Source organism: Melanerpes formicivorus, unplaced genomic scaffold (genome assembly GCF_026170545.1).
Source record: "Melanerpes formicivorus ecotype bairdi unplaced genomic scaffold, bMelFor1.0.p_v2 SCAF_31, whole genome shotgun sequence".
Lineage (NCBI taxonomy): Eukaryota > Metazoa > Chordata > Aves > Piciformes > Picidae > Melanerpes > Melanerpes formicivorus.
In genome coordinates this window covers 4,671,437-4,742,685 of record NW_027142383.1, presented here as the reverse complement: position 1 = coordinate 4,742,685, position 71,249 = coordinate 4,671,437, and the positions used below count along the sequence as shown (strand labels likewise).

The 71,249-nt window shown below is 45.2% G+C and overlaps 1 protein-coding gene across 15 annotated transcripts; it reads left to right on the top strand.

The window, feature by feature from the left end:
* Positions 1-17,556: 17,556 nt before the first annotated feature.
* Positions 17,557-46,479, top strand: HNRNPK (heterogeneous nuclear ribonucleoprotein K). 15 transcript variants are annotated; one of them, XM_068155417.1, is made up of 16 exons: positions 17,959-18,143; positions 18,290-18,436; positions 20,396-20,475; positions 21,253-21,362; positions 22,688-22,744; positions 24,134-24,177; positions 25,123-25,195; positions 25,589-25,702; positions 26,519-26,647; positions 31,593-31,900; positions 32,807-32,861; positions 41,528-41,578; positions 43,770-43,791; positions 43,867-43,949; positions 44,358-44,527; positions 45,241-46,479. In XM_068155417.1, the coding sequence occupies exons 3-16, from the start codon at positions 20,427-20,429 to the stop codon at positions 45,272-45,274; spliced, it is 1,299 nt and encodes a 432-aa protein (XP_068011518.1). In that variant the 5' UTR covers positions 17,959-18,143; positions 18,290-18,436; positions 20,396-20,426; the 3' UTR covers positions 45,275-46,479. The 15 variants fall into 15 exon arrangements, with proteins under 15 accessions (XP_068011513.1, XP_068011521.1, XP_068011511.1 ...); XM_068155412.1 differs by lacking the exons at positions 17,959-18,143; positions 18,290-18,436 and adding an exon at positions 17,557-17,654; XM_068155420.1 differs by lacking the exons at positions 17,959-18,143; positions 18,290-18,436 and adding an exon at positions 17,840-17,938 and having other exon boundaries at positions 21,265-21,362.
* The last annotated feature ends 24,770 nt before the right edge of the window (positions 46,480-71,249 follow it).

The window sequence follows — 71,249 nt, the reverse complement described above, 5'->3', positions numbered from 1 at the left end:
AGCCCTAGTCTCTTCCCCGACCTTTTCAGACGAGTTCTGAAAATGGCGCCGAGCACCTGGCTCCACCTCCCTTCTTCTCAGTAGGTTGTGGTGCAGCCCCTCCCTCTGCCAGGGGAGGGTTGTGTTGTTGGATGCTGTCATGTCTTGGTACGCGAACGCCTAGTGGGAAGGCGATGTACTGTGACATGCATCTGCATAGCCTCGGGCCACGGCTGGAAGCGGTCAGCACTGGGCTTGGGATAGGTCCGTGCAGGGTTGTGGATGGTTCAGCATGCTGTTTACTTAGAGGGGTGGACAAGCAGTTAGAGCCTGATTGTTCTGACTGGCTTGCCCCAGGGGTGGAAATATGCCGCTGAGTAAATAGAGAGGGGAATAAAGGTTTGGTTGAGAAGTTTTGAGGTTCTTTCCAGGTGACCAGGATGTCCAACGGATCCATGAAGAGCTTGCACCGCAGAAGAGTGAACTCTGCATCGCTGAGAGGTTCCATTAGATGAGGGAAGAAGAACTGGAATGGACTGACACTTGAGCCTGAATGAGAGACTGTTTAGGTGGACGCCCAGATGAAGATACGGACTTCGCTGAACATGTCATCAGATTTCTGATTTAATGATGTGTTTGGATGCAAAGATTATGGTATGAAATAAGGGGTGGCGTGTTGCAGTTTGAGCTGGGTGCCCCCCTACAATGTTTACTTCCTGTGTCCAGAAGTCCAGCCCAGAGGGGTGGACACAGGAAATTATGTGGTATTTCCTACCACAATTCTTTGCACCACTATAAGATGCAGTGCGGAGTCTAGCACCTCCTCTTCTCTTCCTCCTCCGTCAGCCGGTAACTGGGGGAGATGTCTCCTGGCTTTGGGCCTGGCTAGGCCCAAGGCCACTGGGGGATGGGCAGTCTCAGATCTGGCCAGCTGAGACTAGCCTAGCAGTGGGAGGGGGAAGGAGGAGCCCTGGGGGTCTTGGGTTTACCCTCAGGTAGGGATGGGATCTCTCTGGGTCTGTTTTGGGATCTTTCTTTATCACTGCGCTTTTGGTTCTCTGTAAATATTCACCGCTTTCTATTTAAACTTTCCATCACTTTTGCAATCCGTTTGTCTGAGTGTTTATTGTTGCCAGGGGTGGGGAAGGGGGCTGCCTCAACCCAGCACACTTATATTGGATTAAAAGAGTTGTAATGTCAGGCTACCCTTAATCTTCAGTTTGCTGTCATTCTAGCACTCTGTTCCTTTCAGGACAATAATAAATAGAATTGGATTATAAATGAGAAATAGTATTTACTTTTTAATGTCCTTTTTGCCCTTTCCTCCCTCTTCCTTTTGCTGTGTATGGAAAGAGAACATATAGTAACTTAAAGTTCTCCTCCAACCATTGTTTATTGTTGAGGATCGTTTTGAGCAAGAGGGCATATGGGTCCCAGGAACACCTGTGCAATTCAGGCCTTGAAGAATTCTCTGTTGGTAATATAGCGGTGGAGTAGGAGATGTGGGAAAGTGCTGATTGCTTGGTATGCTGAAGTCCAGCTGCCCCTGAGAAGGGAGGCAAGCAAGATAAGGAGGAGGCGAGATCTGGGAAAAAGAGCAATTAGACCGAATAGAAGAATTCCACAGAGTTGTGAAAACAATGATGTAACCTTTTAGAGAGAAACCAATAGTATGTGTTAAATTAGAATAGAATTAACTATGCATAAGATAAGACTATAAATAATGAAGTGTGGAGCAATAAAGTTGGATGATTACTATCACTCATATTGGGTGCTGTCGTCCCTGTCTCCGTTCTCGTCAAGTGGCGCCTTGAACAGGGACCCGATTCTGCGGGTACTCTGAGCTGTTTCGACGGGGACGACAGTGGAGACCGCACCCGGGGATTACGGGCGAGCCGACCGTGGAGGAAGGCTCAGGCGGGCCAGTCGGCGGGCCGAAATTGGCATGCCAGTGGAAAACATCGGCGGGCTGGAGTTGGCGGGCCGACGGCAGCTTGGGCGGGCCGGGATCGGCGGGCCTGAGGAAAGGAGCAGCGGACACCGGCGGGAAACGGAACGCGGCAGTGAAGTTCGCGGACGTCGGTGAATATGGAAAAAGAGGTAGCGCTCTCCTTATTTCAATGCTTTTTAGAAAAGCGTAAGGCGGAGATATCGTCTAAAGTAATTCCTGGGCTTTTGGCCCATGGATCCGCTTTAGGGTATTTCCCTAGCGGAGATAGTTATTTTGATGAAGCTTGTTGGAGAGAATACTGGAACAAGTTGTGGGACTTGGTTATAGATGGTGATAAAACTGCTATAAAACTGCAAAAGTCGTGGCGAGAATGCAGAAACTGTATCAAAAAATATAAGTTAGAACAGCGAATGGCTGCTGCAGTTACAGCGAATTTATCAGAACGGGATGCAGCGCCAGTTGTATCTGAATTACGACCGAATGATATGTTTGAAAAGTATCGACCGATCGACCGGGGCCGCCCCCGATACATCTTGCGGCGACCACACCGCGTTTGCCAGCCGCTACCACTGCTGTTTCGCCTCAAGCAGAGAAAAAGCCGAAAAAGGACAGCGAAACCTGTGCCTCAGTGTGTTCGATCCCGTTCATCAACATCTTCCTCTGACATCGCCAGCGAGGGCTCGGATTCGGAAGATTTAAACAGCGCCGACTTTGCTTTACAGCCCCCCTTAGAAACAATGGAGCGCTTGGAGGCTCGCGGTTACGGCATTCTTACGACCACACCCCTCCCGCGACCCCCGATGGCCCCCGCGGGCACCGACGGCTCCGGCCGAGGCGGCACCGACAGCTCCGATGACACAGGCAGTACCGACCCCGGTGCACCAGCGGACCCCCCCCGGCGGTGGCACGCACCAGCGGACCCCCCCCCGGCGGTGGCTCGCACCAGCGGCCCCCCCCCCAGCGGCTTCAGCTGCACTACACCCACCCCCCCACCCCCCCCAGCGGTTTCTGGTACGGCTGCTGTCGACCATGGCTCTGTTCTGATTTAAAGCAACAGTGCTAATTTCTTCATTTCTGATTGTAATGTCTTTCAGAGATTTGTTATTTAGAGTTTTGCTAAGTTTTCCTGGTAAGCATAATGAATCGTAAACATTTGGTATTTACAGGTACTTAGTACACAGTAATTGCAGTAAGGTGTATGTACTTAGTAATGAGTTCAAATTATAAGATTTTCATTTGGTTTGAACCTTCTTAGTTGTCTGCCTAGGCATTTCAAAGGAGCTCCATGTAATATAGTTAAGGTTTGTAGTAAATAGGTATTAATTTTAACAAGTATTCCTTCACTAATGTGCAGAAGAATCAAGACTAAGAGGAAACAGCATTTCCCATGAAGTCGAACATCGATCACAATAACTGTTATGATAATCTGGGATCAAAAGCATCAATCAGAAGAATGTAACACAGCATCATGTGAATTAGGACTGAATATTATGGTTGGTTGATTGTTGTGTGATTAGAGAAAATGTTCATAGGGACTTATATGTTGTCTCACCAGTTTGCTATAATTTTACACACCTAGAGGGAAAATCAAAACTCCAACAAGAGATCAGTATTGCTAAGATGAGCAAAAACACATTATTATGGGTAATTTTATATTGGGCAAAGCAATGAAGCTCTTTTGCTCTTGCTGATTGCCTGCAAGTTTTCTGTCTGTGAAGCTAGAGCCTGGCCAGATCTACCTTTACAGATTAAAGAAATCTTGCTACCATTAAACAATTTATGATTTTTGACCATCCTAGAGAAAATAAAGATGCAACATAACCCTAAAGCAGATTGTAAAAGACAGTGCTAAGGATTGCATTTGTGTCTTAATCTCTGTGTGCAATGTGTTCAGGCATAATCAAGTCTTCTCTGTCAATAAGAAGAGTGAAATGTAAAGATCAGAACTGTTAAGACCTAAGTTCTTCTTTACAATGTCTGTTATCTTTGACCATGTATTATGCCAGCTCTGTGCATTGTATAGGTAACATGGCCCAACATGACAGGCAATAATGAATTTTGTTTGAGCCTTCAGACTGTGGGTGAACCTTTTCAGACGTGTCTGATAGGGATACCCAGACTTGATGTGAATATGTTTGTTAATTATAGTAGTAATAATTGTAGTAATGAGAGTGAAGTGGCAAATTGTAGTGCATTATTGATTAAGGGACTGACTCAGCGGTTACCGTATGATCCTGAAGAACTGTGATTATTGGGCTCTCAGCAGGTTGGCAATGCATCGAGAAACTGGACTCGAACGTGTATAGTGGTTGGAGGTGTGTTTAAAGGACAGCAAGGTTTTGAGCAAGTGTTAGAAGGTTGGGGGAAAGTGCCAGTTGGGATACAAAGCAGCTCTCAGGGATGGACTGACGTTTGTCCCAAAAGACCATATAACGTGTATGGTGACTATTGTGGATGGAATGACAAAGCAACCATAAAAGGTCTCATCATGCCAAAACTGTGGGGTGCATATGGAGCTCAAGATCTCAGTGCAGGGACTTCAACAATTAAGAACAAAAATATACCCCTTTTATGGAATAATCATATAGCAAAAGCATTACCACCAGGTATATTTTTGATTTGTGGAGATCGTGCCTGGCAGGGAATTCCAGCTAACCCAGTGGGGGGTCCTTGTTATTTGGGGTCTTTATCCATAATAGCACCTTCTCAGACTCAGTGGTTAAAACTTTTAAAGCAAATAAAACAACGGAAAAAACGCACAATTGAACAATTACTATCAAATTGTAATGACCAAGTGGCATTATGGGGGTATGCAATGAGAGCCTTTGTAAGTGTAATTGTGCCAGGTGCCGCTGCAGGAAAAGCCTTGAGTGCAGTAGAAAAATTAGCGTGTTGGTCAGTAAAAAATGCAAATGTTACCACTCAGGTGTTAGAAGGGTTATTGTTAGATCAAAAATCATTGAAGCAAGCATTACTGCAAAATTGTGCTGCAATTGATTTTTTGTTGTTGGCTCAAGGGCATGGATGCGAAGATTTTGAAGGAATGTGTTGTTTTAACTTGTCGGACCATGGAGTGTCGATGCATGCTGAGATTAGGTGGCTAAAGAATCATACGCGTGCTGTTACAATTGTAAAAAGTCCCTTAGATGATTGGTTAAGATCAATGTTTGGGAATGTGTCACAGTGGGTTATACAATTGATAAAAGAAGCTTTAAGGTTTTTAGGTATTATTGTACTAATTTTGATTATTGTTAAACTTGTTTATAATTGTATTATGCAAAGTGTTCAAAGGATAACCTCCAAGGCCTTACTTGCACAAAAGAAAAACGGGGGAATTTCTTGGGGATCGTTTTGAGCAAGAGGGCATATGGGTCCCAGGAACACCTGTGCAATTCAGGCCTTGAAGAATTCTCTGTTGATAATATAGCGGTGGAGTAGGAGATGTGGGAAAGTGCTGATTGCTTGGTATGCTGAAGTCCAGCTGCCCCTGAGAAGGGAGGCAAGCAAGATAAGGAGGAGGCGAGATCTGGGAAAAAGAGCAATTAGACTGAGTAGGAAAAATTCCACAGAGTTGTGAAAACAATGATGTAACCTTTTAGAGAGAAACCAATAGTATGTGTTAAATTAGAATAGAATTAACTATGCATAAGATAAGACTATAAATAGTGAAGTGTGGAGCAATAAAGTTGGATGATTACTATCACTCATATTGAGTGCTGTCGTCCCTGTCTCCGTTCTCGTCAGTTTATTACTATCAGTGCTGCTGTTCATACCCAGTCTACCTTAAAAATTGACTCAAATTATTCTCCCATCTCATTAGCACTTAAGTGAGAAGCCCCATTTACAATACAAACAGGTTCATATCTGTATTTGTATCGCAAGAATGATTTTTATACTTCAACATAATGAAAGGAACTGACAACAGAAGGCTAGCCTGAAATATCAGTTAATAAACTCTAGCTTCTTGTTAGTTTTAGAAGTAGTTATGCACATTTAAGTTATGTAACTGCATTTGCAATTTGTTTATCCCTTTAAGGGGGATGACCAAGGAGCTTAACCTCCCTACAGAATTACACAAAAAATTAAGAATAGGTAAGAAACACAAGGCTTGTCTTCTGACATTATAACCTGCAGCTAAGAAAAAAAATTAAAATATTCTGCCTTCAAGTTCTCCTGAAAACTCAATTTAGAAGGAACTGTACAATTACTTGTTTACTCATCAAGGAGTCTAATCCTATGGTCCTCTTGTAAGGTAAGGACCAGCACATCATGACATTTTTTATAAGTTTCTCAGGTTGGCTGTGCAGTCCTTAGGCAGTCTGTCACTCGCTTGGTGCTCTTACCAAGATCCCTTGGGGCAGTGAGGACCCGCATCACTGTGGACACCTACGAGCTGCAGTGACCAGCAACGGATGCTGAGGTGAGATGGAGGGGAGGGGAGGGGAGGAGGTTGGAAGAGACCTTGGCTCTCCTGACCACTGGGGCACAATGTAGGCTCAAGTCCAGCCTACCATCAACCAGCAGTCCCAGGTCCCTTTCTGCCTGGCCGCTCTCCAGCCACTCTGACCCCAGCCTGTAGCACTGCATGGGGCTGTGTGACCGTTTGAGGCTGTGCCTTTAAGAAAAGGACAGTACTGGGGCACTGTGGCTGAATGTTTTGTAAACAAAAGACAGGTCTAAACGAATTTCATTGGTAGATTGGTAGAATGCAACTTTAAGTTTTGAGTGCAACTGAGACTATTGTCAGTTCGCTCTTCCCTCCTCCCTTTTTGCAGCTCGTCTGCTTCTAGGCTCTCTGCCAGACTAACCTTGGACAGATAAGTGTGTGTGGCCTACTAACACTTTGCTTTAATTTATAACTGCTTTAATTAACAACTGCTCTTTTTCTCTCTTTCTAACCCTCTTTGGGGAAAAAGGGGAGAGAAGGGGGTACAGGGGGGGAACCTTCCTCCAGAGGGGGGGGGGAATTTCATTCCTGTATTATTGTTTTTTTACTTTTCTGTATATTTCTGTGTATATATTGTAACAACTGTAAATTGTGTATATATATCTTGCATACCCTAAAAATTGCTTGTAAATACAGCATTTCCCTTTTTGCTTCTCCGGCTGTGGCTAGCTGTGGTTTTTATTTCTTTTTCTCTTTGTGGGGGGAGAAGGCTGGGACTTTCTCTCTAACCCTTTGTGGTGGCCAATGTCCAGAACCCGGCACTTGGATGTGTTAAATCTCATACTGCTGGATTCTGCCCATCTGTCCAGCCTGTCAAGGCCCCTCTGCAGAGCTCTCCTACCCTCTAAAAGATCAACACCTGCCCCCAGCTTGCTTTTGTCCACAAATTTACTGATGATGGACTCAGTGCCCTCATCCAGATCATTGATGAAGATATTAAAGAGCATGGGGCCCAGCACTGATCCCTGGGGGACACCACTAGTGACTGGCTGCCAGCTGGATGTGGCCCCATTCACCACCACTCTCTGGGCTTGGCCCTGCAGACAGTTCCTAACCCAACGCAGTGTGCCCCTATCCAAGCCACGGGCTCACAGCTTGGCCAGGAGTTTGCTGTGGGGGACGGTGTCAAAGGCCTTGCTGAAGTCCAGGTAGACTACATCCACAGCCCTCCCCACATCCACAAGGTGGGTCACCTGATCATAGAATTGGATCAGGTTGGTCAGGCAGGACTTGCCCTTCCTAAATCCATGCTGGCTGGGCCTGCTCCCTTGGCCATCCTGTAAGTGCTGTGTGATTGCACTCAAGATGACCTGTTCCATAATCTTGCCTGGCACTGAATTTTATTTTTATTTTTTTTTATTTAGAATAAACCAGGTTGGAAGAGACCTTCAAGATCATCGCATCCAACCCATCAACCAATCCAACCCACCTAAACAACTAACCCATGGCACCAAGCACCCCATCAAGTCTCCTCCTGAACACCTCCAATGATGGCAACTACACCACCTCCCTGGGCAGCCCATTCCAATGGGCAATCACTCTCTCTGTATAGAACTTCTTCCTAACATCCAACCTAAACCTCCCCTGGTGCAGCCTGAGACTATGTCCTCTTGTTCTGGTACAGGCTGCCTGGGAGAAGAGACCATCATCCGCCTGTCCACAACCTCCCTTCAGGTAGTTGTAGAGAGTGATAAGGTCACCCCTGAGTCTCCTCTTCTCCAAGCTAAGCAACCCCAGCTCCCTCAGTCTTCCCTCATAGGGCTTGTGTTCCAAACCACTCACCAACTTCGTTGCCCTTCTCTGGACTCCTTCCAGCAAGTCAACATCCTTCCTAAACTGAGGGGCCCAGAACTGGGCACAGTACTCGAGGTGTGGCCTAACCAGTGCAGTGTACAGGGGCAGAATGACCTCCCTGCTCCTGCTGGCCACACTGTTCTTGATGCAGGCCAGGATGCCATTGGCCCTCTTGGCTGCCTGGGCACACTGCAGGCTCATGTTCATCCTACCATCGACCAGTACCCCCAGGTCCCTCTCTGCCTGGCTGCTCTCCAGCCACTCTGACCCCAGCCTGTAGCTCTGCGTGGGGTTGTGTTGTCGGACAAGAGGGGACATGGGTCCCAGGAACAACTGTGCAATTCAGGCCTTGAAGAATTCTCTGTTGATAATATACTGGCGGAGAGGAGATGTGAGAAAGTGCTGATTGCTTGGTATGCTGAAGTCCAGCTGCCCCTGAGATGGGAGGCAAGCAAGATAAGGAGGAGGCGAGATCTGGGAAAGAGAGCAATTAGGCCGGATGGAAGAATTCCACAGAGTTGTGAAAACAATGATGTAACCTTTTAGAGAGCAACCAATAGTATGTTGCCAAGTGGGCATAATTATAGCAAACTGTATATAAGATGTGTCTGATGCTCAATAAAGTGGAATCCGCTGATCAAATTGGTCGTTAAAGCGGCCCCCTTCTTGCAGTAAGTGGCGCTCGAACACGGGACCCTAATGAAGACAAACGTTAGGGTTTAAGAAGTTCTTCGGGACGTTGGGAGATTCGCAGTAAGCCGGGAGGCAAGAAGACGGCCGGCCCAGGATAGCAGTACCGGAGGCTGCAAGAAAAGGGAAGACAGCCTTGAAGCCGAAGACGCTGTAGAGCCGGAAACTGCTTAAACGAGGACTGTGCGCACAGGTATTAACGTTTAAATATGGATATGGATAGGCAGGCAGCATATGATTTATTTATATGCTTTTTAGAAAAGCGACAGTGTAAGTTAAATTTTACAAAGGAGTTGGTGCCGCTGTTAAGCTATGCAGGAGAGTTAGGATATTTTAAGGACCCAAATGAGGTGTTTGAAAGATTGCAGTGGAAAAAGTCTGGACAAGACTTGTGGCTGCATGGCTTAGATGATGAAAAACGAGCAAAGGAGTGTGGAAAATGGTGGAAGATGGTTATGACAGCATTGGATCAGCATCGTGCTGAGCAAATGGCAGCTTATCAAGCCAGGGTACGATTAGATTATACGGACCCAAATGGAGCAAGTGTTACACATGCTGGGTTGCCTTTGTCAGAAGAGGTTCAGGATTATTTAAGAAAGGAGAAGGCTGCGTGTGTAAAAGGGTTAGGTGGCAGAGTCGAATTACAATCTGTAACACAGGACTCTGCTGAGGAGCCTTCCCCGTATCTTTTAGCTGAGCAAATTGTACAGGAGAAGAAAGTAGGTGAGGGAGAGGAGACAAACAGGGCGATAGATCCTGGAGGTAGTGTTAAAGATCATGCAAGAAAGCACACAGAGTATTGGCGAAAGGTTGCAGAACACTTAAATGCCGAAGGAGATCAGGAAGGGCTTAGCCGGCTGGCTGCTTCACATCAAGTTCTCCCAGTAATGTATACACAGGTCCCTGGGGAGCAAAATGTTTTTCAGGCTGATGTAACCCAATTGCCATGGAAATTGTTATCTCAATTAAGACAGACTGCGAGTCAATTTGGGGTTCAATCTGAACCAGCTAGACAGATGATTGATTTTATTTATATGAACTATAATATGTTACCTAGAGATTCTTATAATGTTATGAAGCTGATCCTAACAGCATCTCAATTTATGACATTTTTGAATGAGTGGGAACACCTAGCTAGACAATCAGCTGGAGTACAAAGACAGCAAAACGACCCACTATTTGATGTAACAGTAGATCAGTTGTGTGGAACGGGACAGTATGAGAGACCAGAGTTACAGGCACTTTTACAGCCGCCTGTTTTGCAAGCATCAGCCCAGATAGTAAGGAGGGCTTTTGACAAGCAGAAGGATGGAAATGCAAATCCTCAATATATGGGAATTAAGCAAGGTAGACAGGAACCTCTTGGTGAATTTGTAGATAAGTTGCTTGCCACACTTAGAGCAGCAAGCGTAGGAGAAGGTATCCGAGAGGCAATTTTAAGGCAGTGTTTAATGCAGAATGGGAACCAGCAGACGCAACAGCTTATTACATCAGCAGATCCTAGATGGACGGTAGCCGAATTGTTGCAGAGGGCTCAGGACTTGCCAAGCAATCCGATGGCCATGTTGACGGAGGTGATTGATAAGGGATTACAAAAACAGGCTGAGGTGTTGTCAATGACAATGACAAAACAGCTTGAGCATAGTCAGCAGGTTATGGCAGCCTTAGTACCTTTGCGCACAGACTCGAAAGGGCAAGGCCGACCCTATAAGCAGTCATCAGGCGAAATACAGTGTCATCGAAAAGCGTAAGGCGGAGATATCGTCTAAAGTAATGCCTGGACTTTTGGCCCATAGATCCGCTTTAGGGCATTTCCCTAGCGGAGATAGTTATTTTGATGAAGCTTGTTGGAGAGAATACAGGAACAAGTTGTGGGACTTGGTTATAGATGGTGATAAAACTGCTATAAAGCTGCAAAGTCGTGGCGAGAATGCATGAACTGTGTTAAAACCTACGAACTGAAACAGCGAATGGCTGCTGCAGTTAGAGCAACTTTGTCAGGACGAGATGCAGCGCCAGGTGTATCTGAGTTGCAGCTGAAAGATGTGTCTGAGATCTATCGACCGATCGACCGGGGCCGCCCCCGACACATCTTGCGGCGACCACACCGCGTTTACCAGCCGTCACCACTGCCGTTTGCACACAGCGGGGAACCTTCCTCTGACATCGCCAGCGACGGCTCGGACTCGGAAGATAACACCGGCAGCGAGGAATTCAAACAGCGCCGACTTTGCTTTACGGCCCCTCTTAGAAAAAATGGAGCGCTTGGAGGCTCGCGGTTACAGCGTTCCTGCCACCGCACTCCTCCCGCGAGCCCTGCCGGCCCCCGCGGATACCGACGGCTCCGACCAAGGCGGTACCGGCTGACGCACCACTGATACCGACAGCACCGACAGCAGCAGCGGAGCAGCTGCCACGGCAGCAGCCCCCACCCCTTTCCCCCGCAGCGGCTTTAGCCGCACTACTCTGTTTTGATTTAAAGCAACAGTACTCATTTTGTCATTTCTGATTGTAACGTCTTTCAGAGATTTGTTATTTAGAGTTTTGTTAAGTTTTTCTAATAAGCACAATGAATAAGTAAGCATTTGGTATTTATAAGTACTTAGTACATAGTAATTGCAGTAAGGTGTATGCACTTAGTTAAGAGTTCAAATTGTAAGATTTTCTTTTGGTTCGAACCTTCTTAGTTGTCTGCCTAGGCATTTCAAAGGAGCTCCATGTAATATAGTTAAGGAATGTATAAACAGCTTTTAATTTTGGAAAGTGTTTTTTAGTTAATGTAACAATTTTATTTCTTTTTAGACACTGATTTGATGGATTAATTTTAACATAGTTTTTTAAGGGTTTAAGGATTTTTGATATTAGCATAAGTTAAGGTTTGTAGTAAATAGGTATTAATTTTAACAACTATTCTTTCACTAATGTGCAGAAGAACCAAGACTGAGAGGAAACAGCATTTCCCATGAAGTCGAACATCGATCACAATAACTGTTATGATAATCTGGGGTCAAAAGCATCAATCAAAAAATATTTTGTCCTGAATGATGAATTTGAAAATAGGCAGTTTGGGCTGGTAAATACAGAAAACCTATTTTGTGGTGAGAAAAAGGATTTAAATCCCCATGGAAAATTATTGAAAGGGATTGGCATAAGTGGGAAATAAAGACTAGAGAAATTTTAGTTGGGAAATATCAGGAATAATTAAAAGGATTAGTAAAAGGAAAAGTAAGAGACATAAGATTTTGAAGGCAGAGGAATTGAAATAACAAAAGCACAATGGGAAATGGTAAACGAACTAACCAAGGAAGTAGAGACGAGACTCCAAATGGAATTTTGAAGTGGGTTAAGGAGTTAAAAAATCTGTAGGGCTCCTGAAGAATGTAACTGCTGCCGAGAAGAAAATACACCCGGCTGCTGGTTGCACCCCAGCAGGCCGAGGAGGCAGAGTTCACATATACTTGGTGGAGCCTAATTTTGATCCTAACCCTATTTGTACATAAGTAGTCCAATCGAAATCAAAAACCACGTTCCCATGTGTGGAATCTTGATCAGACCGGAGAGAAAAGACTTGAACTTGAAAAAGCAATAGTAAATTTTTCTGCTACAGTTGAAATCATGATGAATGCAAGCACAGATGCAATAAAAGTGCAGCAAATTGAAATCAATAGTCTCTCGAAAATATCTACTCAGAATAGATTAGCTTTGGATTTTTTATATGTTAAGGAAGGGGGTGTATGTGTAGTCATAAATGTAAGTTGTTGTAGTTATGTTAATGTAGATGAACGAGTGGAAACAGATTTACAGGCGATTGTAAACCACAATCAGATATTACATCAGATTTCTTTAGATGATACTTCTTCTGTATTTAAAGAAATATGGGATAAGTTAAATTCTTGCTTATCGAATATAAGTTGCTTTAAAAAATTCTTTGCAATACCTGTTGGAATAATTGTAATACTGATCTGTGTAATTCATTGTAATTGTTGTTTTAAAATGGTAAGACCTTTAGATGAAATTGTTTATGCCAATAAGTTACAAGCAAATGGTTATGATCAGAATGTGATCAGAACAGATGAACTTAATTATGATCCAATTAAGAAGGTTCTGAAATATCTGGAAATTTTAACACAAATCAATGGTGACCAAAAAAAAAAAAAAAAAAAAAAAAAGGGGGAATTGTGATGAATATACTGGTGATTTGTGTTAAAATTGTAAGACTTAGAGTGCACTGGGATTAAGGGTCAGGATCTTGTGAGGCCTGTTTAGAGGGTAAAGAGAAAGAAACCTATCTTGCAGACTTGCAAGGACACTGGTTAATTGGAGACATCACGGCTGAGAAGGAGCTGTCTTAAAGATAAACACTCAGAACTGGGAATTTGTTTTCTTCAGATAAGAAGCCTGCACAATTGGGCATGTGTGAAAATGGATGCTTTGACCCTTACCACACTGAATGTAGGGAGAAGGGATTTGACCACCTATTCTATAACTATCATATGCCTCCCTTCTATTTAGCATAAGTTTGCTTATATAGATGATGAAACTATATAAGATGAAGAAAACTATTTTAAGGATGCTTTTTGGGTGAAGTTGGTACCAATAAGAGATTAGTATTACTAGGATGACCAAAAACACATTATTATGGGTAATTTTATATTGGGCAAAGCAATGAAGCTCTTTTGCTCTTGCTGATTGCCTGCAAGTTTTCTGTCTGTGAAGCTAGAGCCTGGCCAGATCTACCTTTACAGATTAAAGAAATCTTGCTACCCTTAAACAAATTATGATTTTTGACCATCCTAGAGAAAATAGAGGTGCAACATAACAGGTAATAATGAATTGATTGAACTTTTTCAGACATGTCTGATAGGGATACCCAGACTTAATGTAAATATGTTTGTTAATTATAGTAGTAAGTTTTAAGGTTCTTAGGTATTATTGTACTCATTTTGATTATTGTTAAACTTGTTTATAATTGTATTATGCAAAGTGTTCAAAGAATAACTTCCAAGGCCTTACTTGCACAAAAGAAAAACGGGGGAATTGTTGTCGGACAAGAGGGGACATGGGTCCCAGGAACAACTGTGCAATTCAGGCCTTGAAGAATTCTCTGTTGATAATATACTGGCGGAGAGGAGATGTGAGAAAGTGCTGATTGCTTGGTATGCTGAAGTCCAGCTGCCCCTGAGATGGGAGGCAAGCAAGATAAGGAGGAGGCGAGATCTGGGAAAGAGAGCAATTAGGCCGGATGGAAGAATTCCACAGAGTTGTGAAAACAATGATGTAACCTTTTAGAGAGCAACCAATAGTATGTTGCCAAGTGGGCATAATTATAGCAAACTGTATATAAGATGTGTCTGATGCTCAATAAAGTGGAATCCGCTGATCAAATTGGTCGTTAAAGCGGCCCCCTTCTTGCAGTAGGGTTGTTGTGGCCAATGTGCAGAACCCGGCACTTAGATGTGTTAAATCACATGCCATTGGACTCTGTCCATCTGTCCAGCCTGTCGAGGGCCCTCTGCAGAGCCTCTCTACACTCCAGCAGATCAACTCCTGCCCACAGCTTGTTGTTGTCAGCAAATTTACTGATGATCGATGCAATGCCCTCATCCAGATCATCAATAAAGATGTTAAAGAGCACAGGGCCCAGCACTGATCCCTGGAGCACATCACTAGTGACTGGCCGCCAGCTGGATGTGGCACCATTCACCACCACTCTCTGGGCTCGGCCCTCCAGCCAGCTCCTAACCCATCGCAGTGTGCTCCCGTCCAAGCCATGGGCTGACAGCTTGGCCAGGAGTTTGCTATGCAGGACAGTGTCAAAGGTCTTGCTGAGGTCCAGGTAGACTACATCCACAGGCCTCCCCACATCCACCAGGCGGGTCACCTGATCATAGAAGGAGATCAGGTTGGTCAGGCAGGACCTGCCCTTCCTAAATCCATGCTGGCTAGGCCTGATCCCTTGGCCATCCTGCAAGTGCTGTGTGATTGCACTCAGGATGACCTGTTCCAGGATCTTGCCTAGCACTGAGGTCAGGCTGACAGGCCTATAATTCCCTGGCTCATCCAACCGGCCCTTCTTGTGGATGGCCACAACGTTGGCCAGCTTCCAGTCTTCTGGGACCTCTCCAGTGAGCCAGGACTGCTGGAAAATGATGGAGAGTGGCTTGGCCAGCTCATCTGCTAGCTCTCTCAGCACCCTAGGATGGATCCCATCTGGTCTCCTGGACTTGTGGGGATCCAAGCGGCTGAGGAGATCTCTAACTACCTCCTCCCAGAACACAGGGAACCTATACTGCTCCCTGCCTCCATCTGCCAGCTCTGCAGGCCAGCTGTCAGGAAGACGTTCTGTCCTGGTAGTAAAAATTGAGGCAAAGAAGGTGTTAAGTACTTCTGCCTTTTCCTCATCCTTTGTTAAAACGTTCCCCTCCGTGTCCACCAAGGAGTGGAGTTTGTCCTTGCCCTTCCTCTTGCTATTAATATATTTATAGAAGGACTTTTTGTTGTCCTTCACAGCAGAGGCCAGTCTAAGCTCCAAATGTGCTTTTGCCTCCCTAATTTTCTTCCTAGATGACCTAGCAGCATCCTTAAACATTCCGTGGGTTGCCTCACCTTTCTTCCAAAGATGGTATACCCTCTTTTTTTCCCCCTAGTTCTATTAGAAGTTCATTAACCATCCAGGCTGGCCGTCTGCCCCGGCGGCTCATCTTCCGGGACATTGGCATAGCCTGTTCCTGTGCCTTCAATAGTTCTTCCTTGAAGTAGGCCCAGCTCTCCTGGACCCCTTTGCTTTTAAGGGCTGTTTCCGAAGGAACCTTCTTAGTTAGTTCCTTGAGTAGCCTGAATTCCGTCCTCCGGAAGTCCAGAGTGGAGGTCTTCTTGCTGCCCCTCTTAGCTTGACCAAAAACTGAGAATTCAATTATCTCATGGTCACTGGTCCCTAAACACCCTCTGACCACCACATCGCCCACCAGCCCTTCCCTATTGGTGAAGAGGAGGTCAAGCATAGCCTTGCCCCTGGTAGGCTCACGCAGCACCTGCGATAAGCTGTCCTCCATGCACTCCAAGAACCTCCTAGACTGTCTCCTCTCTGCTGTGTTGAATCCCAGCAGATGTCAGGTAGGTTGAAGTCGCCCATGAGAACAAGGTCAGGCAGTCCTGATACAGCCCTAAGCTGCCTACAGAATGCTTCATCAACATCTTCCTCATGGTTGGGTGGGCTATAACAGACTCCAACCAGGATGGCTGCCCTGCCAGTCTTCCCTCTAATTCTTACCCACAAGCACTCAAACTGATCATCCCTAATCTCCTGCTCAATGGCATCTAGTGCCACCCTGATGTACAGGGCCACCCCTCCACCCCCTCTTCCTTGCCTGTCTCTCCTGAAGAGCCTGTAGCTTTCAATTGCAGCGCTCCAGTCATGTGAGCCGTCCCACCACGTCTCTGTGATGGCAACTACATCAGAACTTTCCTGCTGCAGGAAGGCTTCCAGCTCCTCTTGTTTGGTACCCATGCTTCGTGCATTAGTGTACATGCACTGCAGCTGGGCTGCTGGTTTCACCTCTGACTCAAGCTTATCACCCCCAGCCTCCTGCCTGAGGGGACTATTTTCAGCCCCTTCCCCCTTCAAAACTAGTTTAAAGCCTGTGAGAAACTGGTTATAATATTTGGCTTTCGCAAGGGGAATTACTGGGGACCATGGGGCTTGATCATTGGGCTGGTGGTCTGTATCGTGTGGGGTATTGGGAAAGAAAGGTGAGGCGCCAACAGGTCTAGACTGGCCAGGTCAAAAGTGCAGGTTTTGTCTCAGTCCTGATGGAGAAGGGTGGGAGCGTGTTGGGGAATATATGAATATGTACATTTTAATATATTAATATGCATGTTTGCCGTCTATATAAGTTCACCTTGTGTTGTTAGGGTGCGCCTCTAGCAAACTCGCTATGCGCCCAGCGCTGTGTTGCCTTTATTTTATAATAAACTGGTTATAAATTTCAGCAGTGAGTTCGTTTCTCACAAGCCCTATCAATGAGACCTGCCAATTCCCTTCCTAGAATCTTTTTACCTTTGGGGGACAGGCCATTCTTGTATACTGTGCCCATTCCCCTCCTCTGGGACAGATGTACTCCATCTGTTGCCAGCTGACCTGGTGCAGTAGAAAGTTTTCCAAGATCAAAAAACCCAAAATTCTTTTGACTGCACCAGCCTCTAAGCCACTTGTTGACTATAGCTGCTGACCTGTTTCTTATGGTATTCCCTCCTGCAACTAAGGGTGTTGATGAAAATATTTTTTGTGCACCTGACCCCTCAACCAGGTCTCCCAGGGCCCTGAAGTAATTTTTTATAGCCCTGGGAGTTCTGGTTGCAACATCATGCAACCTACCTACTCTTCAAACAGACTGAACAGAGCCCAAGCCCCTTCCCCTGCACCCTACCCTCAGCCGAGCCACCCCATACTTATCCAGGGTAGGGGTGGTGCTGAAAGCGGGCACAACCATCAGGGTAAACCATTTCTCATCGCCCAAGTTGCGAGTAGGAAGGAAGGAGAGAATACACTTGCTCTCTATGTACAGCCCCCCCAAACCCCGCGCAACACAACAGCCAATAGGAGACGTGGAGCCACGCGCGCCTTTAAAGCATCGCAAGAACCCTGCCCCGCCCTCTCCGATGCTAAGGGACAAGCACAAGGCGGAGTTTTCACAGACGCCATTTTTTCCTGAAAAAAACTTGTTCTTGCTCTCCTTTACAGCCTTCCATTGTTTTAACTGTTGTTGCATTCTTCTCGTGGGTCCTGTCAGGCAGGTAAAAAACAAACAACAGACCAACTCAGGCGCACTGCGGCGGGCCAGGGTTGTTCGCACTCCACTTCTCGCAATACCCAGGCCTGTCTCACCACGGTCCACACGGAGGGCGGGGTGAATTAGAAGCCATCTCTGCCCTGATAGGCAGCTGCCTTACGCAATGGGGCCGCAGTGGGTCCCCATGGGGGGTGGGTGGAGAGAGGGCGGATGTATTAATTGCCTGGCGGCAGTGGTGGATGCGTGTGGTGGTGAGAGCCGCTCATCTCGCCTTTGTACGTGGTGGGGGTAGGTAAGCGTAGTTTGTACACGTAGCTGATGAAGGTGAGGAAGGAGTGTCGCGCACGCGCCGAGGGAACTGTAACTGTTGATTGCGCCCCTGTCGATGCTGCTGTGTGATATAGTAGCGGAGGAGGCCCGAGTCGTCACCAGAGATTTTTGTGGGTTCTCGGAGGGACAGCGCACCTCTCCGCTGGTGGGGCGGTGGAATTGGGTAGGTCTGGGAAGTGCTGCGTGGAGAAGGGAACTAGGAGTGACTCCTTAGCTACTGTGGAGTAGCTTCGCGCGACGTGTGGGCTCAAGGGGCCTTCCCTATGCTGAGGGAAGGGTGAACAGAGTCATCTGTGTTTCTGCCGGTAGCCATCGCGTCTCGGCGACCTTTGTGCGGATACGGTGGCCGAATCGGTGCGGCTTCCAGAGTAGCGGTGTGGTGGAAGCTGGTTGCACTAGTGGATGCGTGCTAAGGCTGGAGAAGTGGCTGCCGCTGCCTTCCTGCGCCTACCCAGGGTAACTGCATGGGGCGAGCGTTTGGAATTATGGTAGGCAAAAAGAACGAGCGCTTTCGGCTGTAGCCTGTACGAATGCGGTCGTGCCAAACCGATTGGGGAGCGCTCTACGGTAGGGCCTGCTCTTAGGGACGATTGCATATTTTTTTTCTTCTAGTAGGATCATTGTACTTGGTCGCACCTGCTTGAGCTCGGGTAAGGGCCGCTGAATGTCTCCTTTGTGTCTTCCCCGGGTAGAGTGGGGGAAACGTGACCGCGTGGTGGTGGGTGGTGTGTTTTTTTTTTTTTTCTTTTCTTTTTTTTTTTTTCTTTTTTTTTTTTTTCCTCCTCTCCTGGTTCCGCCTACCAGTGGGTAGGCGCCATTGTAGCGGCCGCCATTTCTGCTGGTTACTGCCACGGCGGAGGTAGGTCTAGGGCTGTGGGGGTTATGTAATTCAGTCTCCTCCTCCATCCTCGCCTAGGGAGTGAGCTGGGCTTCAGAGCGCTCTGCGGTGGGTTGGCTGGTTGTGGAGGTCCTGCGAAGAGTAAGGGTGAATGTCAGCCAGACCAGACCCTGTTGCGGAAGGGGAAGCGTCCGGGCGGGAACGGGGTAGTTAGTTCCGGAGGGAGCGGGGTAGAAAAGCGCCGGCATCTCATAGCCCTCTACTCGCTCTCCGTGCCTGCTTTACCCTTCCGACGTTTTTAAAAAAATACTGCATTAGTCAATTTAATCCCGCAAAGTCTCATTTTATCCAACAGCGCACAGTAGCTAATTGAGAACATCTTGTCCCGAACACTATTTCGCTTTGTCCCCTTGCAATTCTAAATTCTTGGGAAGTTTGTAAATAAAGAGGGTCTGGAAAGGCTAGCCATTTGAATCTGGTGAAACTTCCATTCCGGTGGTCTTTCTCCCCCTCCCCCGCCAACGCCTGCTGCTAGCCTGCAGAAACAGGGTAACTTGCGAATGAACAGATGATTGAAAGGATGTTTTCGAAAGTACCTCAATTTTTCTTGCTGAGTACTTAAGTGTGAACCATTTGCTCAGGCTATGGAAGTTGAGCAATAAAAAGCAAGGGGGGGGGGGGGGATACCATTCTTTATCTGCTTTCTGTACAAATTAACTTTTTAAGAGAATAAGGTGCAAAATTGTTCTGCCTGGTTTTCTATTGTGCTTCGCAAGTGTTCTCACGTGGACTTATCTCTGTAAAGATTTTCTTTGTTGTTTTAGTACCTGATTCAAAGCTCAGCTGCTTTTGAGATTGTACATGTATGCAGAGGTTATATGTAACTACAGTGTGGTGTTTTGGGTTTTTTTTTTTAAGATTTTTTTCTAGTGTGGCTTGTGTGTACTTTCTTTTGCTCATCTGTGATATTGGTATGTATGATACAATGCCTGCTAGTAAGTTGATACACACTGGCGCTAATTTTATAAGTTATAGTAACAAGTTTTTATTCCAAGTTATGTCTCAATCTACTGGGTTTTTTATAGCCCCTTTTAAAAAGGAAAATCAAGATGCTTATTATAGAATATGCAAAGAATAGGAACTAGGTAATTGTGCACTTCATGTATCTGATTGCTGAAAGCTAACAAATGATTTGAAGACAGATCATGTCCCGAGTCATTCAGACTATAAGTGTTTCTCTTAAGTTCGCAGACTTGATTATTACTTCTCGTAATGATGTGCTTAGCCTTGTTATGTTTTCTCGCTTATAGAGAAAAGCTTTGCAGCAAACCCTCTGGTCAAAACCCCAGTTTTAGTTGTGAGAATTTAGCCTGTAAGTAAACAGAGCCTGACCTAGGCTGCTGAAGCAGTAGGCTGTTGGGTTTTCATCCCACCCAGAACACTTTAGTCTTGCTCTGCAAGCTTATATGAAACCGGTAAGTTCTAAAAGCAATCATCTCTTTGTTTATCCCTCTCCCTCCCCACTAGATACACTAGTGTGTTTTTTTTTTTTGTTTTTTTTTTTAATTCTACAACAGGCTTTATCTGCATACGTGAGAATAAAAGGTAATGGAGACTGAACAGCAGGAGGAGACCTTTACCAACACAGAGACAAATGGTAAATCTTTTTAGGGGCTATTTTATTTGGGGGGAAGAACCTTTTAAACTCTCACTGTTTCTAACTATTTTGGAATGCTTTAAGTGTATCAAATGCTTGTATTTACAACATTTTTACATTACTTCCATGGATTTATATGTTGGGACTTTTTTGTATCATAAATACATAATTTTTCTTTGGCAGTGTTTTTGATGTGGCATAAGTAAAAGTTATAACTAAGAATTTGAAAAGATTTGATAGCTAAATACTCAGACAATGTGTTCATGTAAAAGTGTTGTCAGGCATATCTGTTTATTGCAGTTTGTTATTTTGAAGGAATGTAAACATATATGAAGTACCTAAATATTAGCTAAATGAAGAAAATGTGGAAGAACTGAAAAATTGTGAAAACTAGTGAAGTGATTCGTGTCAGTTTTTCAAAGCTATTTAAAATACTGTTGTTCAATCAGTATTTTGGTGTTGGACAAGCTGCTTTTGATCTTTTGGCCTTTAAGGTTTTCTGAATAGTAAAAGAAATGCTAGGTAGGTGATGCTGTTAAATTAGCAAAACTTTCATTTTAGCTGTAGTTCATCGATTAGGAATGAACCTTCAATAATTGATATGTAGGCTGATGAAGTAAAAACCTGTTTCTGTGTTATAGATAATCAGAGTAGATGTCGGAGATTAGTGTTGGGCTAGTAGGAGGGAATGCTTCATTAGGAATACAGTGTGTTAAGTTGATATACAATTTTATTGTTGCTTAGTTAAATATATGTTTGTGTGTTTCTCCCTTATGGACCTATCTACAGGCAAACGTCCTGCAGAAGATATGGAAGAAGAACAGGCCTTCAAAAGATCTCGGAATACAGATGAGATGGTTGAGTTACGCATCTTGCTTCAAAGCAAAGTATGCTTGTTCAGTGTTTCTGCTTATACTGTCACTTAAGAGCAGTAACAAACTGTATGTTGTGGTGTATGTTTATAAAGAACGTGTGCTTTATTTAAAATAACATTAGGGATTTTTGTAAGTGTGCATGAATGTTGGTAGAATTGTTTTGCAATGGTTTTATCTCAAACTTTTTTCCAAGTATAAGTCTTCAACGATCTATGGGACTATTAATTTTTTAAGTACTCATTTGAAAAACAAAGCAGTAGAAATTATGAGCCACTTTCCTATGTTTGAGTGGAACATAATTGTTTCCATGGCAATGACTGAGTGTTAGCCTTTAGAAAGCAAGCAGTTTAGAGAATGATCAGCTTAAAATTGCAAATTAAATGTGAGAGGCAAGATGAGGACTTCTGCAGGATTCTATTGGTTCTCCTAGATTTAATAAATGTAGGAGGAAATGTAGGAGTAATGTTTGGGGGATTACAATCAATTCATTGACTAGTACAAATTATCACAGTAAAATTGCTGTTTATTAATCTCCTGTAGTGGTTCCAGTTGTTACAGATGTTTGTGCTGTTTGAAGTAACTCAGACTTGTGTAGGAGCGGGGGAATGTTACCTGAACTCTGCATGGCATTTCTGAGAAGTAGTCAAGTTGCATGTAGTGTTGCAAAATGTTTGTGGTCCTGTTAGCATTATGTATGAACTGCATAATAACAATGAATTTGCACATAGTTCTTAAAATAGCCTACTAAAAATAGTTTTACAATTGTCACCCTTGATTATGTGAGTTTATTCCTGTTGATTTTTAGCCACTGGAGACTAGTGATTGTTCATATTTGCCCTGCATTCTTCAGACTATACTTACCTGAGTGGTCAGTTGAGTTAGGCAGATTTGAACCAAAAGTAGCATTTGAAATTATCAAATGTTTGAAGGGCAAGTGAAGTTTGCGAACATATTTTAAAAAAAAAAAAGTTATCAAACTAACAAAATTCTTGACCTACGTAACATGCATGGAATCCCATAAGGTATTTTTTTTTCAGCTATACTTGTAGTTAAGTGATGGTTTTAACATGCAGAATTGTCTAGAAACTTGAATTTGAAATTGGAATGACATTTTTATTTCTTTCAAAACTCACTGGTGAGAGCTGTTCTGACTCTTTCGTTCTTCATGGTAAAAGCGTGTTAGTTTATTTTGATTTAATTTCAACCATTCAAAGGCAAAACAGGCCTCACCCCTGAATCCATTCCACAAGGTAATGCAGAAATAGATTCTTCATCCTTCAGTTAAAAGTAGTTTGTGCTGTATTAGCATAACGTGACTTCTGAAAACTATTTTCCAGAATGCTGGAGCAGTGATTGGGAAAGGTGGCAAAAATATTAAGGCACTTCGTACAGACGTGAGTATATACAAGTTTGAATTAATTTAACACCTATTCTTTTGGAGCACTGCGTTGAAAACTTGATTGTATATGTTCATAGATATTGGTCAATACAAATCTAGAAAACAATTATAAGCTGTTGAAAAACTTCTCCTCTAACAATCATTATCAGTTTGTGTTGTAATTGAAAGCCAGCTCGTGTTATGTGGGAGGAGAGATTTATATTGAACCTCTGCATTCAAACAGGGTTTCTCTAAATTACATACTTTAAATGAGTTAATATCTTTAATTAGAAATATTGTGACAAAGCTTAAAACCTTTAACTGCCATTTCCCATATGTGTGAATCAGTTGTAGTACTAGTGAAAACTGAGGTGGCTGGCTTAGCCCAGTGATAGAAGAATTATTTAACTTCCTTTAAAAAAGAAAGCATAATGTCCATCTGTTCGTTCTTTTAACAGTTTGGACAAGAAGCACAAAAACATTCATATTAAGGTTGCACAATTTAAATACAGGTTTAGAACAAGAAAGAAACATTCTATTACTTGGAAACACATTTTTAATTGTCATTGCTTGTTTACTTGTACCGGATTGACTCTTGTGGTTAGACATGTTTGCTGTAAATGTTATGTATTTATCAGACTTTGCAATGCTTTTCAGGTTTCATTTGTTTACACTCCTGTACTTGGCATCAACTATTTCAGCAATTCTTTCACACAATATTTGCCAATATATCATTACAGAACTAGTTCCATCAAAGCTCATAAACTATAGTAACTAGAATTGAGCATTAAGTTCAAGTGGTCAGGAATTATATATACACTCAGTAACTTTGGCAGCTAATATTTTTGTTTGGTTTTTGTAAATACATCACTGAAGTCCAGATAATTTAATTGGTCTGGAATGCTAACTTTCCCAACTTGCTAAAGGTTTTGATAATGCAGGTCTCAACAGTGTTTGTCTACATTCGTGAGCCAACCTTTTACTGAAACATTGTTAAAAGTAAAATAGTTTAGTTGGATAAAGTAACTCATTAAGATCCATACTGTTAAGCCACAGTTGATGTAGCAATCCATTATCATGTTAGTTTTCAGAACAACTTAAACTTGCTTCATTAACTGAGAGTTATGAGTATAGTTTGTATTAAATTAAAATGTATTGCTTTTCCCCCCTTTTCCCTCTCCTTGTTTTTTTGGCCATATATCTCCGTTATCCATGTACTGGATCGACTTGCCCCTGCGTTGCCCACCATGACGTTGGCCCATCCGCCCCTGAACGCCCATGTGAAAACCCTGGTTGGCTATGCCCAAAAAATGTGCTTGTTGCCAAACGGGTACCATACTTGACAACTTCTGATTGAATACCCATGCCCAATGCCAACATCCACGAACGCCAATGACCAATGCAGTACAATGCAAGTGTTTCAGTCCCAGACAGCAGTGGCCCTGAGCGGTATGTCCCAACAGTTTATGCCTCACTGCCTGATTAGAAAGAGAGAAATGTATTTCATTACCTGCCTCTTATATAATTAAATAGTATCCCCCTTATAGATAATGTATTGTGGTTTTTTTAAAGTTTTGTGTCTTATTTTCCACATTAAGTCGTTTTGTCACTGAACTACGTGAGTTGGCCACCCAAACAATCCACTAATTTTATTTCAATGGAAATAGCACAGCTTCAAGTGTTGCATATTCACTGTATTATAAATCAAATTGTTTCAAGAGTCTCTTGCCTGTTATCTGTGGCCCACCTTGCTCCCCCCAACATTGTCTGTTCATAATTATTTCTGATGAAATACTAACTCTAGTTCACTTTCCTTTTTGCTTCTTGTTTGTGTTATGGGGGGGGGGGGGGAGGGCGGGCAGGCAGAGGGTGTTTTTGGGGTGGTGGTGTGTTTTTTGTGGTGGTGTGTGTGTTGTTTACCTTGTATTTAGATTTCTTTTTTGTAGAGCCCGTTAGTAATGTAATTTTTATCTGGTCTCTCAACCTAACTCTGGATATAATGTTGACCACTTGCATAATGCCACTTTTTTTTTTCTACAAGGTGTGCCAGTTTTACCAATGTAATGGCAAGGATATATTAAATTAGTGGTGGTGGTAAATGCAAATATTCACTTCTGCTTTCAGTTCTGCATTGATTTCTTGCCCACTTAATCTGAGCCCTTTCAAAAGCTCTCACTTGCTCTCTTTCCAAGATTTACCTAGTCTTAAATTCATCATGCATATGTATTGGGCATAAACAAATATGCATGTGTTATAAACCTGTTCAGTGGATTTACTTTAAATGGGGAATATTAATTTTCAGTTCTGTGTAGCCGATTTTGTGTATGAATATTAAACTTAATTTACTACTTTTCCAACTTCTTTGTATTTTCTGACACTATGGCATCTTAACAGCATCTTGAGTATAAGTGCAGATACAGAGACAATTGGAGAAATCTTGAAGAAGATCATCCCTACTTTAGAAGAGGTATGTCTCTTGGGTTTGTTTCTTGAGTTACCGATTTTGATTAAGCCAAGATAAGCCTCCCTCACTTCAAAATACATGTTTCCTGACTTGTTTAGTCCCCAATTTGAAGTAGCTATAGTGTAATTTTCATCCTGTGTTGCATTGTATGATATCTTAAAATTTTAGCTAATAAGAAAACCTAATTTGACCTCAAAAGGCAAGTACTTAAATGGATGTAATTTTCTTGTAGCAAACGAAGTAATGCAGTTCAGCAGCAAATTGTCATACAATGGTGTTTGGAGAAAAATCTTAACAAAAAAACCCCACCTAAATTAGTATTTTAACCCCCCCCCCCCCCCTTATTTTCCCCCTGACTAATATTTTATTCTTTCCTTGTATGCATCTTGTTTACAGTATCAACACTACAAAAGTAGCGATTTTGACTGTGAATTAAGACTTCTAATTCACCAAAGTCTAGCAGGAGGAATTATTGGTGTCAAGGGTGCTAAAATCAAAGAACTCAGAGAGGTACTGTTTCCTATTCTTTTCTGATTCTCCTTTCATTCTATAAACAAATTAGTTTTGTGTTCGTAAACAGGGAGTATATGCATCATCTGTGCAATAATCCCAAAGTTACTTATGACTTTCTTGCAGAAATAAAGTGGCTGTTGGTGTTAGTGCCTGGAATTATTTTTATAAAACTTTTAAGCATATTAGTAGTAATTTTTATACAAAAGGACAAAAGGTTACTTTTTAAAAATATCGTTCATCATCCCTTATGGAATGAACTGCTAAACAGTTGCTTTTTTAACTTGCACTTGGTTGAAGACCACTACATTCTTTGAAGGACCATTCCTTGTGAAGGAATTTCTAAAAAGCTAGTGATCTCTGAATCAGGAGAATTCCGGATCAGTGTAGGCATATGCTATTGTTTGTGAGATGACTAGACATAATCCTGGCTGCATTGCTGTTTTGCATCTAAAGCACATTTTTATGACATGAAGGTCTATAACTTACAATGAGTATGTGGTCCTTCTACTAATATTTGATCAAGTGACTGTCTACATGAGCCATAATTGAAAGATTTTTAAAAATCAAACCCTTCCTGTTCACTAGCATTTCACAGGAACTCATGTCACTGCATGTCTTAAATATAATGACCTAAAATGTTTGGTAACAACTTGGAAGCAAGTATTCACTTAAAATGATGGGAAGCTTAATGGTCTGGTTTGATTGTTTCTTCAGAAATGTTTTAGTGTCCTAACATGTTTTGTTATCAATAAGCTTATACAATTGTGAAAAATAATTATATTTGAAGATCTGGGGTTTTCTTGTCTTCAACAGAACACTCAGACCACCATTAAGCTCTTCCAAGAGTGTTGTCCCCATTCCACTGATAGAGTGGTGCTTATAGGTGGAAAACCTGATAGAGTTGTGGAATGTATCAAGATCATCTTGGATCTTATCTCTGAGGTAATGCCTTAAACTTCCTATTTTTTTTCATTGACATTCATGAAAGTTGAGATTATTTGGATGGAAAATTATACCTTTCTTTTTTTATTATGAATTTAGTGCCTCTTATTTTTCCAGTAACAAAATAAGTGTTGCCCTGTTAGCACCCTTTGAAATTATTTCCACTTTCTAGAATTGAGATGTACCTTGCTGGACAAGGAAAACATTTTTTGTACCAATGCACTGGTAAAATAAGAAATTTATAATTGTGGAGTAAGTGAGATAAATGCACGTGCCACTCATCAGTAACAACGGTAACACCCTCAAGACCAATAGCCCACATCCTGAAGTGCCACATCTGTTTTTCTCGGTGACTCTACCACTTCACTGGGCAGCCTGTTCCAATGACTGACTGCTTTATTAGAATAAACCTTTATTAGAATAAACCAAACCAGGTTGGAAGAGACCTTCAAGATCATCGTGTCCAACCCATCAACCAATCCAACCCACCCAAACAGCTAACCCATGGCACCAAGCACCCCGTCAAGTCTCCTTCTGAACACCTTCAATGACGGCGACTCCACCACCTCCCCGGGCAACCCATTCCATAGCGCAATCACTCTTTCTGTATAGAACTTCTTCCTAACATCCAACCTGAACCTCCCCTGGCACAGCCTGAGACTGTGTCCTCTTGTTCTGGTACTGGCTGCCTGGGAGAAGAGACCATCATCCGCCTGTCTACAACCTCCCTTCAGGTAGTTGTAGAGAGTGATAAGGTCACCCCTGAGTCTCCTCTTCTCCAGGCTAAGCAGCCCCAGCTCCCTCAGCCTCTCCTCATAGGGCTTGTGTTCCAAACCCCTCACCAACTTTGTTGCTCTTCTCTGGACTCGTTCCAGCAAGTCAACCTCCTTCCTAAACTGAGGGGCCCAGAACTGGACACAGTACTTGAGGTGTGGCCTAACCAGTGCAGTGTACAGGGGCAGAATGACCTCCCTGCTCCTGCTGGCCACACTGTTCTTGATGCAGGCCAGGATGCCATTGGCCCTCTTGGCTGCCTGGGCACACTGCAGGCTCATGTTCATCCTACCATCAACCAGCACCCCCAGGTCCCTCTCTGCCTGGCTGCTCTCTAGCCACTCTGACCCCAGCCTGTAGCACTGCATGGGGTTGTTGTGGCCAATGTGCAGAACCCGGCACTTGGATGTGTTAAATCTCATGCCGTTGGATTCTGCCCATCTGTCCAGCCTGTCGAGGGCCCTCTGCAGAGCCTCTCTACCCTCCAGCAGATCAACTCTTGCCCCCAGCTTGGTGTCGTCAGCAAATTTACTGATGATGGACTCAATGCCCTCATCCAGATCATCAATAAAGATGTTAAAGAGCACAGGGCCCAGCACTGATCCTTGGGGCACACCACTAGTGACTGGATGCCAGCTGGATGTGACACCATTCACCACCACTCTCTGGGCTCGGCCCTCCAGCCAGTTCCTAACCCATCGCAGTGTGCTCCCGTCCAAGCCATGGGCTGACAGCTTGGCCAGCAGTTTGCTATGGGGGATGGTGTCAAAGGCCTTGCTGAGGTCCAGGTAGACTACATCAACAGGCCTCCCCACATCCACCAGGCAGGTCACCTGATCATAGAAGGAGATCAGGTTGGTCAGGCAGGACCTGCCCTTCCTAAATCCATGCTGGCTAGGCCTGATCCCTTGGCCATCCTGTAAGTGTTGTGTTATTGAACTCAGGATGACCTGTTCCATGATCTTGCCTGGCACTGAGGTCAGGCTGACAGGCCTGTAATTGCCTGGCTCATCCAACCGGCCCTTCTTATGGATGGGCACCACGTTGGCCAGCTTCCAGTCCTCTGGGACCTCGCCAGTGAGCCAGGACTGCTGGAAAATTATGGAGAGTGGCTTGGCCAGCTCATCTGCCAGCTCTCTCAGCACCCTAGGATGAATCCCATCTGGTCCCATGGACTTGTGGGGATCCAGGCTGCTAAGGAGAGTTCCAACCACCGCCTCATGGAACATAGGGAAACTGTGCAGCTCCCTGGCTCCTTCTGCTAGCTCTGCAGGCCAGCTGTCAGGAAGACGTTCTGGCCTTCTAGTAAAAATTGAGGCAAAGAAGGTGTTAAGTATCTCTGCCTTTTCCTTATCCTTGGTTACAATGTTCCCCTCCGTGTCCACCAAGGAGTGGAGGTTTTCCTTCCCCTTCCTCTTACTATTAATGTATTTATAGAAGGACTTTTTGTTGTCCTTCACAGTAGAGGCCAGTTTAAGCTCCAAGTGTGCTTTTTGCCTCCCTAATTCTCTTCCTACAAGACCTAGCAACATCCTTAAACATTCTGTGGGTTGCCTCCCCTCGCTTCCAAAGGTGATACACCCTCTTTTTTTCCCTCAGTTCCATTAAAAGTTCATGAACCATCCAGGCTGGCCGTCTGCCCCGGCGGCTCATCTTCTGGCACATTGGCACAGCCTGTCCCTGAGCCTTCAACAATTCTTCATTGAAGTAGGTCCAGCTCTCCTGGACCCCTTTGTTTTTAAGGGCTTTATCCCAAGGAACCCTCTGAATGAGTTCCTTGAGTAACCCGAAGTCTGCCCTCCGGAAGTCCAGAGTGGAGGTCTTCTTGCCGCCCCTCTTGGCTTGACCAAAAACCGAGAATTCAATTATCTCATGGTCACTGGACCCCAAACACCCTCCAACCACCACATCGCCCACCAGTCCTTCCCTGTTGGTGAAGAGGAGGTCAAGCATAGCCTTGCCCCTGGTAGGCTCTCGCAGCACCTGGGAGAAGAAGCTGTCCTCCATGCATTCTAAAAACCTTCTAGACTGTCTCCTCTCTGCCGTGTTGAGTTCCCAGCAGATGTCAGGCAGGTTGAAGTCGCCCACGAGAACAAGGTCCGGAGATCTTGAGACAGCCCTAAGCTGCCTATAGAATGCTTCGTCAACATCTTCCTCCTGGTTGGGTGGTCTATAACAGACTGCTCTTTCAGTAAAGAAATTCTTTGTAAAATCCACTTTAAGTCTTCCCATATGCAACTTGGGTCCATTACCTCTTGTCCTGTCATTAGTTCTTTGGGAGAAGAGATCAACACGGGCCTCACTCACCACCTCCTTTGAAGTAGTTAGAGACAGCACTACCTTACTCCTTCTGGCCATGCCATTTCTGATACAGGCTGGGATGCCCTTGGTCTTTCTGGCTACATGGGTGCACTGCTGGCTCATGTTTAGCCAGCTGTCAGCTAACACCCTTGGGTCCCAAGCCTGAGGAGTTGAGGGTGCTGAGAGACCTGGCAGATGAGCTGGCCAAGCCACTCTCCATTTTCCACTAGTCCTGCCTCACTGGTGAGGTCCCAGATGACTGGAAACTGGCCAATGTCATCCCCATCCACAAGAAGGGTTGGATGGAGGAACCCAGAAACTACAGGCCAGTCAGCCTGACCTCAGTGCCAGGGAAAATGATGGAGCAGATTATCCTGGCGGCAATAACTGCACACCTGGTGGCTGGCCAAGGGCTCAAGTCCAGCCAACATGGATTTAGGAGGGGCACGTCCTGCCTCTCCAACCTGATCATCTTCTATGATCAGGTGACCTGCCTGATGGATGTGGGGAGGCCTGTGGATGTGGTCTACCTAGACTTCAGCAAGGCCTTTGACACTGTCCTCCACAGCAAAATGCTGTCTAAGCTGTCAGCTCGTGGCTTGGACCGCATCACTCTGGGTTAGGAACTGGCTGGAGGGCCGAGCCCAGAGAGTGGTGGTGAATGGTGCCACATCCAGCTGGCGGTCAGTCACCAGTGGTGTCCCCCAGGGATCAGTGCTGGGCCCCATCCTCTTTAACATCTTCATTGATGATCTGGATGAGGGGATTGAGTCAGTCATCAGCAAATTTGCAGATGACACCAAGTTGGGAGCAGATGTTAGTCAGTTAGAAGGTAGAAGGGCTCTACAGAGGGACCTTGACCAACTGGACAGATGGGCAGAGTCCTACATGATGGCACATGATGGAATGGCATTTAACAAATCCAAGTGCCAGGTAATGCACTTTGGCCATGGCAACCCCATGCAGAGCTACAGGCTGGGGTCAGAGTGGCTGGAGAGCTGCCAAACAGAGAGGGACCTGGGGGTGCTGATTAATAGCCGCCTAAACATGAGCCAGCAGTGTGTCCAGGTGGCCAAGAAGGCCAATGGCATCCTAGCCTGCATTAGGAATAGTGTGGCCAGCAGGAGCAGGGAAGTCATTGTGCCCCTGTACTCTGCATTGGTTAGGCTGCACGTTGAGTACTGTGTCCAGTTCTGGGCCCCTCAGTTTAAGAAGGACATAAGAACACTTGAATGTGTCCAGAGAAGGGCAATAAGGCTGGTGAGAGGCCTTGAACACAAGCCCTATGAGGAGAGGCTGAGGGAGCTGGGATTGTTTAGCCTGGAGAAGAGGAGGCTCAGGGGTGACCTCGTTGCCCTCTACAACTACCTGAAAGGTGGTTGTATCCAGGAAGGGGTTGGTCTCTTCTCCCAGGCAACCAGCACCAGAACAAGAGGACACAGTCTCAAGCTGCGCCAGGGGAAGTTTAGACTCGAGGTGGGGAGAAAGTCCTTCACCAAGCGAGTCGTTTGTCATTGGAATGGGCTGCCCAGGGAGGTGGTGGAGTCAACATCCGTGGAGGTGTTCAAGAGGGGATTGGATGTGGCACTTGGTGCCGTGGTCTAGTCATGGGGTCTGTGTTGATAGGCTGGACTCAATGATCTTTGAGGTCTCTTCCAACCTTGGTGATACTGTGTTGTGGGTTAAGTTAATTTGCATTTTAAAATAGCAATTAATTTAATGAAATAAAATAATTGTAATAGTCCTAACCAGGGGGAGGGGTGGTGTTTTCTCTTTTTTTTTTGGTTTATTGTTTTGGTGTGTGGTGTTGTTTTTTGCTTTTTCAATTTTTGTGGGTTGATTGGTTTGTTTCTCTTTTTGTGCATTGTAGTCTCCCATTAAAGGACGGGCCCAACCTTATGATCCCAATTTCTATGATGAAACATATGACTATGGTGGCTTCACAATGATGTTTGATGAGAGAAGGGGACGTCCAGTAAGCTTTCCAATGCGTGGAAGAGGAGGCTTTGATCGAATGCCTCCTGGTCGTGGTGGACGACCTATGCCTCCGTCAAGAAGAGATTATGATGATATGAGCCCTCGCAGAGGACCTCCACCACCTCCACCGGGTCGTGGTGGCAGAGGTGGCAGTAGAGCTCGTAATCTTCCCCTTCCTCCTCCACCACCTCCTCGTGGCGGGTAAGCTGTTGCATAAGTACGTCAAACTTGACTAAAATGTACTGAATTATGCTGTTTCCCAGACTTGTTTCATGTTCCATGTTGATAGTGATTTGTATTGGGTTTGGCTGAGGGTGAGTTGTCCCCAGAGCATATTTTTTTTTTTTTTTTTTCCTGTAGTGGTAGCTGGAAAGGGTGTTGGTAACACACCAGTGTTTTGGTTACTGCTAAGCACTAAGGCTGTGCTTTTACAACATCCCCCCCTTCTTAGCAGTGGGCTGAAAGGTGGGCAAGATCTTGGCAAGCGATGCAGTCAGGCCAGCTGACCCAGGCTGACCAAAGGGGTATTCCATTGCCATATGATGTCAGCTCAGATATAAAAGCTAAGGAAAAGAAGGAAGTGTGGCGACTTTTATTGATGGCATTTGTCCTCTGGAGCAACTGCTATATGTATTCAAGCCCTGCTTCCTGGGAAGTGGCTGGACATCATCTGCTGATGGGAAGTAGAGAATAGTATTGTTTGCTCTCGTTTCCACATGTGGCTTTTGCTTTTTGTCGTATTAGATTGGTTCAATCTTGACCTATAGGCTTCTTGTTATATTTTCCCTTTCCCCTGTCCATCTAAGAATGGCAATGGTAGAGTGGCTTTGGTGGGTATCTGGCCCCCAGTCAGGACCAAACTGCCTCATGATTATGCAGGATTGAGTGTTCATTGCACCAGAGAATTCTGAGAAGCAATTGAATTATTTCTGTGATGTAGGAAGCTCCTATGCCTATAGTGAGTAGTTTTGTAACTTTTATGTTCTGAAGAACTTGACTAAAGCATTCAGAAGTTCATAGCTGTGTACAAATACTGAAAATTTGCAAGCGAACATATAAACTAGTTTATAACATGACTAATGTGCTGCTGCTTTCTCTCATTTTTAGGGATCTTATGTCTTATGACCGAAGAGGTAGACCTGGAGACCGTTATGATGGAATGGTAAAAGTTAAAATTCCTATTGTTTTGTTTAGTAAATGGTTACTGCTTCCAACATCTGGGGAAACTGTTCTCAAATACATACATTTACAGTGTCTGAAGTATGTGTGCTTCTGATTAAACTTTGATATCCACCGAAATATTTTGGCCATACAAATGGTACCTGCAAGATGATGACCGTTTTGGGGTGTGAAGGGTATTTGGGATGTGATCTGCTGTGTGGTTTTAGTTTGTGGGGTGTTTTTGGTTGGAATCAAAAGTTGGTAGAGCACAGTCCCTGCAGATTTTATTACATGGGCCTTCTTTTAGACTTTGGCATTTTAATCAGGATTATATAAATAGGAATTGGAGGCTTTATAGATCAAGAAAGCACATCAGAACAATGTTTTTCAACAGATGTTACAGATATTATTCATGTTCTCTTAAATTCTAGTAAAGAGTTGTAGTTGGCCTGGCAGATGATGGCTTTTTCAAAAAATGGAAAAAAAAAAGAGGGGGGGGGAACCCAAGCAAGTACTCTAATTCCAAATGTTTTGGAGGCAGAATCACTGATAAGTTGAATTTTAAATGAAATTCAGGTGTTTTGGGGTGGGGGAGAATTAAAAAATGCTTAAGATATTCTTCCATGTTGTATTCTAAAATTGACTTTCTGGGAGTCACACACTGATATATCCTCTTTCCTGGGAAGAGAAATCATAGGTACCTGTGGTTAACAATCTTTGTTTGGCACATTGCTTGAGGTGACAGATGAGACTTATTTTATTTAAAATAATGGAAGAGAAAGAAGGTGAGGAGCTATGAAATGGCTACCTAAATGAGCATTGCCCCTTTATGAGAGGAAGACATAGTTACTTCCTGTAATGTATACTAGAAATACTACAAAAATGTCGAAATTGGGGCACCAGAAGCTTAGCAGAAAGATTGAAAGGAAAGACTTGGACTTAAAAGGAAAAAAAACTCAAAAAATAGAATAGAACTAACAAGGTTGGAAAAGACCTTTGAAATCATTTGAGTCTACCCTATCATCCAACACTATCTAATCAACTAAACTATGGCACCAAGCTCCCCATCCAGTCTCCTCTTGAACATTTCCAGTGATGGTGACTCCACCACCTCCCTAGGCAGTTCATTCCAATGACCAATAACTCCTTCTGTGAAGAACTTCTTCCTAACATCCAACCTAAACCACCCTGGCACAGCCTGAGACTGTCCTTTTTTTCTGGTGCTGGTTGCCCGGGAGAAGAGACCAACCCCCACCTGGCTACAACTTCCCTTCAGGTAGCTGTAAACTGCAATAAGGTCTCCCCTGAGCCTCCTCTTCTCCAGGCTAAGCAACCCCAGCTCCCTCAGCCTCTCCTCATAGGGCTTGTGTTCCAAACCCCTCACCAGCTTTGTTGCCCTTCTCTGGAAATGTTCCAGCAAATCAACATCTTTCCTAAACTGGGGGGCCTAGAACTGGGCACAGTACTCAAGGTGTGGCCTAACCAGTGCAGTGTACAGGGGGAGAATCACCTCCCTGCTCCTACTGGCAACACTGTTCCTGATGCAGGCCAGGATGCCATTGGCCTTCTTGGCCGATGCTTGGCACACTGCTGGCTCATGTTCAGCTTACTGTCAACCAGCCCCCCCCAGGTCCCTTTCTGCCTGGCTGCTCTCCAGCCACTCTGTCCCCAGCCTGTAGCGCTGCATAGGGTTGTTATGACCAAAGTGCAGCACCTGGCACTTGGACTTCTCAATGCTATCATCTCTCCTGTTCCTTAGTCTTGCCTGGCACCAAGGTCAGGCTGACAGGCCTGTAATTCCCAGGCTTCTCTTTCCAGCCTTCCTTGTGGATGGGCACCATGTTGGCCAGTTTCCAGTTGTCTGGGACCTCTCCTGTGAGGCAAAGTAATTGAAAAATGGAGAGTGGCTTGGCAGCTCATCTGCCAGCTCTCTCAGCACCCTAGGATGGATCCCGTCTGGTCCCATGAACTTGTGGGGGATCTAAGTGGCTAAGCAGGTCTCTAACTACTTCCTCCTGGATTACAGGGGAACTATACTGCTCCCTGACTCCATCTGCCAGCTCAGGAGGCCAGTTGTCCAAAAGACAACCTATCTTGCTATTAAAAATTAAGGCAAAGAAGGCGTTAAGTACCTCTGCCTTTTACTCATCATTAGTGGATATGGAGTGGAATATTGTAACTGAGTGGAAGCTGCTGGGGCAGATGGCCAGCCTGAATGGGCAATGAACTTCTAAAAGATCTAAGGGGGAAAAAAAAGAGGGTGTACCATCTTTGGAAGAAAGGGGAGGCAACCCCTGGAATGTTTAAGGATGCTGCTAGGTCATGTGGGAAGAAAATTAGGGAGGCAAAAGCACATTTAGAGCTTAGGCCTCTGCTGTGAAGGACAACAAAAAATCCTTCTATAAATATATTAATAGCAAGAGGAGGAGCAAGGACAACCTCCACTCCTTGGTGGACACAGGGGAATGTAGTGACAAAAGATGAGGAAAAGGCAGAGTTACTTAACACCTTCTTTGTCCCAAATTTTAACAGCAGGACAGAATGTCTTCCAGACAGCTGGCCTGCAGAGCTGGCAGAAGTAGCTAGGGAGCAGCATAGTTACCCCCTGTTCCAGGAGGAGGTAGTTAAAGATCTCCTCAGCCATTTGGATCCCCACAAGTCCATGGGACCAGATGGGATCCATCCTAGGGTGCTGAGAGAGCTTGTAGATGAGCTTGCTGGGCTGCTCTCCATTTTTCAGCAGTCCTGGCTCAAAGGACAGGTCCCAGAAGACTGGAAGCTGGCCAACGTGGTGCCCATCCACAAGAAGGGCTAGCTGGATGAGATGGGATGGGCATTATAGGCCTGTGACCCTGACCTTAGTGCCAGGCAAGATCATGGAACAAGTCATCCTGAGTGCAATCACACAGCACTTGCAGGATGGCCAAGGGATCAGGCCCATCCAGCGTGGATTTAGGGAAGGGCAGGTCCTGCCTGATCAACCTGATCTTCACTTATGATCAGGTGACCTGCCTGGTGGACGTAGTCTACCTGGACCTTAGTAAGGCCTTTGACACCGTCCCCCACAGCAAACTCCTGGCCAAGCTGTCAGCCCATGGCTTGGATGGGAGCACACTGCATTGGGTTAGGAACTGTCTGGAGGGCTGAGCCCAGAGAGTGGTGGTGAATGGTGCCACATCCAGCTGGCAGCCAGTCACTAGTGGTGTGCCCCAAGGATCAGTGCTGGGCCCTGTGCTCTTTAACATCTTTATTGATGATCTGGATGAGGGCATTGAGTCCATCAGTAAATTTGCTGATGACACCAAGCTGGTGGCAGGAGTTGATCTGAGTGTAGAGGGGCTTTGCAGAGGGCCCTCGACAGGCTGGACAGATGGGCAGAATCCAACGGCATGAGATTTAACACATCCAAGTGCCAGGTGCTGCACATTGGACACAGCAATCTCATGCAGTGCTACCGGCTGGGGTCAGAGTGGCTGGAGAGCTCCCAAACAGAGAGGGACCTGGGGGTGCTGGTTGATGGTAGGATGAACATGAGCCTGCAGTGTGCCCAGGAGGCCAAAAGGGCCAATGGTATTCTGGCCTGCATCAGGAACAGTGTGTCCAGCAGGAACAGCTGGCAGTTGAGCTGGCCAAGCTGCTCTCCATCATTTTCCTCTAGTCCTGGCTCATTGGAGAGGTCCTAGCTGACTGGAAAATGGCTAATGTGGTCCCCATCAATAAGAGAGGTCAGATGAAGGAACCTGGAAACTACAGGCCAGTCAGCCTGACCTCAGTGCCAGGGAAAGTGATGGAGCAGATTATCCTGGCGGCAATAACTGCGGACCTGAAGGACGGCCAAGGGCTCAGGTCCAGCCAACATCGATTTAGGAAGGGCAGGTCCTGCCTCTTCAACCTGGTCTCCTTCTATGATCAGGTGACCCATCTGGTGGACGTGGGGAGGCCTGTGGATGTGGTCTACCTGTGCTTCATCAAGGCCTTTGACACTGTCCTCCACAGCAAACTGCTATCTAAGCTGTCAGCTCGTGGCTTGGACCGCTATACTCTGTGCTGGGTCAGGAACTGGCTGGAGGGCTGAGCCCAGAGAGTGGTGGTGAATGGTGCCACATCCAGCTGGCAGCCAGTCACCAGTGGCGTCCCCCAGGGATCAGTGCTGCGCCTCGTCCTCTTTAACATCTTCATTGATGATGTGGATGAGGGAGTTGAGTCAGTCATCAGCAAGTTTGCAGATGATACCAAGTTAGGGGCAGATGTTAGTCAGAGGGTAGAAAGGCTCTGCAGAGGGGCCTCGACCGACTGGACAGATGGGCAGAGTCCAATGGAATGGCATTTAACAAGTCCAAGTGCCGGGTGCTGCACTTTGGCCACGGCAACCCCATACAGAGCTATAGGCTGGGGTCAGAGTGGCTGGAGAGCTGCTAAAGAGAGAGGGACCTGGGGGTACTGATCGACAGCTGCCTGAACATGAGCCAGCAGTGTGCCCAGGTGGCCAAGAAGGCCAATGGCATCCTAGCCTGCATTAAGAATAGTGTGGCCAGCAGGAGCAGGGAAGTCATTGTGCCCCTGTACTCTACTTTGGTTAGGCCGCGCCTCGAGTACTGTGTCCAGTTCTGGGCCCCACAGTTTAGGAAGGATGTTGACTTGCTGGAATGTGTCCAGTGAAGGGCAATGAAGTTGGTGTGGGGTTTGGAACACAAGCCCTCTGAGGAGAGACTGAGGGAGCTGGGGTTGCTTAGCCTGGAGAAGAGGAGACTCAGGGGTGACCTTATTGCTCTCTACAACTACCTGAGGGGAGGTTGTAGCCAGGTGGATGTTGGTCTCTTCTCCCAGGCAGCCAGTACCAGAACAAGAGGGGACAGTCTTAGGCTGCGCTGGGGTGGTTTAGGTTGGATGTTAGGAAGAAGTTCTACATGGTGAGAGTGATTGCCCTTTGGAATGGGTTGCCTGGGAAGGCAACATCATTGGAGGTGTTCAGGAGGAGTCTTGATAGGGTGCTTGGTTGCATGGTTCATTTGTTTAGGTGGGTTGGATGATAGCTTGGATGCAATGATCTTGAAGGTCTCTTCCAACCTGGTTTATTCTGCTCTATACCTTCAGGCAGATCATCACTCCCTCATGACTTAGCGGCATCTGCGTACTTACTGAGGGTGCATTCATTTCCCTCATTCAGTTCATTGGTAAAGAAATTAAACTGAGCCCTGGGGGACACTACTAGTGACCAGCTTCCAACTGGATTTAATTCCATTCACCACCACTCTTTGGGCCTGGCCATCCATCCAATTTTTTCCTCAAAGCATCTACCTATCTAAGCCATGAGCAGCAAGTTTCTCCAGGTGGATGCTGTGGGAGAGTGTCGGAGGCTTTGCTAAAGTCTGTGTGAATGTGTGCCACGTAGTTATTGAAGGAGATCAGTTTTTTCAAGCAGGTCCTGTCCTTCATGAACTCACGCTGTCTGGGCATGATCGCCAGGTTGCTTTGCACATACTGCATAATGGCCCTCAAGATGACGTGCTTTGTGACCTTCCCCAGCACCAAAGTCAGACTGACTGGTCTGTAGTTCCCTAGTTCTCTTTCTGGCTCTTCTTGTAGATAGGCGTTATGTTTGCCAGTTTCCAGTCAGCTGGGATGTCCCTGGTTAGCATGGACTTTTGATAAATGATGGAAAGTGGCTTGGTGAGCACTTCAACTGGTTGTCTCTGTGCTTGTGGGTGTATGTCATCTGGGCCCATAGACTTGTGTATATCTAAGTGCTGCAGCAGGTCACTAATGATATCTTCTTGGATTACAAGGGCTTCATTCTGCTCCCCATCCCGATCTTCCAACTCGGGCCTGGGTATCCAGCAAACAACTGGTCTTAATACCAATGACTGAGGCAAAGAAGGTATTGAATACCTCAGTCTTTTCTTTATCTTTGATTGCTGCTCCCCTCTGCATCCAACAAAGGACAGAGATTCTCCTTAGGCCTTCTTTTGTTGCCAATATATCTGTAGAAGTATTTCCTGTTCTCTTTAACAGCTGAAGCCAAATTAATTTTCAGTTGGACTTTGGCCCTTTTAATTTTCTCCCTGTATAGTTTCAGGACAACTTTGTAGTCCTGCTGAGTGGCCTGCCCTTTCTTCCAAAGACTATAAATTCCTTTTTTCTCATCTAAGGTACAACTAGATCTCTCTATTCAGCTAGGTCAGCCTTCTGCCCACTGACTTGTATTTTGGCACAGGAGGATGGCCTGTTCTTGCACCTGTAAGACTTTCTTCTAGAACAGCGTCTAGGCTGTCTGGCCTCCTTAGTCTTCCAGGACTGCCTCCCAAGGGACTCTGACTAGTTTCTGAAACAGGCCAAATTCTGCCCACTGGAAGTCCAAGGAAGTAGTTCTGATGATCCCCCCCTCTTCACAAAGAATTGAGAACTATAATTTTGTGATTGCTATGTCCCGGATAACCTCCAATGATTGCAGCACACGCAAGTACTTCTCTGCTCTTAAAGAGCAGGTCTAGCAGGGTGCATTGGCTTCCTCACCAGCTACCTAAGGAAGCTGTTCTCTACACAATTTAAACTTTTAGGGCTGCTCCCTTTTAGCAGGCATCAGGAAAGTTGAAGTCCCCCACAAGCACAAGGGCTAGCAATTGTGAGTCTTCTGCCAGATGCCTACAAAATTCTCTTTTCATTCTGGTTGGGTGGTCTATAACAGACTTCTGCCAGGATGTGTCTTGTAGGCCTTCACCCTGATTCTTACCCATAAACATTCAACCCTATCATCATGATCATTAAGCTCAAGATAAAACACTTCCTGACATACAGGGCTATGCTAACACCTCTCCTCCCTTGCCTATCCCTTCTGAAGAGTTGGTAGCCACTGATTGTGGCACTCCAGTTGTGTGACACATCCCACCATGTTTCTGTGATGGCCGTTATATCAGACAGTGGCTTCCACCTCCTCCTGTTTGTTTCTCATGCTGCATGCATTAGTGAAGTTGCACTTCAGTTGGTCTAAAGGTCTTGCCACCTTTTTGCAGGGAGAAGTTGTGATAGTTATCAGGCTGTTTTCAGGTGCTTCTGTGGTAACTAGCCTATTGCTAACACTTATGTCTTTGCTTCTGTGGGGGTCTCCATTCCTTTCCTCCACTGAAATGGCAGACCAAAAGGCCTCACTAGCACACCTTCTTTTAAATAGTGGGTTTGTTTCTAGCAAAGCCTGGTTTTGTGCCCTGCCCTCCTCCAATCTATTTTTAAAGCTTTTTCAGTGAGCCCTGCTAGCTCCTGTGCTAGGGTCTTTTTTCCCCCCTTTGAGGCAGGTGTATCCCATCTGTTGTCAGCAGGCCTGGTGTCCTGTAAATCAATTCTTGATTAAAGAACCCAATGTCTTGTTTGAGACATTATGCTTGTAGCCAGGCATTGATCTGCTGGCTCTTCCTGTTTATTTACTCATTGCTCCCCTTGACTAGAGGGAGAGAGAATGCTACTTGTGCTCCCAGCTCCTTAACAAGTCATCCCAAGTCCCTGAAGTATCTCTTTGTTTCTCTTGGACTTCTTGCCATTACTTCATCACTGACTAACTGAAAGATTGGTAGTGGCCATACTAAGAAAGGAAGTTTTCCTCTTGCATTGTTAACTCAGGTCCTAGGGAGGCAGCAGAATTCCCTAAGAAATAGGTCCAGTTAGCACATCAGGCTTTCTGCTCCCTTCAGGAGTCACCTATGATATTGAATCATCTTTTATTATTTATTGAAGTTCTTTTGGTGTGGGGTGTAGACAGGCTAAACCTCGGCAACATCTCCAAGCTGGGTGAACAGTTATCATCATTCACTTCCCCTTGCAGAACATTGTACTTATTTTGTAAGGGCACCCAGGAAAGTGAGGTAGTTACTGGGGAGACATGCCTGTTATGCTGGGCAGGAGCTTTCTTGCCATTGCTTCTGAAGTTGCCACATTTAGTCAGGTGGAGAGAGGATGGGGAATTCTCTGTATTGTGAACCTGCTAGATTCTTGGAGTCACACCCTGTCTTCCCCAAAACAAACTGATCTTTCTCTTGCATTTTTATAATTGTTTGCTGTTGAGCTTTGGAAGAAGAAAATGCTATATATCACACTTGAGGCTGAGAAAAAATAAAAATACTATTCCAAATATAATTAGGCAGCAGAAGTTTGCTATATAAGGTACATGGCAATTAATTACTGAAATATGAAAAACCCTATCCTCCTTGCTTGACTTGCTGTTGACATAGATAAATCAACAACAGTTACTTGTTTTATTGAATGTTTTTCTAGGTGTTTTTTTATACATGAGAGAAATAGAGGGGTTTGATATCTGGTAATAACATCTTTTAGTATATAGTACTGGTTTAGTACTTAAAGATGTTTTTACAGAAACAAACTGAGCTTTGCTTTCCCCTTAGTGGCTGGATATTCTTTGTAAGAGGAAAATCTGTTTATGCCACAAAACAAAGAAAGAAGTGTGACCCCTTATAGTTCTCTTGCAGTAAAAGAGTAAATATTTGTAGTAGTTTAAGCAGTACAGAAAAAATTATTTCTATGTTGGTATGTGAATTTTCTTGTGCAGCCCATTCATAACAGTATGTATGTTTGCTTGCCAAGATACCTATAAGTCTCCATGATGTGGACTTCATTTGGATTTAATTTCTTCTTTTCCTTCTATTATGTTGTGCCTGGAAGATGATGCAGTGTCATGTGGATGCCTGTGATGATATGCAGCCACCAGAGTTGGTGAGTGTGCTTCTGCTGTTGACTGTTTAATAGTTAATTTTTGAGAGAGATCATTTGAATTGGTTAAGTCATAACTGGAATTTCTTGAGGTTGAATGTAGTCAGTGACATCTTGCACCTACTGAAAAATCCCTAGAGCAGTCCTAACTCAGGTTTTGGTAATTTGTCCTAAACAGTAGTGAAGCATGCAGCAGCACAGCCAAGAGAAAAGCTGTTCTGTAGTGTTGCCTCTTTTGTATCCTATTTCAGTATTCTAACTTCCATTGTAACTCTTGCTTTTTAGCACTCTGTAGGTGCATGTTTAGGAATTTGGCTTATGTTAGCTCCATCCTGTTGTGTTTTCTCCTGTTTCAAATGAAGTTGTGGGTAAACTATTATGCATTACCTATCTATGTATTTGAAAGTAGTATATTTGATTAGGGTTTACCAAACTCTTTACTTTTAAGGGCTTCAGGAAGCAAAATTTCAAGGGTGTCGTGAAGTGTTTATGCTGCCAAATATCAAATGCTAGTTCCTATCTTACATAAACACTTATTGCTTGTCAAACTCATTTTGCTGTCTTGCAGTCTGGGGAGGAGAAGCAGCAGAAAGGGTTAAGAAAAGGATTGTTCATTGAAACAAGTTAGCCTGAGGAAAGGCTTCCCTGTGCAGACATATATCAGCAGAAATAGGTGGAAGAATACGAGTGGAATATACAGTTCTAGTCAGCCTTTGAATTAAGTTCTAAGCATAGCTCCTTCATTATTCCATGTTTTGCACTCCACTACAAGCTCTGTTATGTTGTAGTATGGTCTGTATCGTTAAGCAACATGATTACACAACACAGGTTGCTTAGAAACAGACCAACTGAAAAAAATTTTTTTCCTGAAGAGTTTCCATTTTGATGTGACTCCAAAAAGCTAGCAGGTAAATAGTTCTTTGGAAGAAGTAGTTGCATTACAACTTCTGCAAACAAGTAATTCACACAAATTCCTGTATTTCAGTGATACTAATGGAATTCTAGAGAGGAGTGCATATTTATTCTCTGCTTTTACAGGAAGATATTAAAATGGGCGTTTGCACATTTAGAAGACATTAGACCAAATTAAGCACTTGATGTCAAGGACCAGTCTACAAATCCAAAAAAATAAAAGCAGTCAGGAGTGCTGCATTGCAATGATTTGGATTTAGTGTATGGTAGTTTTAGCAGAATAGCAGTAATTAGTGTCATGATTGTCTGTTCTAAGACAAAGAATTGTAGCATAGTCTAAATTATGGAGTTCATTGATTTTTTTTTTCCCCCAAAGATATTGATGGAGTAGAAGAGTTGGCAGTTACCAGGTAAACGTTTTGTCCCAAGCTGAGACTTCGCCCCTGTAACTCAGGAGAAATTGAACTCTGATCATTCAATTATAAGTTTAGCCTTAGGGTCAGGAGTGGAGCAGCATAGAATCATATCATAGAATCCATAAGGTTGGAAAAGACCTCAGAGACCAAGTCCAACCTGTCACCCAACACCTCATGACTAATTAAACCCTGGCTTCAAGTGCCATGTCCAATCCCCTCTTGAACATCTCCAGGGACTGTGACTCCACCACCTCTCTGGGCAGGACATTCCAATGGCCAAAAACTCTCTCTGTGAAGAACTTTCTCCTCACCTCAAGCCTAAACTTCCCCTAGCACAGCTTGAGACTTTTGTTCTGGTGCTGGTTGCCTGGCAGAAGAGACCAATCCCCACCTGTCTACAACCTCCCTTCAGGTAGTTGTAGAGAGCAATGAGGTCTCCCCTGAGCCTCTTCTTTTCCAGGCTAAACAACCCCAGCTCCCTCAGCCTCTCCTCATAGGGCTTGTGTCAAGAGCTGTTTGCCAGCCAAATTGATACGGTTGCTTGTTAAACCAATATGCCTGAATTTTAATTCTCAGATGTTGTAATAGACCAAAATAAGAAATTGCATGAGGTCTGTGGTGACGGGTTGGACTTGATGATCTTTGAGGTCTCTTCCAACCTTGGTGATACTGTGATCATCTTCCCCTTGTTCCTGGTGTGCCCTTTTCCCCAGTTTGCCTTTAATGGCATGTGGATTAAGGTTGTAGGTTAAGATTTTTGTGTAAAATAGGCTCAAAGTTAACAGTATGATAATTGAGATGAAAACAAGTGAATGAATCATGGCTGTTTGCTATTTAAGGGTTTTCTCTTTCTTTTTTTCCTGTAGTTTGAGGGTGGCTCTGGATATGGTAAGTTTTTATAGCAAATTTTGACATTACATTTCATTTAGTCAGCAAGAAGCTTGATGCATACATTTAAATCAGACTATTCTTACACAGGTGGCCGTGGTTCTTATGGAGATCTTGGTGGACCCATCATCACAACACAAGTAACAATTCCCAAAGATGTAAGTGAAGCTGATTTGCTTTGTACTTGAGTTTAAATAACTAGAAAACCACAGCCTTTTCTCAGAATATGTAAATAAATTCAAAATTATTTGGGATGCTTGACATACTCTTATTAAAAAGCAGGTGTTTCTAAATCCCAAAAAGTCCTCATTTTAGAGATGCACTGAACTTTTTTAATTTTTAGTAGTAGATGTAGTCTACATAACTTTTTACAAACAAGCATCTGGTTCTTCTGACTTTATCCCACCTCTGTTTATATAGTAAATGCTACAGAAGATTTTTTAGAGCCTATGAAAGAATATGCTTTCATTGTAACTCTTAATTAAATTGATGTAAGCTATTTAAACAGTACTGTGTTTTTATAGAGAAAGTTATATCATAAAATGAATGTGATATTTTTCCCCTAGTTGGCAGGTTCTATTATTGGAAAGGGAGGACAGAGAATCAAACAAATACGTCATGAGTCAGGAGCTTCAATCAAAATTGATGAACCACTAGAAGGTTCAGAAGATCGAATAATAACTATTACAGGAACACAGGACCAGATACAAAATGCTCAGTATTTACTGCAGAACAGGCAAGTTGAAGCTTAATGCTGTCCTTACTGTCAATTTTAAAGTGACTTTCCTACTATTACATTTTAAAGTTCTTCTCTGCAATATAGTCCTTAGAAAGCAGGATTTAACTATTGAGCTTCTCCAGTAGTAGTTCTGCCTTGATTCTTTCTCTGTTCTAACTAAAATGAAGGTTCCCTCAAAACTGATCTTGATGGAAGACACCTTAAAGTAGTTGTCCTCTCATTTCTCTAGTGAAAATTGCTGCAAAAAAAACTAATAAATTGTGTAGTACTTGTAGAAAATATAGAAGATTTCAGTGGATCTTGGTCTAGTTCTGTGTGGAAGACTAGTGATTTTGTTGTTTTTAGATAACTTAACTGACAACAAATCACAGTCTGCCATATGGCACAGACCATGCTTCTACAGGACAGGAGTTGAAATCAATTGGTGCTGTTATGCAGCATTTCACAGCTTACTGGCATTACTTTTTCTTCTGCTGAATTATCAATAGTTTCACACTTATTAAAGCACAACTAAGAAAACGGTTTGCTATCATAGTATTTATTATTGCTGAATCTGAATGTTTGGTTTTCAATTACTACATATTTAAATGTGCTTAAAATACGCTTATAATTGTTAGTCATAGTTTAAAATTAGTTGCTTTCAAATGTATTGGGATTCTGTATGTATGGTCAATCATTCTAATATATGCTTTTTTCTTTTTCTTTTATAGTGTGAAGCAGTATGCAGATGTTGAAGGATTCTAATGCAAGATTATTTTTTCTTTTTTATAGTGTGAAGCAGTATTCTGGAAAGTTTTTCTAAGACTAGTGAAGAACTGAAGGAGTCCTGCACGTTGTGTGTGGTTTTTTTGTGGTTTTAGTTTTTTTATTTTTTTCTTTTTAAATATCTTCTGTTGGGGAAAAAAGCCAACATTCCTCTGCTTGCTTCATAGGTGTTCTGAATTTGAGGTGTAGTGGAATCTGCTGTTCACAACATGTAAGGTTTTATTTCATTACAAATATTTGCAGAAGGGAAAAGCTGCACAAGAATGAAATTTGAAATTTTGAAACAGCAGCGGAGTGGATTTTATTTTTGTTCATTGTTTGTGGTAAATTGTAATGTTTTTGTAACTATTGTGAACACCCTGCTTTATGTACACTGTAATTTTTTTAAAATTTTTTTTTCAAAGAGGAGGAGAAGTCTGGTCATTCACGTATCCTTGACATACCTTGAGAGCAGTGTACAGAATATAATGCATTTTTTAAGACCTATTATGATTTTTCAATAAATTTACTGAACCTATTAGTGGTGGTCATTTTTTTTAAAAAAAATATACAAGGCAATATCTAAAATGGATTTTACACACACTCACACCCCCCACCCTCAAAGAAAATGCATAAATGCAGTTGCTGTTAAACTTGCTCTTCTGCTGCTTTTATATAGATTGAATGATGTAGTTTTGGCAAACTAAAGAAACAGTGTGAAAACTGACTTGGCTTTGCTATTGGGGGGGGGAGATAAAAAAACTTCAATGCAAACATTGTGAAACAAAGTTTTTCAGCAAGTTCTTGGCCCTCTTTGCAATACATATATATTGGTGACAGTATACCAAAAAAAATCATCACACTTATGCCATGGAGTTAACAGTGGGTTAAATATACCTAGTCTAGACAGCTTAATGCAAATGTTAAAAATAGCAGTTTGTGTAGTATTAATGAATCAACTGTGGTTTTCAGAGTTTTCAGGTAGAAACTTTTATTAATTGACAAATTGGCAATATGTAACTTGATTTCTGTATACAATGAAACTTAAACTTGTTTTCCCTGTTGTTTGATTTCATAGGAAATATGTGAGACATTAAAGATAAAAGTGGCTCTGGATATTTCATGTAATACCTTGACATTTGTATTTATAGATTAGTTTTGATTTTAATTCCTTAAATAAAAACAATTTTGAAAATGCAAAAGAACTTGGTAAATCTGAATATGGTTTATCTAGATGAAGTGGATTCTTTTTAACTTTTCGGAGGTGCCTTGACCATTTACTTCTCTCATTTTTGAACTATAATGGATAATTCCTGTTGCAATGCCACCTCTACTTAGTGTAATAGGAAAGGGCAAGAAGAGAAGAAGTGGTCGTCTTAGCAGAGCTATAATAAATTCTTAGGGAACACAACCTCTTGTCTGTTCTGGGTTTGGTTAGGATAGGGTTAAGGCTTTCTGTTGGGGTTTGGTTTGTGTTTTATAACCCATTTCCCCCCCTGGCTAGAAGGGACCACAGTCAAGATAGGTTGTTGGCTGATTCAGCTGCCTATTTGATACTGTGGATCTCCTGCTTGCTGTATAAAGGGAAGACCTGGCTGGGACAAGGGCTGCTGGTTAGAGCAGGCTCCACCAGCAAGCTCTAGATGGGCAGCAGTGGTGGGATTGTGATCAGTGCTGTGTCTTTGGTATCGCTTTATATGCTATTTTATTAGTAGTATTGTTCTCCCTGGTTTTTGTTAGTTATGTGCTGTTCTACTAAAGCCCTATGGTTAGAGGTGAGTTTGCCTCCTTGTGGGAGTGGCTGTGTGGAGCTCAGCTACTGGGTATGCCTGGACAGTGACATTGACTTTTGAAGCCAAACGTGGGGCAGGAAGGGTTCAGTTAACAAGAAATTTGACCAAAGCATCCTAAAACAAATGTCACATGCATTTTTCTTTATAAAAATGCACTATTTAGTTTATAATATTGGTCCATTTGCATATAAGATTGTGTAATGGAAGGGGATGTGTTTAAAACGTTACCCCCTGTAGTGATGTTTATCACCTGGGGGAAATGGATTTGGGACTCTCATGCTGCTATATTTGGGTAATGTTGAATTGAGTATACCCCTAGTCACTAGGTTGAGGTGATAATTGTATGTGGTGTGTTCTTTATTAGTCTCACCCAATATCTGGGAGGACACATTATCAGCTTTTGATAATTGTGACTATCCTTGGGACAACATCCAAGGTAGCATGCTCTTGTATTTCCTGAATGTGTCCCAGGTTTGCTCTAGAGCTACCTATTCTCTTCCAAGAATGCTACCCAGAGATCTGGATAGTTATGAGGCAGGGGGTGTGGGAAAGCATGGGCAAGGGCCTAGGACAGTGGTCACTGTCAATGTTCTGGAATTTCATCCCTGAACAAGTGCAGAATCCTGATAAACTAGTAAAATACCTAGAAATAGTATGTTTAAGGTTTCCTGAAAAATAATTCTGTATGAATTAAGATGAGCCTAAGGAATTCCTCAAAGGACCCATGGGTTTGGGTCTTGTGTAGTTGCCTTTGTCCCCACCTTTCATTCCTCTACTGAGCCAATGCTGAAAAGCCATCTCATTCCTCAGGAGGACTGTGCTAGGGTGTAGTGGTTTGAGCTGCATCATGTATATCCCTACACTAGTCTGAGCAATGCTGGCTGAAATTTGTAACACTTCAAAGATGTTGTTGTAGTTGGTGGGGGCTGAGCTCACTCCACTTTCGGTTTTGTGCAATGCGGTTGTCCTGTACAGATTTCAGTTGGGTGTTTTCCTTTTTGCTTTTCCTTTTCCTCTCTCTTAGTGTAATCTGATATCAACTAAAGCTCTCCACTTTTTTCACTCTCCTGCCAGTGAGGGGGTGTGACCGGTTGACGTTGCCCCCTTAAGAAAGGGAATATGGTGGACGGAAGTTGGTAAACGGAAAGAATAATCTAAACTAATTTCATTGGTGAAGTGGGAGGAAGCTCCTTCTGAACTGGGAGTGAACTGGGCACTCCAGCACTTTTATCTTCAGTCTTGCTTCCGCCTCTTCTTTGGGCAGCAGCTCTCTCTGTGCTGGGCTTTCTGCCAAGGCTCCGGCCTTCAAACTGACAAACCTGATAAGGCCTGTATTAACTGCTTCCAATTAACACAAAACTGCTTTTAACTTCTTTCTTTCTCTTTCTCCCTCTTTTCCGAACTACTCTGGGGAAAGGGAGGGGGGGAGAGGGGAGAGCGGAGGTGGGGAACCCCTCGGCAAGGGGGTTACTCTCATTTCTGTGTTACTCTGTTGTATATCTTTGTATATATTGTAAATATTGTAAATTTGTATATATTCCCCTGCATATCCTTCATTGCTTTGTAAATATAAAGCTCCACTGCTTTGCTAATTCAGCTTGTGAGTTTTTTTTCCTTTCCCTTCAATTTTTTTCCTTTCCCTTTACCTTACAAGGGGGAAGGGAGGAGGCTTCTTGGCCTTACCCTTCCAACCCACTACTTTTTTTTTATTGGCGCCCAACGTGGGGCAGATAATTAGTTTAATTTATTATTTGATTGATTTAGTGTTTTCCAGCTGAATTAGCAAACATGAAGGTATTGTGGTTTGTGGAGCGATTATTCTTTTCAATTTTTGGGGCTCTGGTTTACAGGTATTGTTTGGGTTTGGTTTTGGATTACCTGGGTAAATATTTGGTGCGGACAATTTATATGTGGGTTATGTACAGAGTTAAATTATGGTATGGAAAATGTATTAATATATTATGGCCAGTGAGATACAGGAATGTTACCTCCACCACTCTCCCAATTGAGATAAAGGGTTTTAAGATTCCGCCGGAGGAAAGAGTAACTTGAAGTGATGCCTGGGATCCAAAGGTGATTTATGTGATGTGTATAATTCTGCTGCTGGTGATAACTAATGTGTTTTCTCTGTATTCCTTGTGGCGAGAGAGAAAGGTGTCCAGAGCTTGTTTTGTTATTAAAACTAGATCAAAAAGAAAACGCCGTGGCTCTCGATCAGTCCCAGAGTCATCTAGTGATGAGGAATGTGTAGAATCTGTGTCAGCTAAAAAGAAGGCTAAAAAGTTAATTGGTAAAGCAGCTCTAAATGACTTTGCTGATTCTGGCAAGCAGCCAAGGGCATCGGCTGGTATCAACATGGTGCCTACTCCTTCTCCTACTCCTTCTCCTCCTTCTTCTTCTCCGTCGGCCATTAATGGAGCAACATCACTTCCGCCCACTCCCTCGGTGGGACCGGAAGTCACTGCCCCAGCAGCTGATTTATCTCAGGACCTGTCAGCTTCCATTAAGGTGGCTGTAAATTCAAACACAGCTCCAGTTAAGGTGGCTGTTTTAAAGACTAGAGGTGGAAAGGCCAAAGATGGAGAAGAAGAGGTGGAGACTGATCCTGGTGAGGGGCCCTCTGCTCTAAAAGATCCTGCTGAGGAGGAAGAGAAGGTTTGTTTTAAAGATCTAGCTAACCTAGTGAGATCAAAGCAGGATGGAGATGAAGTTAGGAAAGCAGCTGGCAAAGGTGGTTCTCAGCTTAAAAAGATCCTTGGGAGAATGACAGCAGGATTATATGGACAAAGAATTCAGGGAGATGAGGAGGAAGATAATATTTCAGAATGTTCGTCACCACGTGAGGAATTGCGAAATCTCCGTAAAGATTTCACCAGGGCAGATAAGGAGCCAGTTCTAGCTTGGCTTAGTAGGTGTTATGATGCAGGTGTTCTGGCTCTGACAGTTGGAGACAAGTCAGCAGCTCAGTTAGGAACTCTCTCAAGGGATAATGGAATAGATAGACATCTAGGCAGGGCTCTCGGTAAGGTTAATCTGTGGATACGCCTTTTAATGGCGGTTGCCCTGAGATACCCTTCCCGAGATGATCTTCCCTGGAATCCTAAACCCTGGACTACCCTAGATGAGGGAATTAAGCGCTTGAGAGAATTTGCTGTTAGAGAGCTACTCTATGGTGAACATGAAACTCTGAATCCTGATGACATTCCTGTGGGTATTGGTCTTGCTAAAAAGATCATCACACTTGCTTCTTCCAATTATGCAAACATTCTGGCAAGCAGAATTGTGTCAAGAAATTATGGTGGAGCTTCTCCTACGGTTGGCCAATTCAGTGATCAAATGAGACAATTGGAGGATAGCATGACACGTGGTTCTTTGGTTTCAGCCATTGAAACTCTGTCTGGAAAGATTGAGAATTGCATGAAGGATCTGAAAGATTCCATATACCAATTGGCACAGAGGGATAATTTCAATTCTCCCTCCAGGTGGATACAAGTTTCATCTGTGAGGAATACACGTCCTCCAAGGAGGTCCTTCCAAAACAGATCAAATCAAAACAGACCGCCAAGGCAATCACGTAGAACTATTTGGATAACTCTGTGTGATCAGTTTGGTGAGAACATGAACCGCTGGGATGGCCAACCAACTTCTAATCTTTTCAGGAGACTGAGGGAATTGCAAAGTGGCAGAACCCGAGGTAGCAATACCAGAAGGGTAGCTGTTACTTCCACAGTTCCCCAGAATGACTCTTATGGCTCCAACAGTGGCTCCAGTCATAACATGCAAAGTTATAACCCTGCAAACTATGTGCAATGCACACGTGCGCATGTTCCTCATAACTAGGGGTGCCCTGCCTCCCGCCAGGGGGAGGATAGGGATAACAGAGATAATAGAATCTATTGGGATGTGTACATCCAGTGGCCTGGCACTTCACAATTTCGGAAGTACAGGGCCTTGGTTGACACAGGAGCTCAGTGCACCATAATACCATCAAATTATCAGGGATCAGAGTCTATAACTATTCTGGGAGTCACTGGTGGATCTCAAGAGTTAAGTAAAGTAGAGGTTAATATAAGTTTAACTGGTAAACAATGGAGGAAGCATACAGTTGTGACCAGACCTGATGCACCTTGTATTTTGGGAATTGATTTTCTGAGAGAAGGGCGTTTCAAGGACCCTAGAGGTTACAAATGGGCTTTTGGAGTAGCTTCAATAGAAATTGATGGACAAAAATTGAAGCTGTCTGCTAGACCTGAGCTTTCTGATGAATCTGCAGTTGTGGGACAACATAAGATACAGGACATTAAATTGCCAGTTGCTTCTCAGACTGTGCATCACAGACAATACAGAACCAACCGTGACTCTTTGTTGCCCATTCACAATATGATTCGTCAGTTGGAGAGTCAGAAAGTCGTCAGCAAAATTCATTCACCTTTCAACAGTCCAGTGTGGCCTGTGCGGAAACAGAATGGAGACTGGTGTCTGACGGTAGACTACCGAGCCGTGAATGAAGTGACACCACCTATGAGTGCAGCAGTACCAGACATGATGGAGCTACAGTATGAGCTGGAATCCAAAGAGGCCAAATGGTATGCTACCATAGACATTGCTAATGCATTTTTCTCTATTCCCATAGCAGAGGAATGCAGGCCTCGGTTTGCTTTCACCTGGAGAGGAATCCAGTACACTTTCAACAGACTGCCAATGGGCTGGATCCACAGCTCCAGCATCTGTCATGCAGTGATCCACGATGCTCTGGAGAAAGGCGGTGCTCCAGAACACATCCAGTTCATCGATGATATCATCGTCTGGGGTAAAACTGCTGAGGAAGTCTTCGAGAAAGGTAACAAAATCATTGACATTCTTCTGAATGCAGGTTTTGCCATCAAGCGAGACAAGGTGAAAGGACCTACCACAGAGATTCAGTTTCTGGGAGTGCGGTGGCAAGATGGACGCCGACGCATTCCAGTGGATGTGGTAAATAGAGTCTCTACCATGGCAAATCCCACAAACAAGCAAGAGACCCTATGTTTCTTGGGGATAGTGGGATTTTGGAGACTGCACATTCCTGGATACAGTCAGATTGTGAAACCTCTGTATGATGTGACTCGAAAGAGAAACCATTTCCACTGGGGACCTGAACAACAAGCAGCCTTTGACCAAATAAAGCAAGAGGTAATTCAAGCAATGGGTCTGGGACCTGTGCAAGATGGTCCAGACATTAAGAACATTTTGTACACGGCTGCAAGTGACAATGGTCCAACCTGGTGCTTGTGGCAAAAAGCTCCAGGTGAGACACGTGGTCGACCTCTTGGTTTCTGGAGTCGAGGTTACAGAGGTTCAGAGGCTAATTATACTCCAACAGAGAAAGAAATTTTAGCTGCCTATGAAGGAGTAAAAGCATCTTCTGAAGTAATTGGAACTGAATCACAACTTCTTCTAGCTCCCAGATTACCAGTTTTGAATTGGATGTTCAAAGGCAAAGGCTCCACACCACATCATGCCACAGACTCAACCTGGTCTAAGTGGATGGCTCTGATAACACAGAGAGCTCGAATGGGAAATCTTGAAAGACCTGGTCTAGTGGAGGTGATTTTAAATTGGCCTGAAGGCATCAACTGTGCTAAACCTCCAGAGGAGAAAGTAACTCGTGCTGAGGAAGCTCCTCCTTACAATGACCTTTCTGATGATGAAAAAAAATTTGCTTTGTTCACAGACGGTTCCTGTCGTCTTGTTGGAAACAAGCGAAGGTGGAAGTCTGCAGTGTGGAGTCCAACACGCCGAGTTGCAGAGGCGAAAGATGGAGAAGGAGAATCTAGTCAGTTCGCAGAGGTAAAAGCTGTCCAGCTAGCTCTCGACGTGGCTGAACGTGAGAGATGGCCAAAGCTTTATCTCTACACCAACTCATGCATGGTAGCCAATGCTCTATGGGGTTGGCTAAAGAACTGGAAGAAGAGTGGTTGGCAGAGGAAAGGAAAACCCATTTGGGCAGCAGACCTGTGGCAGGACATTGCTGATCGAATCGAGAGAATTCCAGTGAAAGTGAGACACATCGATGCTCACATTCCTAAGAGCAAAGCTACTGAGGAACAACAACACAACCATCAGGCAGATCTAGCTGCAAGAGTTTCTCAAGTAGACATGGACTCTAATCTTGATCTTGACTGGAAACACCGAGGTGAGATATTCTTAGCTTGGTGGGCTCATGATTCGTCAGGACATCAAGGCAGAGATGCAACATACCAATGGGCTCGTGACAGATCCATAGACATTTCCATGGATGCTATCACACAAGTCATCCATGACTGTGACATTTGTGCTGCTATTAAGCAGGCAAAACGACTTAAGCCCTTGTGGTATGGTGACAGATGGTCCATGTACAAGTATGGTGAAGCTTGGCAGATTGACTACATCACTCTACCACGTTCTCGTTCTGGTAAGCAATACGTGCTTACTATGGTAGAGGCAAACACTGGATGGTTGGAAACTTCTCCAGTTCCACATGCAACTGTACGCAACACCATTCTTGGTCTGGAGAGACAGATCCTGTGGAGACACGGAACTCCGGAGAGGATTGAGTCAGACAACGGAACTCATTTCAAGAACAACCTTGTAGAGAACTGGGCAAAAGAGCACGGTATTGAGTGGATATTCCACATTCCCTACTATGCACCAGCTTCAGGGAAGATTGAACGCTACAACGGTTTGTTGAAGACCACTCTCAAAGCCATGGGAAGTGGATCTTTGAAAAACTGGGAGAAACATTTAGCACAAGCAACCTGGCTGGTAAATAGTAGAGGTTCAGTGAATCGAGCTGGACCTGCACATTCAGATTTGCTACGGAAAGTAGAAGGTGATAGAGTTCCTGTTAGAGAAAAGAATCTGTTAGGTAAAACTGTTTGGGTATTTTCACCCTCAGGAGAGGCTAAACCTGTCCGAGGGGTGGTTTCAGCTGAAGGTCTGGGTCACACTTATTGGGTAATGCAAGAGAATGGTGAAATTCAGTGTATTCCACAAAGAAATTTAACTTTAGCTGAAAGAGGTTAATTTCAAACTGCTGTACAGCTACATCGCGTCCAGAGGAAGAATCAACGAGGAATCTACAGTGCACGAACCCTGAGATCCCTGAGAGCCCTGAGTCAACTAAGAGACCCTGAGATTTCCCTGTTTCCCTTTTCTTCGCTTCGTCGGTGAAGAAATGAACTGTTTTCCATTTTTCTCATTTTCTGATTTTCTTGGACTTTTGAATCATCTACATCTGAGCATAGCCGGAATGGACAATGAACTTTACTCACAAGCTGTAAATATCATTTTGTATTGGATGGACAGTATGAACGGCCAATGAAATTGTTTAGAAGGGGTGGACTGTGACCGGTTGACGTTGTCCCCTTAAGAAAGGGAATATGGTGGACGGAAGTTGGTAAACGGAAAGAATAATCTAAACTAATTTCATTGGTGAAGTGGGAGGAAGCTCCTTCTGAACTGGGAGTGAACTGGGCACTCCAGCACTTTTATCTTCAGTCTTGCTTCCGCCTCTTCTTTGGGCAGCAGCTCTCTCTGTGCTTGGCTTTCTGCCAAGGCTCCGGCCTTCAAACTGACAAACCTGATAAGGCCTGTATTAGCTGCTTCCAATTAACACAAAACTGCTTTTAACTTCTTTCTTTTTCTTTCTCCCTCTTTTCCGAACTACTCTGGGGAAAGGGGGGGGGGGGGGAGAGGGGAGAGCGGAGGTGTGGAACCCCTCGGCAAGGGGGGTTACTCTCATTTCTGTGTTACTCTGTTGTATATCTTTGTATATATTGTAAATATTGTAAATTTGTATATATTCCCCTGCATATCCTTCATTGCTTTGTAAATATAAAGCTCCACTGCTTTGCTAATTCAGCTTTTGAGTTTTTTTTCCTTTCCCTTCAATTTTTTTCCTTTCCCTTTACCTTACAAGGGGGAAGGGAGGAGGCTTCTTGGCCTTACCCTTCCAACCCACTACAGGGGGAGAAGAAAAGGGAGGGGGAAAAGTTAATCCCTGACATTCCTTTTTTGGTATTGCAGTGTGGGGCTCAGAGTGCTGAGTTGAGACACAATTAAATTCTGTTACAGGAAATTTGTTTGCCTCATATTTGCTTTAATATGCTTCCTTTCATGTTAAAATTTTCACTTTCCTGGTTGCATTACCCTTTTGTTACATTAGCTCTTGTATAAGCTCTCATGCATTTTTTTGTATTTGCATGCCCTTAGGTAACTGATAACTTTCATAATGTCTGTATTTGTCACCCTGGCAAAATAGCTTATGGATTCCCTGCTCCTGTGTCTTATAGCAATCAAACATGCAAATAGAAATGTTTTATTGCACCAGTTGTTGGGTTAATACCGTTTATGTGTATAGTGTTATCATTTATCGGTAGTCTCATTCAACTGATGAATGGAACAGAAAAGGGCATTTATTCACCTCCAGAGAGTTTTGATTATCCGTGGGACACCAACGCCAGACTGCTTCCGATGTAGTATTGCTTAAATGTATGCCTAGTCTTGCCACAGTATGACAAATTTCTTCCAAGAATACCACTTGAAGATCTGCTCCAACATTGAATAGCTATGAGTGGTAGGGTATGTGGGAATGTCTGGGCTGGTGTTTGGTCCACTGGTCATCTCTAGTGTTTTAGGGTTTCACTCTTGAGCAATTGCAAAATCTTGATAAGCTGGTGAAATGTTTCATAAAAGGATGTTGTCAGCCTGAAAATTCCTGAGAGACACAAATCATCGTGATGTGTTGGGGTCTGGCCCATGCCGATTGAGCTCTTCCCAGTGCCCTTCAGTATGCAGAGGAAGAGGCATACCAAGGTCTCTTGCAGAGGAAGAGGCATACCAAGATCTCTTGCAGAGGAAGAGGCATACCAAGGTCTCTTGCAGATCAAGAGACATAGCAGTGGCATCAGAGAGCCAGCCTGTGCCAGTATCAGTCACTCCTATACAGAAAAAGAAGTACACAAGGAAAACAGCTTGTTTTGCAAAAGATTAGGATGAAGCAGGGCCATTGTAGGAACAAGAGAAAGAGTCAGAAGTAATAATTAAATCTTCATCCTTGGGTGAGTCATGGGAGGTGTGGAAGGACTACGGCCACCATCCAGGTGAGGACATTGTCACCCTGTGTCGAGGGTTAGAAGGGAAAGGCCTCCCCCCCCGGAAAGTGAAAGGAAAAAAAAACTCACAGCTGAATTAGCAAAGCAGTGGGTGCTGTATATTTACAAAGCAATATAGGATAGGCAGGGGAATATACAATATTTACAATATATACAAAAATATACAACAAAGCAGCACAGAAATGAGAATTCCCCCCTCTGCTGAGGCGGTTCCCCACCTCTGCTCCCCCTTCTCTCCCCCTTTCCCCAGAGAGGGTTAGAAAGAGAGAAAAGAGAAAAAAATGAGAAGCGGTTATGTGATAATTGGGAAGCAGTTAATACAGGCCTTGCAGTTTATCAGTTTCAAGGTCAGGCTTGGCCGAAAGCCCGGAACGCTGTGAGCTGCAAAGCCACCAAAGGAGAGAAGACAGACTGACCAGAAAAGTGCAGGAATGCCCAGGATACTTTGCTGCACTCCCAGTTCAGAAGGTGCTTCCTCCCAATCTACCAATGAAATTAGTTTAGATCCGTCTTTTTGTTTACAAACATCCGACTACAATATTCCCTTTCTTAAGGGGACAGCCTCAAACGGTCACACCCTGTTGCTCCAATGCTGGGATATGTGAGCCAATAGTTTGGAATTGGAAGGCAGGAAAGTCAAGCAGTTGGGATCCCTGTCTAGGGAAGTGGCATTGACAAGGTTATCGGGAAACCAGTTGTGGTGGGTTAACATCCATCCTGAAAACAAAGGGGGGAAGGGTTTGCGAGTGCTTTGCCCTCCCTGTAAGGTATTTTCCCACTGGGAAACTGAGTCTGTTCCACTCTGCCTGTCTCCCTGCCCAGCTAGGGTATAAAAGGGAGGGCGTTGCAGCCATTAGCTCTTTTTGGCTCCTGCCTTCCTGGACAAGAGCTACTGCAGCTGCTTTCCTGCTCCTCTGCCATGTGGTTGGGCCTGATCTTTCTCCATGCTGCCTCCGTGCCTTTTCAGAGGGAGACTGGTTTTGTATTCCTTCCCCCCCCTCTCCATCCTTGTTCCTTGCCCTTGTGAACCTTACCTCTTATTGTTATATATATATTGTTTAAAGAAAACTCTTTGCCTCTCTACTTCCAAACTGACTCCAAATTATTGCTTGGTGGATTTGCTCCTTCCCTTACAGCTGTCTACCACGTCTGAGTTGTTGGATGACTGCTCCATAGGGGGCAACCATAAGGTGCAGGAATTGAAGTTCCCTATTGCTTCTCACATAGTACATTGCAGGCAATACAGGACCAACAGAGACTCTGCTCCCCGTACACTAACTGATTCGACGACTGGAGAGCCAGAAGATGATCAGCAAGGCTCATTCCCCCTTCAACAGCCCGATAAGGCCAGTGCGGAAAGCAAATAGGGAATGGAGACTGACCATGGACTACTGTGGCCTGAATGAAGTGACTCCTCCGATCAGCGCTGCCGTGCCGGACATGCTGGAGCTCCAGTACAAGCTGGAATCGAAGGTGGCCAAGTGGTATGCCACAACTGACATTGCTAATGCCTTTTTCTCCATTCCCATTGCAGAAGAATGCCGGCCACAGTTTGCTTTCACCTGGAGGGGAGTACAGTACCAATGGAATTGGTTGCCTCAGGGCTGGGTCCATAGCTCAGCCATCTGCCATGAGGTGATCCAGACTGCCTTAGAGAAAGGTGGAGCCCCTGAGCATCTGCACTTCGTTGATGACATCATTGTATGGGGTGAGACAGCAGAGGAAGTTTACCAGAAGGGTAAGAGGATAATTGATATCCTGTTGGAGGCTGGAAGGCCAAGCCCAGAGAGTGGTGGTGAATGGTGCCACATCCAGCTGGCAGCCAGTCACTAGTGATGTGCTCCAGGGATCAGTGCTGGGCCCTGTGCTCTTTAACATCTTCATTGATGATCTGGATGAGGGGATTGAGTCAGTCATCAGCAAGTTTGCAGATGACACCAAGTTAGGAGCAGATGTTAGTCAGTTAGAGGGTGGAAAGGCTCTGCAGAGGGACCTCGACAGACTGGACAGATGGGTAGAATCCAATGGGATGTCATTTAACAAGTCCAAGTGCCGGGTGCTGCACTTTGGCTACGGCAATCCCATGCGGAGCTACAGGCTGGGGTCAGAGTGGCTGGAGAGCTCCCAAAAAGAGAGGGACCTGGGGGTACTGATCAACAGCCGCCTGAACATGAGCCAGCTGTGTGCCCAGGTGGCCAAGAAGGCCAATGGCATCCTGGCGTGCATTAGGGATAGTGTGGCCAGCAGGAGCAGGGAAGTCATTGTGCCCCTATACTCTGCATTGGTTAGGCCACACAGTATCACAGTATAACCAAGGTTGGAAGAGACCTCAAAGATCATCGAGTCCAACCTATCAACACAGACCCCATGACTAGACCATGGCACCAAGTGCCATGTCCAATCCCCTCTTGAATGTCTCTAGGGACGGTGACACAACCACCTCCCCGGGCAGCCCATTCCAATGACGAATGACTCGCTCGGTGAAGAACTTCCTCCTCACCTCGAGTCTAAACTTCCCCTGGCGCAGCTTGAGACTGTGTCCCCTTGTTCTGGTGCTGGTTACCTGGGAGAAGAGACCAACCCCTTCCTGGCTACAACCACCTTTCAGGTAGTTGTAGAGGGCAATGAGGTCACCCCTGAGCCTCCTCTTCTCCAGGCTAAACAATCCCAGCTCCCTCAGCCTCTCCTCATAGGGCTTGTGTTCAAGGCCTCTCACCAGCCTTGTTGCCCTTCTCTGGACACCTTGAGTCCTGTGTCCAGTTCTGGGCCCCTCAGTTTAAGAAGGGCATTGAAACACTTGAATGTGTATGTCAAGGCAGGTGATTCTCCCCCTCTACTCAGCTCTGGTGAGACCCCACCTGGAGTACTGTGTCCAGTTCTGGAGTCCCTAGTACAAGAGGGATACGGACGTGCTGGAACATGTCCAGAGAGGGGCCATGAGGATGATCAGAGGGCTGGAGCACCTCTCCTACAAGGACAGACTGAAAGAGTTGGGGCTGTTCAGTCTGGAGAAGAGAAGGCTCTGAGGTGACCTAATTGTGGCTTCCAGTGTCTGAAGGGGGCCTACAAGATGGCTGGGGAGGGACTTCTGTGATGGTGAGATAAAGTTCAGTTCTCCCAACACACACAAAGAAACCACGGCTAACTCAGTGATAGAAGGAGAGATGAATTAAAGCTATGTTTACAAGCAGGATGAAATGCAAATGGATATATACACAATATACAGTATTTACAATATATACAGAAAAAAACTCCTTCCTCCAACCAGGAGGGTCCTCCCCCCGTACCCCCTCTCTCCCCCTACCTCCCTTTTTTCGCAAAAAGGGTTAGAGAGAGAGAAAAGGTAATTATTAAGGAGGAAATTCTGTTAGCTCAAAGAGTATGCAAGATTTTGGTTTTTATCTGTTAATTCAAGGTTAACCCCGTCCAGCAGCTCTTGCTCAGAGACGGAAGCAGACAGGCTGAAAAGACAAACAGAACAGAACTGATTGAGACTCAAACTGAACTAAAAGTTGCATTCTACCAATCTACCAATGAAATTTGTTTAGAATATCTGAATGTTTTCAAAACATTCAGCCAGAGTGTTCCAGCAACTGTCTCTTTCTTAAAGGCACAGCCTCAAACGGTCACAATCCACCCCTTCTAAACATTTTCATTGGCTATTCGTACTGTCCATCCAATCTAAAACAATATCTACAGTTTGTAAGTAGAGTTCATAGTCCAATCCGGCTATCCTTAGATATAGGTGATTCAGAAGTACAAGAAAATGGAAGAGAGTTTGTCTCTTTGTAGACAAAGCAAAGTAAAGGGAAACAGGGACACAGGGACTCTCAGTTAACTCAGGGCTCTCAGGGTTTCTCAGGGTTCATGCACCGTAGATTCCTCATGGATTCTTCGTTGGACATGATGTAGCTGTACAACACTGTGAAATTAAACTCTCTCAGCTAAAGTTAAATTTTTTTGTGTAATACACTGAATTTCACCGTTCTCTTGCATTACCCAATAAGTGTGACCAGGACCTTCAGCTGAAACCACCCCCCAGACAGGTTTAGCCTCTCCTGAGGGAGAAAATACCCAAACAGTTTTACCTAACAGATTCTTTTCTCTAACAACAGGAACTCTATCACCTCCTACTTTCTGTAGCATATCTGAAAATGCCGGTCCAGCTCGATTCACTGAACCTCTACTATTTACCAGCCAGGTTGCTTGTCCTAAATGGTTTTCCCAGTTTTTCAAAGATCCACCCCCCATGGCTTTAAGAGTGGTCTTCAGCAAGCTGTTACGGTACAGCACCTCTTACCATAGTATCATAGTACCACCTCCCTGGATAACCCATTCCAGGGCTTCACCACTTTCATGGTGAAGAACCTCCTTCTCACATCCAGCCTGAGTCTCCTCACATCCAGCCTGAGTCTCCTCACATCCAGCCTGAATCTCCCCACCTCCAGCTTCATTCCATTCCCCCTAGTCCTATCACTACCTGAGATCCTGAGAAGTCCTTCCCCAGCCTTCCTGTAGGCCCCCTTCAGATACTGGAAGGCCACAATTAGGTCACCTCGGAGCCTTCTCTTCTGCAGACTGAACAGCCCCAACTCCTTCAGTCTGTCCTCATAGGAGAGGTGCTCCAGCCCTCTGATCATCCTCTTGGCCCTTCTCTGGACACGTTCCAGCACCTCCACATCCCTCTTGTAATAGGGGCTCCAGAACTGGACGCAGTACTCCAGGTGGGGTCTCACCAGAGCTGAGTAGAGGGGGAGAATCACCTCCCTCGACCTGCTGGCCACACTTCTCCTGATGCAGCCCAGGATCTGATTAGCTTTGCGGGCTGCAAGTGCACATTGAGAGCTCATGTTGAGCTTTTTGTCCACCAGCACCCCCAAGTCTCTCTCCTCAGGGCTGCTTTCCAGCCAGTCACTGCCCAGCCTGTATTTGTGCCTGGGATTGCCTTGACCCAGATGCAGGACCCTGCACTTGCTCTTGCTGAACCTCATGAGGTTGGCTTGTGCCCACCTCTCCAGCCTGTCAAGGTCCCTCTGGATGGCCTCCCTTCCCTCCAGCGTGTCTGCTGCACCACACAGCTTGGTGTCATCAGCAAACTTGCTGAGGGTGCACTCAATGCCACTGTCCATGTCACCCACAAAGATGTTGAACAAGACAGGTCCCAGGACTGATCCCTGAGGGACTCCGCTTGTCACTGGCCTCCCCTGGGACATGGAGCCATTGACAGCCACTCTTTGGGTGCGGCTATCAAGCCAGTTCTTTATCGGTCTAGTGATCCACCCATCAAACCCATGTGTCACCAGTTTGAAGACCAGGATGTGGTGCAGGACAGTGTCGAAGGCTTTGTTCAGGTCCAGGTAAACGACATCAGTTGCTCTCCCCTTATCTATTAATTTTGTCACCTGCTCATAGAAGGCCACCAGGTTGGTCAGGCAGGATTTGCCCTTGGCGAAGCCATGCTGACTGTTCCCAATCACCTCTTCACTATTCTTCTGAGTCAGTAGTGTCTCCAGGAGGATCTGCTCCATGATCTTTCCGGGCACAGAGGTGAGACTGACTGGCCTGTAGTTCCCTGGTTCCTCCTTCTTACCCTTTTTAAAAATGGGAGTAATGTTTCCCCTTATCCAGCCTGTTGGGACTTTCCTTTCTGAGGGTGCCCAGACATTCCCTAGTCTTCTTTTTGGCATTAATATACCTATAGAAATTCTTAGTGTTCCCTTTAACCTCCCTCGCTAGATTAAATTCAAAGTGTGCTTTGGCTTTCCTAACCAGGTCTCTTGCTGCTTGGGCAGCTTCCTTATATACCCCCTGTTCTAGCTGTCTTTTCCTCCACTTCCTGTAGAGTTTCCTTTTAAGTTATAGTGTGTCCAGCAGCTCCTTGCTCATCTAGGCAGGCCTCTTAGCATTCTTTCCTGCTTTTCTCTTAGTTGGTATACATTATCCCAGACATTTATCCAATGAATTTGTTTAGAATAATCTTTTGGGTTCATTTTTACAGCAAATAGTGATTTATATTTTTCTACTTTTCTGCTCAAAATCTTCAGCTAAATTTAAAAGCCATAGCCTAAAACTACCACAATCCACACCTTCTAAACAATTTCATTGGCTGCTAATACTATCCATCTAATCTAAAACAATATCTACAATAATGAGTAAATAAAGTTCATAGTCCATTCTGGCTATCCCAGATGTAGATGATTCAGAAGTCCAAAAAAAACAGGAAACAAGAAAACCAAAAACAGATTGTTTCTCCACAGATGAGGTGAAGAAAAGGAACAGGTACTCTCAGGTGACTCAGGGCTCTCAGGGTTCTTAGGATTCGTGCCCCGTAGAGTCCTCATGGATTCCTGGTCAGGGTCGGTCCGTAGGGTTGGCTCGCATGGCAGGGCAGGATGACAGTTGCCGGTAGGCGGGCTTGGACGACGCAGCAGCAGGCAAAGCTATGGGGTCGGCCCAACCACGGCAGTCCTCAGGGCTGATGCAAACAGCCTCGGGGAGAGAATGTGGCTGCGTTAGGCGGCGGATTCTCGTTTACTGAGCTTAAAGGAGCAGCGGGACTCTCGGAGTGGTCCCGGGTTCAGTGCAGTATAGGCACAAACAATACATTAGTCTTCCCTGAGATTCACAGGGCTCAGAGCGGCATATGGCGGCTCCTCTCCCGCTATGGCGGGGCTAGGCATACGTGGACTCGGTATCGATCAAGTCCCTTCTCCCTGGCGACTGGGCAGATCTTACCCTCGGGGGTCGGTCCAGTCCTTCGGTGGCACGGTGGGCTCTCCCGGTCGGTACGACTGGCTGTAGCAACACTGAGCTCCTCAGAAACATCGAAGGTCCTCCCTCTGGGCTTCTTCACTATGCAGACGCTTTCAGTATGCGTGCATGTATAACAGAAGCTGATAACAATAAGCTCAATGGCAAAGGCTGCAGCTCGAGAGTTACTCTCTCAAGCAGGCACAGAGACAAAGTGAATGAGGGGGCAACTTGTTTACCAACTGGGGTGATACTTATAGATTCCTCGAGGCTGGGCTTGACCAATGGGCACTCTCATAAACAACTGGCTTCAGCCAATAGAAAGCGTGAAGCTAGAATTATGCCCATACTTGGTGTCAGCACGAGCACTGCATGCGCTGGGTGCGTGCAAGCCTGGCTAATGCCTTGGCTTTTGTCTTCCTTCTGGAGGAGGGGGAACTTGCCCACATGCTGGGACAAGATTCAGTATCTGGGCATAATGTGCCTTCACCACAGTTGTGCCCATCCACAAGTAGGGCCGGTTGGATGAGCCAGGCAATTATAGGCCTGTCAGCCTGACCTCAGTGCCAGGCAAGATCATGGAACAAGTCATCCTGAGTGCAATCACACAGCACTTACAGGATGGCCAAGGAATCAGGCCTAGCCAGCATGGATTTAGGAAGGGCAGGTCCTGCCTGACCAACCTGATCTCCTTCTATGATCAGGTGACCTGTCTGGTGGATGTGGGGAGGCCTGTGGATGTAGTCTACCTGGACTTCAGCAAGGCCTTTGACACAGTCCCCCACAGCAAACTCCTGGCTAAGCTGTCAGCCCGTGGATTGGACCATTACACTCTGTGCTGGGTTAGGAACTGGATGCAGGGCCGGGCCCAGAGAGTGGTAGTGAACGGTGCCACATCCAGCTAGCGGCCAGTCACTAGTGGTGTCCCCCAGGGATCAGTGCTGGGCCCTGTCCTCTTCAACATATTCATCGATGATCTGGATGAAGGGGTAGAGTCAGTCATCAGCAAGTTTGCAGATGACACAAAGTTAGGGGCAGATGTTAGTCAGTTAGAGGGTAGAAAGGCTCTGCAGAGGGACCTCGACCGACTGGACAGATGGGCAGAGTCCAATGGGATGGCATTCAACAAGTCCAAGTGCCGAGTGCTGCACTTTGGCTACAGCAATCCCATGCAGAGCTACAGGCTGGGGTCGGAGTGGCTGGAGAACTCCCAAACAGAGAGGGACCTGGGTGTGCTGATCGACAGCCACCTGAATATGAGCCAACAGTGTGCCCAGGTGGCCAGGAGGGCCAATGGCATCCTGGTGTGCATTAGGAACAGTGTGGCCAGCAGGAGCAGGGAGGTCATAGTGCCCCTGTACTCTGCTTTGGTTAGGCCGCACCTTGAGTACTGTGTCCAGTTCTGGGCCACTCAGTTTAAGAAGGACATCGAAACACTTGAACGTGTCCAGAGAAGGGCAACAAGGCTGGTGAGAGGCCTTGAACACAAGCCCTATGAGGAGAGGCTGAGGGAGCTGGGATTGTTTAGCCTGGAGAAGAGGAGACTCAGGGGTGACCTCATTGCCCTCTACAACTACCTGAAAGGTGGTTGTAGCCAGGAAGGGGTTGGTCTCTTCTCCCAGGCAACCAGCACCAGAACAAGGGGACACAGTCTCAAGCTGCGCCAGGGGAGGTTTAGACTCGAGGTGAGAAGGAAGTTCTTCACCGAGCGAGTCCTTCATCATTGGAACAGGTTGCCCAGGGAGGTGGTTGAGTCATCAACCCTGGAGGCATTCAAGAGGAGATTGGACGTGGCACTTAGTGCCATGGTCTAGTCATGGGGTCTGTGTTGATAGGTTGGACTCGATGATCCTCGAGGTCCTTTCCAACCTAAGTGATACTCTGTGATACTGTGACCTCAGCAAGGCCTTTGACACCGTCCCCCATAGCAAACTTCTGGCCAAGCTGTCAGCCCATGGCTTGGACGGGAGCACACTGCGATGGGTTAGGAACTGGCTGAATGGCCGAGCCCAGAGCGTGGTGGCGAATGGTGCCACATCCAGCTGGCGGCCAGTCACTAGTGGTGTGCCCCAAGGATCAGTGCTGAGCCCCATGCTCTTTAACATCTTTATTGATGATCTGGATGAGGGCATTGAGTCCATCATCAGTAAATTTGCTTATGACACCAAGCTGGAGGGTAGACAGGCTCTGCAGAGGGTTGTTTGGGTGGGTTGGATTGGTTGATGGGTTGGACACAATGATCTTGAAGGTCTCTTCCAACCTAGTTTGGTTTATTCTAAAAATAAAGGTTATTCTAAATAAGCTCCAACTGTGCTTTTGCCTCCCTAATTTTCTTCCTACATGACCTAGCAACATCCTTTAACATTCCAGGGGTTGCCTCCCCTTTCTTCCAAAGATGGTACACTGTCTTTTTCCCCTTAATTCTTTCAGAGGTTTGTTGCCCATCCAGGCTGGCCGTCTGTCCCGGCAGCTCATATTCCAGCACATTGGCACAGCCTTTTCCTGTGCCTTCAAGAGTTCTTTCTTGCAGTAGGTCCTGCTCTCCTGGACCCCTTTGTTTTTAAGTGCTGTTTCCCAAGGATCCTTCTGAGTTATTTGCTTGAGTAACCTGAAGTCTGCCCTCTGGATGCCCCTCTTAGATTGACTGCGTACTGAAAATTCTATTATTTCATGATCGCTGGACCCTAAACACCCTTCAAACACCTTATCACCCCCCCAGTCCTTCCCTATTCGTGAAGAGGAGGTCAAGCATAGCCTCACAACTGGTAGGCTCGCGCAGCACCTGCGATAAGAAGCTGTCCTCCATATACTCTAAGAACCTCCTAGACTGCCTCCTCTCTGTTGTGTTAAGATCCCAGCAGATATCAGGCAGATTGAAGTCGCCCGTGAGAACAAGGTGAGCCTTTAGCTGCCTATTGAATGATACATCAACTTCTTCATCCTGGTTGGGTGGTCTATAACAGACTCCAACCAGGATATCTGCCCTGCTGGTCTTCCCTCTAATTTTTACCCACAAGCACTGTGACCATTTGAGGCACTGCCTTTAACAAAGGGACACCATGGCCGAATGTTTTATAAACAAGACAGGTCTAAACTAATTTCATTGGTGGAGAAGCAGAGCACTGCCTTAAGTTTTGATTCCCAGTGAGACTGGTCTCACTCAGTCTTGCACTTTCTCCTTTCGCAGCTTGCGCCTTCTGGGCTTTCGGCCAGACTGTCCTTGAGCAGATAAGGCCTCTACTAACATACTAACATATAACTGCTTTTAATTAACAATTGTTCTTTTTTCTCTCTTTCTAACCCTCTTTGGGGAAAAAGGGGAGAGAAGGTGGTACAGGGGGAAACCCCTCCTCCTGGTGGGGGAAGGGAATCTCATTCCTGTGTTACTTTGTTGTATATTTCTGTATATATTGTAAATACTGTAAATTGTGTATATATTCCCCTGCATTTCCTAAACTGCTTTGTAAATACAGCACACAAGTCCTTTGCTAATCCAGCTGTGGTTTTCTTTCATTTTTTTTCCCTTTACTTACACGGGGGGAAAGAAGGCTTGAGGCCTTCCCCTCAACCCTCGACAAGCACTCAACCCGGTCATCCCTAATCTCCAGCTCAATGGCATCTAGTGCCTCCCTGATGTACAGGGCCACCCTCCACCCCTTCCTTGCCTGTCTCTCCTGAACATCCTGTAGCCATGGCATTTTGGTTTCTAAAACTAGCTTCAGAATGTGTTTCTTGATTTCCCCATTCATTTTCTCTGCCTGGCCTGAACTCTGAGGGTGACATGAGGTGTGCAAGTCCCACTGTATTCCTAAGGCAGCCATAACCCCTTGAAGAATTTTTCATGTAAAATGAGTTCCTCTATATGAGTCTATTGCCTCTACTTTTCCATACCTTGTGTCGAGGCTTGAGGGGAAGGCCCAGCCTTCTCCCCCCCTGTAAAGTGAAGGGAAGAAAATTGAAAGAAAGAAAAAAAAAAACACAGCTGGATTAGCAAAGGAGATGTGCTGTATTTACAAGTGGTTTAGGAAATGCAAGTTTATATACGTAATTTACAGTATTTACAATATATACACAGGAATATATAACAAAGTAACACAGGAATGAGATTCCCCTCCCCCACCAGGAGGAAGGGTTTCCCCCTGAACCCCCTTCTCTCCCCTTTTTCCCCAAAGAGGGTTAGAAACAGAGAAAAGGAATAATTGTTAATTAAAAGCAGTTATATGTTAGTAGAGGCCTTATCTGCTCAAGGTCAGTCTGGCCGAAAGCCCAGAAGCCGCAAGATGCGAAAGGAGAAAGTGCAAGACTGAGACTAGTCTCTGCTGAACTCAGAGTTCAAAGTTGCTTTCTACCAATCCACCAATGAAATTAGTTTAGACCTGTCCTTTGTTTATAAAACATTCAGCCATGGTGTCCCTTTTCTTAAAGGCACAACCTCAAACGGTCACACCTTGGAATTATTTGTTGCAGAAATTCTTTAATGACTGATCCAGTAGTTGCTGAGGCAACTGGAAAAGCTTCTGGCCATACTGTTTGTTGGCATACTATTACCAAAAGATATTTAAGCCTTCCCACTTGAGACATTTCAGTAAAGTCTACCTGACACTGTTGGAATGGGCATACAGCCTGTGGTGGTTTAGGCTGAGTGCTGGCCCGGATGCCACTGCACAGACCACACCTGGGAGGTTCCTAAAGGGTCCTGCCCACTGGGTGGTCACAGCAAACCAGGTATTTCACCTGCAATCCTCTGCTCCTCTATAAAACATCCACGTAGGATCCCTACTTCCTCTTTCGTCCCCTGCTGATGCCTGGGTAAAATGGTGTGAGCTGCCTCCCTTGGGCCTGCCCAGGCCCAAGGCTGGGGTGGGGGTGGGGGGAGAAAGACACCTGGGGGAGGGGGGTTGGGTGTACCCCCAGGTGGGGATGGGACATTCTTGGGTATGTTCTGGGATCTCTCTCTCTTTTGTCACAGTGCTTGTGGTTCTCTGTACAACTTTCATTGTTGTTTTTATTGTTTTCCCATTTAAACTTTCCATCACTTTTGCAATCCGTTTGTCTGAGTCGTTATTTCTGCCCGTGATGGGAGAATTTGGTCTCCCAAACCACGACACAGCCCAGGGTCGACCTCGCCTGGCAACTTTCCTTGCACCTTGATTATTAATTTTAGTACAAATCAAGCAGCCTTCAACTGTTCTTTTTGCTAGCCCAAAATGACTCAAAGAAGCATACCCCTTGAGGAAGGCTTCTGCTAGTCCTCAAGAGTCCCAGTGGCTCCCCTCATGGAGTTCATTCAATATTTGCAGTGTCAAAGCATTTAGAACCCATTGTTTACCATCCTTAGTAAATCAGTTATTCCCTCTTTCTTCTGCCCCACTATTTTTAATTATCTCCATTTCTTCTGGCGGAAAAGACTTTTTCTCTGCTGGTGATTGAGCCACTGGGAGCAAAGGAAGCACCGTAAATACTTCTGGCAGGAGGGCTGCTTTTCACGCTTCTTCATGTGCCAATCGATTCCCTACTGCCTCTTCTGAATATCCTGCCTGATGTCCCTGGACATATATTATTGCCACTGCCTTGGGCAAATTTATCACCTCCAGGGGTAAGGCTCTGCTTGACCTCCTTATTACAAATAGGGAAGGGCTGGTGGGAGATGTGGTGGTTGGAGGCTGTCTAGGGTCCAGCAACCACAGGCCCAGCCAGCATGGATTTAGGAAGGGCAGGTCCTGCCTGACCAACCTGATCTCCTTCTATGATCAGGTGACCTGCCTGGTGGATGTGGGGAGGCCTGTGGATGTAGTCTACCTGGACCTCAGCAAGGCCTTTGACACTGTCCCCCATAGCAAACTCCTGGACAAGCTGTCTGCCCATGGCTTGGACGGGAGCACACTGCGATGGGTTAGGAACTGGCTGGATGGCTGAGCCCAGAGAGTGGTGGTGAATGGTGCCACATCCAGCTGGCGGCCAGTCAGTTGTGGAGTCCCCCAGGGATCAGTGCTGGGCCCCATGCTCTTTAGCATCTTTATTGAGGATCTGGATGAGGGCATTGAGTCCATCATCAGTAAATTTGCTGATGACACCAAGCTGGGGGCAGGAGTTGATCTGCTGGAGGGTAGAGAGGCTCTGCAGAGAGACCTCGACAGGCTGGACAGATGGGCAGAGTCCAACAGCATGAGATTTAACACATCCAAGTGCCGGGTTCTGCACATCGGCCACAACAACCCCATGCAGTGCTACAGGCTAGGGTCAGAGCGGCTGGAGAGTGGCCAGACAGAGAGGGACCTGGGGATACTGGTTGATGGTAGGATGAACATGAGCCTGCAGTGTGCCCAGACAGCCAAGAGGGCCAATGGCATCCTGGCCTGCATCAGGAATAGTGTGGCCAGCAGGAGCAGGGAGGTCATTCTGCCCCTGTACACTGCACTGGTTAGGCCGCACCTTGAGTGCTGTGTCCAGTTCTGGGCCCCTCCATTTAGGAAGGATGTTGACTTGCTGGAACGTGTCCAGAGAAGGGCAACAAAGTCGGTGAGGGGTATGGAACACAAGTCCTATGTGGAGAGACTGTGGGAGCTGGGGCTGCTTAGCCTGGAGAAGAGGAGACTCAGGGCTGACCTTATTGCTGTCTACAACTACCTGAAGGGGGGGTTGTAGACAGGCGGAGGTTGGTCTCTTCTCCCAGGCAGCCAGCACCAGAACAAGAGGGCACAGTCTCAGGCTGCACCAGGGGAGGTTCAGGCTGGAGGTCAGGAGGAAGTTTTACACAGAGAGAGTGATTGCCCATTGGAATGGGCTGCCCGGGGAGGTGGTAGAATCGCCATCACTGGAGGTGTTCAGGAGGAGACTTGACAGCGTGCTTGGTTGCATGGGTTAGTTGATTAGGTAGGTTGGATGATAGGTTGGGCGCAATGATCTTGAAGGTCTCTTCCAACCTGGTCTATTCTATTCTATTCTATTCTATTCTATTCTATTCTATTCTATTCTAAAATAATTCAATTTTCAATATGCAGTCAAGTGAAGAGGGGCAGCAAGAAAACCTCCACTCTGGACTTCCGGAGGGCAGACTTCAGGTTACTCAAGGAACTAGCTCAGAAGGTACTTTGGGAAACAGCACTTAAAAACAAAGGGGCCCAGGAGAGCTGGACCTACTTCAAGAAAGAACTCTTGAAGGCGCAGGAACAGGCTTTGCCAATGTGCCAGAATATGAGCCGCCGGGGCAGACAGCTAGCCTGGTTGGGCAATGAGGTTCTAAAGGAATTAAGGGGGAAAAAGAGGATAAATCATCTATGGAAGACAGGTGAGGTAATCCATGGAATGTTTAAGGATGTTGCTAGGACATTTAGGAAAAAAATTAGAGAGGGAAAAGCCCAGTTAGATCTTAGACTGGCCTCTGATGTGAAGGACAACAGAAAATCCTTCAATAAATATATAAATAGCAAGAGGAGGGGCAAGGACAACCTCCTCTCCTTAGTGGACCAAGATGGAAACATGGTAACAAAAAATGAGGAAAAGGCAGAGGTACTTTCACTCCTTATTGGACCTGGAGTGGAACACTGTGACTGAAGATGAAGAAAAGGCTGAGGTCCTGAACACATTCTTTGCCTCAATTTTTAACAGCAAGGCAGGAGTTGAGGACGTGTGGTCTCCTGAGCTGGGTGATGGGATCAGGGAGCCGTGTAATTCCCCGGAAATCCATGAGGAATTAGTTTGGGACCTGCTGAGCCACTTGGACACTCACAAGTCCATGGGGCCGGATGGGACCCATCCTAGGGTGCTGAGAGAGCTGGCAGATGAGCTGGCCGGGCCGCTCTCCAACATTTTCCTCCAGTCCTGGCTCACCAGTGAGGTCCCAGATGACTGGAAACTGGCCAATGTCATCCCTATCCACAAGAAGGGTCGGATGGAGGAACCTGGAAACTACAGGCCAGTCAGCCTGAACTCAGTGCCAGGGAAAGTGATGGAGCATATTATCCTGGCAGCAATAACTGCGCCCCTGAAAGATGGCCAAGGGCTTGGGTCCAGCCAACATGGATTTAGGAGAGGCAGGTCCTGCCTCTCCAACCTGATCTCCTTCTGTGATCAGGTGACCCACCTGGTGCATGTGGGGAGGCCTGTGGATTTAGTCTACCTGGACTTCAGCTGGGCCTTTGACACCGTCCCTCACAGTAAACTCCTGGCTAAGCTGTCAGCTCGTGGCTTGGACAGCAACACTCTGTGCTGGGTTAGGAACTGGCTGGAGGCTGAGCCCAGAGAGTGGTGGCGAATGGTGCCACATCCAGCTGGCAGCCAGTCACCAGTGGCATCCCC

Bases quoted from the DNA above. Each gene is read 5' to 3' on its own strand.
- HNRNPK (XM_068155412.1), top strand. From the start codon at position 20,427: ATGGAGACTGAACAGCAGGAGGAGACCTTTACCAACACAGAGACAAAT. The intron at 20,476-21,252 runs GTAAATCTTTTT...TCTCCCTTATGG, and splicing joins TACCAACACAGAGACAAATG to ACCTATCTACAGGCAAACGT. The intron at 43,792-43,866 runs GTAAGTTTTTAT...CATTTAAATCAG, and splicing joins TGAGGGTGGCTCTGGATATG to ACTATTCTTACACAGGTGGC.